General features: G+C 37.9%; 8 protein-coding genes and 1 long non-coding RNA gene across 19 annotated transcripts in view; 3 read left to right on the top strand and 6 right to left on the bottom strand.

The window, feature by feature from the left end:
• LOC111793830 (F-box protein CPR1-like) overlaps positions 1-578 on the bottom strand; it is a 3254-nt gene extending 2676 nt beyond the window's left edge. For all 5 annotated transcript variants that reach the window (XR_002814982.1, XR_002814981.1, XR_002814983.1 and 2 more), the window contains exon 1: positions 1-578. This exon is cut by the window's left edge and continues 748 nt beyond it. Coding sequence is in view for 2 of the 5 variants with exons in the window: in XM_023675885.1 (XP_023531653.1) it covers positions 1-427 (427 nt within the window). In the remaining 3 variants the exon portion in view is untranslated.
• Positions 579-2189: 1611 nt separating this feature from the next.
• On the bottom strand, positions 2190-4371 carry LOC111792178 (UDP-glycosyltransferase 74E2-like). The gene is made up of 2 exons (XM_023673517.1): positions 3650-4371; positions 2190-3108 (listed from the first exon to the last, which is right to left on the bottom strand). The coding sequence occupies exons 1-2, from the start codon at positions 4319-4321 to the stop codon at positions 2383-2385; spliced, it is 1398 nt and encodes a 465-aa protein (XP_023529285.1). The 5' UTR covers positions 4322-4371; the 3' UTR covers positions 2190-2382.
• Positions 4372-9552: 5181 nt separating this feature from the next.
• LOC111793537 (mitochondrial proton/calcium exchanger protein-like) lies at positions 9553-21491 on the bottom strand. The gene is made up of 15 exons (XM_023675462.1): positions 21366-21491; positions 19532-20174; positions 19120-19432; positions 18195-18341; positions 18028-18116; positions 17812-17904; positions 17201-17327; positions 16832-16896; positions 16561-16735; positions 16063-16257; positions 15899-15946; positions 13656-13802; positions 13458-13540; positions 11869-11984; positions 9553-10040 (listed from the first exon to the last, which is right to left on the bottom strand). Exons 2-15 carry the CDS (start codon positions 20104-20106, stop codon positions 9976-9978), a joined length of 2238 nt encoding a protein of 745 aa, XP_023531230.1. The 5' UTR covers positions 20107-20174; positions 21366-21491; the 3' UTR covers positions 9553-9975.
• A 1401-nt stretch (positions 21492-22892) lies between these two features.
• On the bottom strand, positions 22893-29231 carry LOC111792150 (integrin-linked protein kinase 1-like). 2 transcript variants are annotated; one of them, XM_023673485.1, is made up of 12 exons: positions 28596-29231; positions 28450-28524; positions 27255-27359; positions 27091-27176; positions 25455-25575; positions 25295-25374; positions 25092-25154; positions 24871-24989; positions 24711-24796; positions 24506-24630; positions 23163-23294; positions 22893-22977 (listed from the first exon to the last, which is right to left on the bottom strand). In XM_023673485.1, exons 1-12 carry the CDS (start codon positions 29145-29147, stop codon positions 22971-22973), a joined length of 1551 nt encoding a protein of 516 aa, XP_023529253.1. In that variant the 5' UTR covers positions 29148-29231; the 3' UTR covers positions 22893-22970. The 2 variants fall into 2 exon arrangements, with proteins under 2 accessions (XP_023529253.1, XP_023529252.1); XM_023673484.1 differs by having other exon boundaries at positions 22899-23294.
• Positions 29232-36058: 6827 nt separating this feature from the next.
• LOC111792149 (nuclear transcription factor Y subunit C-2-like) lies at positions 36059-38480 on the top strand. Of its 2 annotated transcripts, none has more exons than XM_023673483.1 (2): positions 36059-36238; positions 37364-38480. In XM_023673483.1, exon 2 carries the CDS (start codon positions 37396-37398, stop codon positions 38200-38202), a length of 807 nt encoding a protein of 268 aa, XP_023529251.1. In that variant the 5' UTR covers positions 36059-36238; positions 37364-37395; the 3' UTR covers positions 38203-38480. The 2 variants fall into 2 exon arrangements, with proteins under 2 accessions (XP_023529251.1, XP_023529250.1); XM_023673482.1 differs by having other exon boundaries at positions 36101-36238; positions 37367-38480.
• Positions 38481-39828: 1348 nt separating this feature from the next.
• LOC111792148 lies at positions 39829-42068 on the top strand. Its single transcript, XR_002814747.1, has 2 exons — positions 39829-40053; positions 40120-42068. It is a non-coding gene; the product is annotated as an uncharacterized LOC111792148 (long non-coding RNA).
• Positions 42069-42326: 258 nt separating this feature from the next.
• On the bottom strand, positions 42327-56425 carry LOC111792147 (dynamin-like protein ARC5). Of its 2 annotated transcripts, none has more exons than XM_023673480.1 (17): positions 56000-56425; positions 55756-55920; positions 55535-55657; positions 55063-55284; positions 53798-53931; positions 53568-53660; positions 50432-50495; positions 47940-47988; positions 47618-47700; positions 47205-47362; positions 47030-47090; positions 46242-46304; positions 46001-46104; positions 44414-44471; positions 43836-44183; positions 42837-43001; positions 42327-42749 (listed from the first exon to the last, which is right to left on the bottom strand). In XM_023673480.1, exons 1-17 carry the CDS (start codon positions 56327-56329, stop codon positions 42651-42653), a joined length of 2319 nt encoding a protein of 772 aa, XP_023529248.1. In that variant the 5' UTR covers positions 56330-56425; the 3' UTR covers positions 42327-42650. The 2 variants fall into 2 exon arrangements, with proteins under 2 accessions (XP_023529248.1, XP_023529249.1); XM_023673481.1 differs by having other exon boundaries at positions 46001-46101; positions 56000-56424.
• A 4579-nt stretch (positions 56426-61004) lies between these two features.
• Positions 61005-64218, top strand: LOC111792146 (actin-7-like). Of its 2 annotated transcripts, XR_002814745.1 has the most exons (5): positions 61005-61162; positions 61602-61669; positions 62401-63408; positions 63526-64003; positions 64096-64218. XR_002814745.1 is itself a non-coding variant. In XM_023673479.1 (4 exons), exons 2-4 carry the CDS (start codon positions 61610-61612, stop codon positions 63589-63591), a joined length of 1134 nt encoding a protein of 377 aa, XP_023529247.1. In that variant the 5' UTR covers positions 61005-61162; positions 61602-61609; the 3' UTR covers positions 63592-64218. The 2 variants fall into 2 exon arrangements, 1 of the variants encoding a protein (XP_023529247.1); XM_023673479.1 differs by having other exon boundaries at positions 63526-64218.
• Positions 64219-67906: 3688 nt separating this feature from the next.
• The window catches only part of LOC111792145 (2-(3-amino-3-carboxypropyl)histidine synthase subunit 1), a 3057-nt gene continuing 1232 nt past the window's right edge, over positions 67907-69731 (bottom strand). The window contains exons 1-2 of one of the 3 annotated variants that reach the window (XM_023673477.1): positions 69550-69731; positions 67907-68165 (exon numbers count right to left, since the gene is read on the bottom strand). The exon at positions 69550-69731 is cut by the window's right edge and continues 1232 nt beyond it. In XM_023673477.1, the coding sequence (XP_023529245.1) occupies positions 69593-69731 (139 nt within the window). In that variant the 3' untranslated portion in view covers positions 67907-68165; positions 69550-69592. Of the gene's footprint in view, positions 68166-69225; positions 69492-69534 lie in introns of those variants that run through there. The other 2 variants (XM_023673478.1, XR_002814743.1) reach the window with 2 other exon arrangements.

Below are 69731 nucleotides of genomic sequence, written 5' to 3'. Positions count from 1 at the left end.
CTGGGGCATCATAGATGGTGATAATATCGCTTGTTCTAAGAACAGCTACGACTCTTTGAATTGATGGATTCCACAAGAGAATGTCGAGACCAGAAAAGCAAACCAATCCATTGCAAATACCCACTAACTTAAAATCCCCATTCCAATTGATGAATGGAAATTTCAATTCCTGGTATAGATCCAATGTTTCTGTGTCGAAATGAAGCGAATACCGCTCTTTCTTCTTGCTTCCTGTGCCAAAATACCGTCTGAGAATCAGCCATTTCTTGTTGCAGATTGAAGACTTGTTGAAGTGGGCGTTGATGAAAATTGGATCAGAGATGGCAGCGCGCCATGATTTTGAAACGCATGAACAGAGGACAAGGGTTTTTGGAGGAAGTTTCAGAAAGATGTTAAATAAGACTTCCTGTGGAAGATAATCGGCCATTGCTAAGAACCATTGAAGAAATATTCAATCGAATAATTGAGAAAGAAAACCTGTAAATCTTCGAAGGGTTATTCGCAGCGATTTTTGGAGAAGAAATTGAATAGAGATGTTCTAATGGTGGTAGCGAAGAACAGAGCAAGGGAATTCTGTACTTCTATTGCGATGGCGGTTAAAATAAAATAAAATAAAATAAAATAAAATAATTAATTAGTTAATTAAATTAATAAAAATATACGTGAGTAGGGTTGGATGGATAACTAACTCAAATCCTAATTGCTTGCTCGACCCAACCCTCTATTTTCGAGTGTTTCAAATTATTGATTTTTTTTTTTTAATTTTAGCGGTAAATAATTACCATTTATATACTTTTAATTTAAGAATGAGCGACCTTATGTTGAGAGATACCTTATGTTGAGAGATATCATCATCTATAAATAATATATAATTAGTGAAATTTCATTTAATTGTCGTGACAAACGAGTGTTTTACATTCAATTTTTTTCTATTTAATATAATTTTAAAAATTTATCAATTTTTCGGTGATGATCTAACATATCTCACTACATTGGAAACAGTAGAGATGAAGTCAGTGCATTTTTTTAATTAAGTCTATCATTCACAATCAAGTTAATTATGTGGACACGACATGTCATGTTTAATACCTCATGTTAGACAAGTGAATTCCAACTTTTAAGCATTTTCATAGCTACGAAACCTAATTCGACAAATTGAGCCAATTCCAATTTTGATTTGACTGTTATTTGTTTCATGGCTTTAATTTGAGCTGCAGATCCTGGAGACGGAAATACCCACATTGTCTGATTCCAGCATTGAATAGATCCGCAGATAAGAATATTTGTCCATCGGTAATGGAAATTACATTAGTAGGAATATAAGCTGAAACATCTCCCGATTGGGTCTCAACTATTGGTAAAGCAGTCATACTTCCTTCACCTAAAGCAGAACTTGATTTAGCGGCTCTTTCCAAAAGGCGTGAATGCAAATAAAAAACATCTCCCGGATAAGCTTCGCGGCCGGGCGGTCTTCGTAAAAGAAGAGACATTTGTCGATAAGCTTGTGCTTGTTTGGAGGGATCATCATAAATGATTAAAGTGTGTTGTTTTCTGTACAATATTCAGCCAAAGCTGCTCCTATATGGGCAAGGTATTGTCAACTATGATAGAGAAAATTTGACATTTTTTTGCATGCTAACATTTATTTGAAAATTCAGGTCGGTTCGAGGACTCAAAATCTTCGTCTTACTGGTTCAAATCTGCTATTGAAAATAAGGATAATGTGTAGGAAATAGTCGGTATCACTCAGTTGGTAGAGTAGAGGACTCAAAATTTTTGTCTCACCGGTTTGCTATGAAAATAAATAAAGATAACGTGTCGGAAATGACCAGTATAGCTCAGTTGGTAGAGCAGAAGACTCAAAATCTTCGTGTTACCGATTCAAATCTTCTATGAAAATAAACAAAAATAATCGGTTGGAAATAGCCGGTACAACTCAGTTAGTAGAGCATATCACTAGTTGAAAATAAGATTACAATCCAACCATACTTTTAAAATTATTACGAAAATGAAGAAGATGACAACTCAATTCAACCCAACTCAAAAACATATAATTAGGCTGTGTCATGAACCCTATTCGGATTTGCTCGGGTCACCAACCCAACCAATCCAAAATTTTGGGTCAGTCCAAAACATTTCTCCAACCCAACCTAACCCGTATACACCAATACTTCAATTCATCCAACTACTTAACTCGAAGAGTATAAATCGAGATTCCTCCATTACTCGTTTAAGAATTTCAACACAACTTATTGCATTCATCATCAAAAAAACAAAACAAAAAACAAAAAAAAAAAACAAAAAAAAAGACAACAAAGGAATCATCAAATAATTAGATCATCATCATCATAATCATCATGACACTCATCCAACCAATCAAATCTATGTTCTTCCCAAAAGCTGGTTCACAAAATCCTTGAAGTTCATGTCAGAGCTTCCACCTTCATCCATGGCGGCTTTGGCCACCTCCCTCCACTTCCTCAAATTCCTCTTAATTTCTTCACCATCTTCTCCCTCCATAACTTCATTAATACAAACCTCAATCATCTCTCTTTTGCACACTCCATCTTCCTCCATTCTCACCCTCTTCCCCACCTTCCAAACATCCTCCACGTACTTCGCGTTCGTCGGTTGGTCCGACCATTGAGCCATCGCCACCAACCCCACCCCCAAGCTCAACGCTTCGAGCGTCGAGTTCCAACCGCAGTGCGTAACGAAGCATCCCACTGATTTGTGGCTCAAAACTTGTAGCTGAGGGCACCATTTTACTACAAGCCCTTTTTCAGCTGTTTCGTCGATGAATTTGTGTGGAAGTTTATGAAGTTCGGATTCTCTCACGACCCATAAGAAGGATTTCGTGCTTAGCTTCAACCCTTCCGCTAACTCCTCCATTTGAGGCTTACCCAATTCGGCTGCGCTACCGAATGATACGTATACGACCGAGTTTTCCGGTTTTGAATCAAGCCATTTCATGGAAGAACTTGTGTTTGATTCGAATAGGCTCACCCCGTAATCTTTGTCGTTTGGGATCCTTCCGTCTAAGTACATTGAAGGAAGCATTGGTCCGATATTCTTGAATGGAAAATGGCTTTCCATCCATTTCACTTCCTGATATGTCGAGCTAAATTAATAAAAATACCAATAAATTTTATATTTTGTCCAATTGTTTTGTTCTTACATTACTTTTAAATTTTTTTTAAAAGAACTTAAAATATTTTTGAAGTTTCTTTAAAAAAATTTAGGGTATTAATGAAACTCTCAAAAATCCGAACCGTACCCTTCGTCTTCTCAGATCTCTCTTTGCTTAGGTCTACTCCTCGTCTTCTCAAATCTAACATTTTTGTTTTCTGTTTCATACACAGACTCGAGATTTAATAATTCATTTGACGGAAAAGGGATAAGAGATCAGTGGAGAGGAACAGGGGAGAGTTGTTTTTTTATTTGTTTATTTCCGGACTCTGATTGTCTTTCAATTCATTCCAAAACTTCGACCATCCATCCCTTCCTTCCCGAACCAAACATGAATCTGTTCTAACGCTCAATTATTGCAATTATTTCTGGGAAATTCCGAAAACGAAAACTATTTTTAAAATTGATACGAAGAAAATGATGAGAAATTAAAGATGGGTTATAATTATGATGATCATACCTGTGGTTCCAAGGCATCAAAAGTGTTGGCAAAGATCCAATCAGCCTCATTCAAACGTTGAAATTGTTCATCAGCCAAGTGCTGAAGAAACCCCGGATACTTCCCTTGATCCGCCACGAACGACGGCAGATCCAACGCCTCAAACAATGGAAACCCATCAACACAAATCCACCCTTTGTCCAATGGAACACTCACCCAATGCTTATAAACACTATAATAAATGGAATTGACAGCACAAGATTGAGTGAAAAACGCTGCTCCCATCACTCCAAACCCCTTCACAATGTCAAGAACCCAAGAAATAACCGAGTCATACACCACACAACTTATGCGTTTGCTACCATCTTCATGGCACCTCATGAGCTCCTTTAGATACACACCCATTGAGGCCTTCCGTCGCTCCCACAAGGCCAGGACGGTCTCTGTCTCTGTCTCTGTCTCTGTCTCCGCTCCTTGGTATGGTAGGAGAGGGACGTGGTCGACGGTGAGGGAGCGGGGGAGGTGGCGGTAGTGGTGGTCGGAGGAGGAGGAAATGACGGGGAGGGTGACTTGGAGACCAACGTGGGCGAGGTGCTTGGCGAATTGGAGGAGTGGATTAATGTGGCCTTGAGCATGACATGAAACCACTACTACATGAACTTTTGGGGTCTCTTTTTCTTCAAGGCTTCCCATTTTGTGCACTTTTTTTGTTGTTGTTCTATGGATTGGTGTGTTTGTGTGGGATTTATAGGCCTTTTTGAAGTGGTGTTGTGAGCTAAGTGAATACGTCATGAAACTAAAACACTATGGTTTTTATAAGTCCTAATAATTGTTTGTGGGATCTACTATTTTTGTGTTCCCTATGTTTTCTTTTCTAGATTTAGACCCATAAATTAATGTTAGGTTTACGTCTGTTTTGTTTTATAAATTTTGGACGGTATTTCTTTAGTCATAAATTATTTGCCTGTGTCGATCTGGATTTGCTTTTGTTCGTAATTGATATTCTTTCTGTCTTGATTGGTTTGTGTCTATCTTGATTTGCTTCTGTTTGTAACTGATATTCTGTCTTGATTGGTTTGTGTTAATCTTGATTTGCTTCTGTTCGTAATTGATACTCTGTCTTGATTGGTTTGTGTTGATCTTGATTTGTTTTTGTTCGTAATTAATATTTTGTCTTGACTAGTTTGTGTCGATCTTGATTTGCTTCGGTTCATAATTGATATTCTATTTTGGTTGGTTTTTTGGGAGAGGCGTTATCTAGAAGAATGACATTATCTGCAGGTTCTATGCTCGTATTTTTAGAGTGACATAGTTGGATGATAGGAGAAGCTCCGATACCAAAGTGAATGGTCCTTATCGTGTCTTTATGCAAAAAATTGCTCCATAATCGTAAAGTCTTGTCTAGAAATTAAAGTTAGAAGAAACTTTTTGAGGATTAATAGACGAATTTTGGTATTTAAGTTTTCGATACAAGTCAGTTTATCAGTTAAGACCGTGAACTAATTTAAACTTTGAAGTTTTATGTATCCATTTATACCGTTCATTCGATTCAATTTATAAAATATTAAATTAATTGAGACCATTTATTTCAATTGCACCGTCAACTTTTTTGAATATGAAACTTAAATTGATTGAGTTTAATTGATAATTATAAGTGGGTCCTTCAACAAAGATAGAAGCCTACCTTTGTCCTCTCTTGCGATTCAATGTCTCTATCTTGCTTATGTCTCAACTTGTCTCCCACTCCGTGTGGTGTGTTAGATGATGCACTGTTCTCCTCAGTCACATCATGACGCTCGTCTAGGCCTTCGCATGGCTGGAAGGGCGCCACTTGAGGGTCGCCGCCCACTCCGTGTGGTGTGNGGTTTGTGTCTATCTTGATTTGCTTCTGTTTGTAACTGATATTCTGTCTTGATTGGTTTGTGTTAATCTTGATTTGCTTCTGTTCGTAATTGATACTCTGTCTTGATTGGTTTGTGTTGATCTTGATTTGTTTTTGTTCGTAATTAATATTTTGTCTTGACTAGTTTGTGTCGATCTTGATTTGCTTCGGTTCATAATTGATATTCTATTTTGGTTGGTTTTTTGGGAGAGGCGTTATCTAGAAGAATGACATTATCTGCAGGTTCTATGCTCGTATTTTTAGAGTGACATAGTTGGATGATAGGAGAAGCTCCGATACCAAAGTGAATGGTCCTTATCGTGTCTTTATGCAAAAAATTGCTCCATAATCGTAAAGTCTTGTCTAGAAATTAAAGTTAGAAGAAACTTTTTGAGGATTAATAGACGAATTTTGGTATTTAAGTTTTCGATACAAGTCAGTTTATCAGTTAAGACCGTGAACTAATTTAAACTTTGAAGTTTTATGTATCCATTTATACCGTTCATTCGATTCAATTTATAAAATATTAAATTAATTGAGACCATTTATTTCAATTGCACCGTCAACTTTTTTGAATATGAAACTTAAATTGATTGAGTTTAATTGATAATTATAAGTGGGTCCTTCAACAAAGATAGAAGCCTACCTTTGTCCTCTCTTGCGATTCAATGTCTCTATCTTGCTTATGTCTCAACTTGTCTCCCACTCCGTGTGGTGTGTTAGATGATGCACTGTTCTCCTCAGTCACATCATGACGCTCGTCTAGGCCTTCGCATGGCTGGAAGGGCGCCACTTGAGGGTCGCCGCCCACTCCGTGTGGTGTGTTAGATGATGCACCGTTCTCCTCAGTCGCATCATGACGTTCGTCTAGGCCCTCGCGTGGTCAGAAGGGCGCCACTTGAGGGTCGCCGCCCACTCCGTGTGGTGTGNTTGATACTCTGTCTTGATTGGTTTGTGTTGATCTTGATTTGTTTTTGTTCGTAATTAATATTTTGTCTTGACTAGTTTGTGTCGATCTTGATTTGCTTCGGTTCATAATTGATATTCTATTTTGGTTGGTTTTTTGGGAGAGGCGTTATCTAGAAGAATGACATTATCTGCAGGTTCTATGCTCGTATTTTTAGAGTGACATAGTTGGATGATAGGAGAAGCTCCGATACCAAAGTGAATGGTCCTTATCGTGTCTTTATGCAAAAAATTGCTCCATAATCGTAAAGTCTTGTCTAGAAATTAAAGTTAGAAGAAACTTTTTGAGGATTAATAGACGAATTTTGGTATTTAAGTTTTCGATACAAGTCAGTTTATCAGTTAAGACCGTGAACTAATTTAAACTTTGAAGTTTTATGTATCCATTTATACCGTTCATTCGATTCAATTTATAAAATATTAAATTAATTGAGACCATTTATTTCAATTGCACCGTCAACTTTTTTGAATATGAAACTTAAATTGATTGAGTTTAATTGATAATTATAAGTGGGTCCTTCAACAAAGATAGAAGCCTACCTTTGTCCTCTCTTGCGATTCAATGTCTCTATCTTGCTTATGTCTCAACTTGTCTCCCACTCCGTGTGGTGTGTTAGATGATGCACTGTTCTCCTCAGTCACATCATGACGCTCGTCTAGGCCTTCGCATGGCTGGAAGGGCGCCACTTGAGGGTCGCCGCCCACTCCGTGTGGTGTGTTAGATGATGCACCGTTCTCCTCAGTCGCATCATGACGTTCGTCTAGGCCCTCGCGTGGTCAGAAGGGCGCCACTTGAGGGTCGCCGCCCACTCCGTGTGGTGTGTTAGATGATGCATCGTTCTCCTCGGTCACATCATGGCGCTCGTCTAGGCCCTCGCGTGGCTGGAAGGGGGCCACTTGAGGGTCGCCGCCCACTCCGTGTGGTGTGTCGCATCATGGCGCTCGTCTAGGCCCTCGAGTGGCCAGAAGGGCGCCACTTGAGGGTCTCCGCTTCTCTTGTCGCAACGTGAGGGTCAAAATCTACTCTATTCATAGTTAGGTTGTGACGCTGAAAGGAATCTAATCAAGATATAATTTAATAAAGATATAATTTAGGAGTTCTTAAATGTTACAATAATTTTAGTCCCAATATTTTTGATTGGACGGTGTGACAGACAGTGGACCACAGTATGACGACAGATAAGAGAGTTGTCCAATTCTCTCTCAGTTGTCCAACTCTCTCTCTCTCCCTCTCCCTCTCCCTCTCCCTCTCCCTCTCCCTCTCCCTCTATGGCTTCGAATTTATTGCTGGTCAATTTTTTTAAATTATTGCAACACCCACCTTTAGGTATGGGTAAAATTTTAATTTTGCTCCCAATTATTGGACTATATTTTAATTAATTTTTACAAATTAAGTTTATACATTCCTTTGATATGATCAATTAAGTCGGGTCGAACTCCTCAAGCGATTAGTTAAAGAATGATAAGTTGGGATTTTAAAAAGAAAAAAAAAGATAAAATAAACGTTTGTAAAAAAAACTACTTTAAAATTTTGTGTCAAATGATTCCTGATCGTGAAAAATATTGTTATAAAGTATAACCGAAAGTTTTATACATATACACAATGAGAAACCGAGCATGGACCGCTGCATAATAATAATTGACACTGAATGGGGTTAAGATTTATAGTAGGTTACCAACTAAAGCTAAAGTTTAAAAAAAGCCAAAAAGCTTACTAGATTATCTACTAATTCAAAAACTTTTGAAAATAATATTTGCAACAAAAAAAATTACATCACATTTTGTATTATCTGTCCATCAAGTGTTTATTCAATTTTTTTTAAAAAAAAAATTAATTCAATTGCTTAGCACTTTATAAACAAGCACGAGTAGATTGATTGAGTACGAGTAGTAACCTTTGTCTATCTAGAAGAAACATTGGCTTAATTCGAATTCACACAAGGTACCAGTGGCAGAGTAGAGCTATAAGGAGCGAAGCTCACACGTTCACTAATGGAGGACGAAATCACATTTTAAACTTTCTCGTCTAAAGAGGTGGATTTTTTCACCTTACAATGACTAGAACGAAGGACCAAAAACGATGAATGAGGAGTAGGAGCTAGCCTTCCTTATTTTATATGAGAGTAGGGATGGAATCGAAGCGAAAAGGGCAAGAATCAAAAGAAACGGACTAAACCAAAGAGTTCATTAGCCATACATAGTAAAGGGGATAAAATTCAACATCTTTGATGACCAAAGGCTCAAGATTAACTCAATGACCCATCACACCACACGATAGATAGAGTAGATAAAAGGACACTTTGGAGAGAAAGGTTAACCCAACTGTCGAACTACTAGAAGAATTCATTCCATACAGAATTGGGAAAATACCAAACTTTGACAATAAGTCCAAAGAGAAGCATTTGAATCTAAAAAAACCACTTTTAGTCCCATAACATCATTTCAAAACTGTAATGGTTACTTTTTAAAAATTTTATGTTTTTTTTTTTTTTTTTCACAAATATTCTAAGCACAGTAAAATATACTTTTTTTAATAAATACAAAAAGATGTAGACAAGAGGGTGCTAATATGGTCCCGATGGTGTTCGAAAGTGGTGGGGGCACAGAAATCAACGAGAGAGACCATAATTGAGATTCCCTTTCCTAAACAAACAAGTCCATGCATAGAGCTTAAATGAAGGATACAATAACGGCCACTATTTATAAGGGTGTGGAAACTTTCCACTAGCCTATGCCACTATTTATAAGGGTGTAGAAACCTTCCACTAGCCTATGCCACTATTTATAAGGGTGTAGAAACCTTCCACTAGCCTATGCGTTTTAAAGCCTTGAGGGGAAGCCCGAAAGAAAAAGTCCAAAGAGGACAATATCTACTAGCGGTGGATCCATTTATAAGGGTGTGGAAACCTTCCCCTAGCCTATGCGTTTTAAAGCCTTGAGGGGAAGCCCGAAAAGAAAAGCCCAAAGATGACAATATCTCCTAACGGTGGATATGGGGCGTTACATTCAATCAAAATTTCAGAAAATTAAAAACTAAAAATCAAATGGTTATCAAACGTTACCTAAATTTAACATATTTTGTCCAAGACTCGAGCCTCTATTTATGTATTTTTGGAGACCATTTCTTTTCACTTACTCCAAACATGGAAAAAGCATTACTACAATATTACATATGTAGGTAGGTAAGTTTTCAGTTCCCAATACTTTTGCTATAACGAACACTCACACACAGCTTAAAGTCCTCTAATTTTGTTTACATGTATTTATACCCATTGAACCTTTGCTAACCTTTATTGAAACAGCAAAGCACTCCAAGGAAGCTATGAGCACAGGAACAATTTCTAAAAGTATTCCTATGTTCGGCTTGGAGATTTAACGACTTTTTTCTAACAGGTGATACGACTCGGATTTTGGTTTCGACTTACTTATACGAGAGTTCAGTAATCATCTATCAAAAAATGTGAATATCTTACCTTTGTAATTTGTTGATATTCAATATTCAAGAATTGGCGTCTTCGGCCTGACTGCCCAATCTCACAATGTCTTCTACAAGAATTTTGCCATCTGTTGCAAAGAAATAAATGGTAATACTAAGTTAAATTTACAGAATGTTGCAGCTCTATCATCCATGTAGAGAAAGAACTATCACACAACATTGTTTAGATTGGTAGGGTGATTTACATTGTTCGTAATATTCGAACCCCGGAGCTCCATTTTCTTGCGAATACAGATTATATGCTAACATAAATTTGACTTTGTTTCACTACCTCACAGCAATGAGAAAATTCGAAACGTTCAAAGTAGAATTAATATAGCTTTGAGAAAGTTGTAGATTGACAAAGAAAACTGATTTAGGAAAATCATTAGGAAAATCATCACCACTTGTAGATTCAGATCATTTGAAGAATCAAAAGCAGGATCCAAAGAAGGTGTGATGTCCCACGTTGGTTGGGGAGGAGAACAAACCACCCTTTATAAGGGTGTGGAAACCTTCCCCTAGCAGACGCGTTTTAAAGCCTTGAGGGGAAGCCCGAAAGGGAAAGCCCCAAATAGGACAATATCTGCTAGCGGTGAATCTAGGTCATTACAAATGGTATCAGAGCCAGACACCGGACGATGTGTCAGCCTTCTCGCTGTTCCCCGAAGGGGGGTAGACACGATGCAATGTGCCAGTAAGGATGCTGGGCCCTAAAGGGGGGTGGATTTGGGGGCGGTCCCACATCGATTGGAGAGAGGAAAGAGTGCCAGCGAGGACGCTGGGCCCCGAAGGGGGGTGGATTGTGATGTCCCACATTGGTTGGGGAGGAGAACAAACCACCCTTTATAAAGGTGTGGAAACCTTCTCCTAGCAGACGCGTTTTAAAGCCTTGAGGGGGAAGCCCGAAAGGGAAAGCCCAAAGAGGACAATATCGGCTAGCGGTGGATCTGGTTCGTTACAGAAGGTGATGAAGAGAATATATTTTCCTTTGTCGACAGGCAGGAACTCCCCAATATTCAACGATGAACCGAAACCACACTCAATTTCCAATGAAGAGAATATATTTTCCTTTGTCGACAGGCAGGAACTCCCCAATATTCAACGATGAACCGAAACCACACTCAATTTCCAATGAGTTGGGATCATGAGAATGCAATTCATGAGATAAGTTACAGCCTACCCGGTATCATTATCATTAAAGATTTGGGCCACAGCTCCCTCCAAATTGTGGACTTGCTAAATCCTAATTTCTCAACCAAAAATTGATCTGAAAGGTGATATTACTCAGAAGTTTTCTCGTAAAGGGTTGGGGGGTGAAATGTTCTTATGATCACCATTACTTTGCCATGTCAAGGTTGGCATGATACCTTCCAACGTAATCAGCATATCAGGATAGAAAGAAATTGGTTTGAGAAAAAGAGAGATTTCTTGGGCACAACGAGAAAACTTTTGGCACAGTTTCTCAGAAAAGCCTTGACCCATCTTACTAAGGAGCATTCTGAGGACAGAGGAAATAAGATCTGTAAGTTACCATGCTCACTGACAAAGAATTTACTGCCACCAAAAATTTGTACCTCTAGTCCTACACCATACCTCATAGGACAGACCAACTGGCCATATTTTTCATTACAAGATTAAGAACAGATCCCCCATCATAATGAGAGGGAACAGATGAAGGGGAGGAGAGAAAACGAGATGGAGGGAACAAGAGCTATGATCACACACGGTACCAAGTGGTAGACTCTTTAACACCGTATACCATGGCACTGCCTTTTTAAATAAACAAATAAATAAAAAGGAAAAGAAACAACAAAGATGAGGAACAGAGTGAAAATTTTAGTCTGTTCTGAACGAAAATGCAAAAAAGGCTAACAATAAATCAGAGAACTTCTAATAATAAAGCAACCAATATACCTTTATCTTTGGAAAGACTACTGACAAGCTCTTGGATGCCTTCCTTCCCTAATGTATCTTTTAAGTACATAGCAGCAGCTGCAACCTCTTCGGGAGTAACTTTACCATCAAAATCCCTACGAGAAAAAAGCATTACCCAAGTTAAAATGTGAACATGTAACAGAGGACCTCAGACTAATGCACTTACAAGCTTAGTTTGCTTCACTACTAAAACGAACAAAGCAATGAAAATTGAAAATTTGTAAAAACATATTCACGCTATTTAAGCAAATGTTTTGAGGAATATTCACATGACAAGCTTTGGTAGAGGTCACAGGGGAAAACGTTATAATTAGAGGTTTTTTAGTCAAAATTCCGCCCATCAGCTATTATCTGAGGAAAATAACAAATTCCACCGACCAAGCATGACAGTAGAGAGGGAAATTCTAAATGCTACGAGAGAAAAGATCCAATTAACAGACAAATAAGATCAGGGTTGCTAAAAAGGGAACAAAGGGTTGTCTGAAAGTGAAAGTGTGATGGCCAGCATTCAAAGTCGACCAGGACCTCCACCATCATTCCACGAACCTCCAAAAAGGAGCACCGACTAGGTAGGAGATAAATAGTGAGATATTTGTAAGCTTTCCCACATGTAATAGACCAAGAAAACCCCTGACCATTTTAGATAATTTGCTTTCCATGTTGCTTTGATTAATTTACTTGAAACGTATTGACCAAAATTTGTAGGATTGGCAAAAAATGATTCCAAGAAAAGAAACTAAAGTGGGCAACCAAGATCTTGACCAGTGTATTAGGTAAAGAGAAGTCTTTCACTTTTTCCATCAGAAACAGTCAATTCTTCAATCTGCCTAGACCAAAGACTTAGAAGAAGGAATTCAACAGTACCAAACCAATAAGTTTCTAGAACCTTCTTAATCTGAATAAAAAATTTCAAACAAAGGGGTATCCATAGATCCAATCCAACTAAAAGCTAACCTAAACCTTAAACCCATCCTACACTTTAAATTTAGTATTTGAAAAGGACAAGTTATTTAGCTCTGCTACGGAAAACAAGTGACTACAGAGAAGGCCCTAAATGAGGGTTTGTATCATGATCTTTGAGCCTTCAAATAAATCCCCCAAAATTTTATTCATTAGACTAGAAAAACTTCTTTTCGAGATCTTGAAACCCTAGAAATAATTGGCATGTAGGTTGCAAACCGCTAGTTAAACAAAGATAAGCCTTCATCCTTTTAAAAATGAGGAAATTTGTTCACTTTTGGAGCTTATTATTTATCATTTCAGCACTGGGTTTCAAAATTCATTTCTATCAAGATTACGAGACCAAGATACATAAAAGACCATCCACTAACAACCACAGTTAATACAACCTCTATCTCCAGGGATAGTATAAACGAAGACCCACCTCAGATCTCAGCTAGTTTGAAACTTGAAAAGCATTCTACAATCAAGCTAGTATGAAGGGGTCTTTAATGGGGAAAATAATCAAGGGACCATCAGAGAGGGTCTCTGACCACGTAAAGAATTAGTTGCATGTCTAAGGGATCAAAAGAACTTGCATGATAGCAAATAAAATGAAACAAACATACGTGTCTAGTAATTTCCAACGGTCACCAATTTTGGCATCCACATCATCAATTTCCTTTTCTAGTTTTTGAAGCATAGTATCAACCTGAAAGATGACCAAGAATGAGAATACATCAAGTCAAAAGAGCATTATGCAGACCAGAGATACAAAAAGAAGTTTAAAACTATATGAAGTATAAAAAATCTGTGAGAAGTCTCACTCTTTCAACAAGTGCTGATGAAATGTCATCTCCTTCTGACTCTTCAGTAGACTGATCACTTTCTTCTCGAGCAGCTCTATATGCCTCCCTGACCTCTTTTTCACCATCGGTGCCTTCTCTTCCTACCATGCTATTATAGAGTTCTATCTAGATATATCATGATATAATATGATAGTCACTACCAGCAGAATTTCCAATCGATGAATACATAAAGTAAAATAAAAGAAATTAAGGTGCTTTTCTTTGAACAATACAAAAATGATCAAATAAGTCTGACAAATGTAGTAAAAAAATACAACAAAATCCAGAAGCTTTTTTTTTTTCGATCCAGCCCTCATAACAAGGGATAACCTCTGTTCTTCTATGGTTTTCAGCACATCATCTCCCAAACTTTTAAAGTCCCCACCACCTTCACCCAATCAACATTCTTACACAGTCCCCCACCTCCTATATTAAGTCCTCTACGCAAGATCTTACCAGTGTAAAAAGATTATGCATCCAATCTCCATCATCATCAATCTCCTTGCTTAATCCAGATTTGACACTTGTGTGTCCTGGCATTCTCCGGCATCCTTTGCGACATGGTTATGTTACTTCTCGCTTCTAAGAGTGAAGATTATCTCAACATACCAACACGGGTCCTTTTAGCATGTTTTGTTCTCACTCACATGCATCCTAAGAAAATTCCTAGGAGGTCACCCAATATAGAATTGCTCCAAGCAAAGCATGTTTAATTATGAAATTTCTATGATTGAACCATCGAGGAGGAATGTGCTCCTTGTTGGTATAGGTAGTAAATTTCATTTTTTTTAAGTTTTTCTTAGTCATCCTATCCTCAGAATCTCTCTCATTCCGATCGGGTTTCAATTCAATCATGTACCCCTCCTTTACTCAAGAGTCACATGCCCACCAGCTTCTACCTTGGTTCGTCCCCAAACCAAATCTTATTGGGAGAAGTATTGCTCTAATACCATTAGTAACGACCAATCCCTAGGATTCGAATTTGACACTAAATGGCCCCGACATTCCCCCGCATCCCCTACGACATAGTCATGTTACTTACTCTCGCTTTTAAAAGTGAAGACTATCCCCACAGACCAACACAAGTTCTTTCAGCATGCTTTGTCCTCACTCACATGCATCATAAGCAAATTCTACCTTAGTTCGTCCCCAAACCACATCAAGAGAGGTTCTACTCTGAAACAGCTAGATTCCCAATCCACCCTTGTTTACCTTATTTGTAATGGCCCAAGCACACAGCTAGCAGATATCGTCCTCTTTGGGCTTTCCCTTTCGAGCTTCCCCCTCAAGGCTTTAAAACGCGTCTGCTAGGGGAAGGTTTCCACACCCTTATAAATGGTGTTTTGTTCTCCTCCCCAACCAATGTGGGACATCACAATCCACCCCCCTTCGGGACCCAGCGTCCTCGCTGGCACTCATTTCTTTCTCCAATCGATGTGGGACTGCTACCAAATCCACCCCCTTTGAGGCGCAGCGTCCTTACTGGCACACCGCCTCGTGTCTACCCCCCTTCGGAGAACGGCGAGAAGGCTGGCACATCGTCCGATGTCTAGCTCTGATACCATTTGTAATGGTCCAAGCACACCGCTAGCAGATATTGTCCTCTTTGGGCTTTCCCTTTCGGGCTTCCCCTCAAGGCTTTAAAACACTTCTGCTAGGGGAAGGTTTCCACACCCTTAGAAATGGTGTTTTGTTCTCCTCCCCAACCAATGCGGGACATCACACTATTGGAACAACATCACTTCATACCATCATTGTGAGGGTGGTAATTTCAATGAACCAACCATTGTGATTTGGTAATTTCTGCCCCATTGGTGCTTGATCCAACCAAAAGAATTGCTCCTATTACATTCTAATATATCAAAAATAAAATTTTAGTTTTTTCTCGAACTAAATGAAGAAACATCTAGATTCACTAATTTAAGCTCACTACATCTCCCAAAATTCATGGAATCTCCCATGCTCAAACAACATTTTCATTTTACAAGAGAGAGAGCATCGTGATGTCTGTTCTAATTAAAATACAGTTGATACATATCAATCACTAACAAATAAAAGAATTTAAGAGAACCAGAGAGAAAGAACAGACAGGGTAGGGGCTCTGTATCCTAGCATTCAAATCAATGTCAATTGCTCTACCAATAGAGTGCTAATTACCATATTCGCTGATCTATATAACCAGAAAGCTATAGGCATGAATATGTTATGCAACTGAAGTATACCTCCTTATTCACAAGCTGCAGGAATTCTTCACGCTCTCTACTGACAGACTGCATGTACATAAGCAACATGAATGAGATCAAAGACAAGCTTATCCTTGAAAATTGTTTGGCGAAAACAAAGTGAGTTTACTATTAAACCAAGAGCTTAGTTTTCATTTTCTTACAGAGGCAGATGCTAAAACAGCCAATGCACGACTGACTTCACAGAGGTGCTCTTGTTTTTCTGAAGCTTTTTCCCTAGCTTGTTCTATAGCTTCTCTTGTCATGGGGTTGACCATCTCCTTCAGAGCTATATCTTCTTGGCTGGATTTGGATTCCTTCATTTTAGCTTGTTCCTCTTCTTCTTTCTCCTCCTCCTCCTACATGCATAAACAATTTGCTGAGACTTCAACCGAGAAACTGAATCGACACTTTATATTGGTTCAAATATAAGTTTAAAATGCATAGCAGCTAGAAGCATTGCCTAAGCTCACAGAGTGTATGCTTAAGCGCTCAAGACTCACAATGCAAAGTGGAAATAACAAAGAACGGCCGCCATGAATGAAGACAATATAAGTGTCTTACGCAAGATATTATAACAAGGGCAGCTAAGGAGGATTCTGATAGTTCGGAACATAAAAGTGGAAAACTTTTCACTTCTAAAAAACCAATAAAAGTACAACCTTGATCATTTCCTCCTGCATCTCAAGGAACTCTAACTTTCTCCTCCTTTCTGATATGGAATCTTCAGATGGCAAAGCAGTAACGCCCACGGTATCTACAACCTCATCTGGCAGAGAAGACAGTGTAGCCAGGACAGCTTCCTCTGGTTTCACCTTTCCAGATACTGTGAATGCTCTGAGAAAGGTACAAAACAAGAAATTCATAATGATGTGAGCAACAGCTGGGCTGAACATTTGAAGCAGAGAAACAACTGATGCAACTTCAAATCACCTTGAAAGGATCAAAAGTGACGAGGGAACAGAATGGTTAAGCGACAGATCCAACCAATCACGAAGCTGCAAGTGAGTTGGCAACAAAATAAGAACACCAGACTCTAGTCTAGTCTAAAACTTAGCATCTAATCAGGAATTTAGATTTATGGTTTATATCAAATCACTGTGTTTACAACCTATCAAACAATTTTCCCTTTTCTAGTTTCAACTGCTTCCAGAAAAAGAAAAGAAAATGGTGTAAAAGAAAAGTACCAATCGCAAACACTTCAAGGTTACAAATACAAATATAATCAATCAAATCCCATCGATCATTGTACAACAAATTATCAAAAGCAACTTATATGCAAAATGGTCAGGACCAAGGAACCTGTTGCCGCATTTCTTCTACTGAGAGCAACCCAAGCATGCCCCTCTCCCGACAATCTTCACGAAGCTCAGATTCAGAAAGGGACTCCACCCCCTCTGCTTGTATTAATTTATCATCTTCCTTTATCCTGCAGAAAAACAAATTAGACACAAATTAACACAATTTTTCCAGTAGATACATTTTTCCTCTAATAATTCTAACACTGTCGTTAAGATTTTAATTCAGTTCCAGTATGTAACCCTCTTGCAGATTTTTTTTTTTTTTTTTTTTCTAATGTTTTCCTTTACCTTAACTTTTTTTTATTTAATTTTGATAGCACAAAGTCTATAAGATTATAATTTTTTTAAAAAAATTACAATGTTAAGACCTAAGAAAAAGAAATAATCACCCGTGATGACCACATCGGTCAGATTAGTTCCAAAGATGAGGCTGCTGTACCGTCCACCAGGAGCATCTCTTCCCCTCCCATAAGATGGGAGAACTTCTACAAGTGGCCATTCTAATTCATTCTGCATAGTTAATTATAACGATCCAATCTAATTAATTTAACTTCGANTGTGTGCAAATGTGTTTCGAAGCTGCAGATTAATATTGAGAAAAACAAAAATTACCGTTGCAATCTTTTGCGGAGCATATAACGTAAATATGCATCGGTCCCAAAAGGGCTGATGCCCATGTACTTGCACATATTTACTAATCGAGACCTGATGACAGAAGGGAAAAAAAACAAAGGGGATAGATTAGACATCAAAGAGAGAAGTTATCCGTACTAAACATATGAAACTAAATGAACTAATTAACATACAAGAGAATATATAAATAGCAACCTGCTGATATTATCTAATGTGAGTTCATCATTGAACAGCTTTGCAAATCCTAAAATTTCCTCATTAGACACACGTGCACCAGTCCTCAACTGCAGGCACATATAATAGGGGTAACAAAAAATACTCAGTCAAGGAAAACTAGGAAAAGCAGCCTGTTAATTAATTACCCTGGTCAAAAACTCATCAAGATCTTCAGCTGTCTTCTTAATTTCTCCACTTCTCGAGTTTTGAACTTCTTTAGCCATTTCCTTGGCCGTGTCTTGAAGGAACTTAGCATACTCTATTCTTGCATTAAGCCTCCTTTTCAATGCTTCCTGCATGTTGAGCAAATTAAGAAGAAAAAATGTGTTGAAGGGACTGAGAAGAAGAACCACATGCCATACTCATTGTAAGCAAGTAAAAATACATTAGACAGGCCACAGACTTAATATATCAACAGAGAGAGTAAAGACCTCTTTATCTCTCCAGTTGGCATCATAAGAAAATAATTGTCTGGAGGTTTCAGGCACATACAAGGACAAGAAAAAAGAAATTACTTTATTCTCAAGCTCTCTCTCTCTCTCCCCCTCTCCCTCAAATTGAAATTATAAGAACGAAAGCTAGATTGCAATCACCCTCCTCAACTCATTTACCTCTACATTTCAGGCTCTGACTTACATATTTTCTCCTCATACTGCGTCTTGGAGAAGAAGCGTCTTCCCACTAAATGAGTCACTCGTCCCTCCACTCTTACTCAACCCATGACTGAATTTTCTCATAAATTTTAAAGCTTCCCATCCCTCCCCTCCATGTTCAAAACCTCCACCAACCTAGAGTCCTTAAACAATGAATGATTAAGCCACATATTCTTAAACCTCTTCCCCGTATAAAAAACCAGAACAATGAAAATTGGCCAATAATCCACGCAAAAAAAAACAAACAAACAAACAAACAAATATTTGTGATGGTTTAGCAAGGATATCCAAACATACAGGTAAAATAAATAAAAGCTCGTTAGTGACCAATATATGTGTATATTGCTAACAGTTTATTAAATTTAGGCAAAATAGATACGATGCAACAAACCACAAACAGCATGCATTTAAGGGTTACCTGTTCCTTCATCTTGTCTTGAAAAGTTGATGGTAACATGTTGGGAAATAATTTAAGAAAAACTGGCAGCAGAAATTCCATGAATGGAACTATGATAAAAACAGCAAAAGGAACCAATCTAAAGATATCGGCTGTGGTCCGAGTTAGCTGTTGTCTCTCCCGCCTTGAGAGATTCTTCCCACCAGCAAGTTTTTGAAGCAATCTTGAACTAATCCTCACATCAGCCCACAAAAGCTTGAAACCCAACCAGTAATGTTGTAAGGTTGATACAAATTCTTCTTTCCAGTGAACAAGTTTCTTTGCCCAGTCCTCCCTGAATGAATAAAAAAACCAGACCGTGTGCATTAGATCATATTTAAATCTACCATGAACATACCACTTTTACATTCAATCACAAAAAAACAAAGTTAACCTGCTCATTGAAGCAACAGCCCTTAAAGCAGGACCTATCCCTATGACGATTGCCCATGCTCTTTGCAAAGAGGTGGCAACTATGCTTTGAGACTCTTGTAATCGTCTAGCCTTTGCTTTAGCTTTGGCAGTGCTCAGACCTTCCACAGCTTGATCACATTCCTCTGGAGATGCTTCCTTCCTCTTTTTAGCAACCAATTCATTGTTCTCCTCATCGTCACTGCCTAAATCAGGTTGTTTAGCCGCAGAAGTGGAAGCATTCCGAATGGACTGTGACATCAATCCAATTCCACCAGGAGTATAAACATTGAAATTCCCATGATCTGATATTGGAATGCTATAGCATATTTGCCTAAACTTCTGAACTCCCGTAAAATTAAGCAATTCAGGTCTGATTCTATTTCCTATGCTATGGTTAGAAACAGCAGAGGGATCATCATTATTGGAAATAGAACCAAGTGAACCATCATTCTGACCAACATTCCCTGTCCACTGTAAACATCGAGTTGTGCGTATATAGGAGTTCTCATAATGAGAAAAAAACCTCCTCCGTCTTAAAATTGCATTGGAAGCCATTATCACCAAACTGTACTATCTTTATGAGCATGTATGCACGAACCTTTCTTGAGCAAGCTAACAGTCAGCTAAAAAAGAAACATCCAAAACTTCAAATTAGTGCACCATAACTAGAAATATTAAATACATAAAATTTCTCACATAAGAGTTTCCGTCAGAGTAGTTACTCCACGGCAAGCAACAAAAGCGGTATTCTTATTCCTTTAGCAAACTAAAATAAACAATTGAATATCGCAGCTCAAAGGTGATCTCTTCCACAAAGTATCAACTTCTCGATCACAAACGATGAAGGAGCTAATTTAACAATTTCCACTCTCTAAATAAAAGAAATACCATACATCTGCCCCATCTATATACCATCTAGATCAAGTTTTGAAGTTTATATTTCGTAACTTTGCTCCTTAATTTTGCTTATTTATGCACTGGACCTCATTCCCAAAATAATACTTCAAAACAACAGGGCCTGCATTTTGAACCTAGATTCACCTTTTTAGCGCTTCAATATCCAGTTTAATAATTAATTTTTTTTCTTAACATATCTTCAACTTCCATATAAGAAGACATCAGATTTAACAAGTATACACTGAAGTTACAATCGAGGACACGTTTTAGAGAACATGAGCTACAACTTATAACATCATCTTTACTTATAAAAAAATTAATAGAATTTGAGAAATAATAGTAATAACGAGACAAAGAAAGGGAGAGGGAGGGAGGACATTTTGGAGAAGTCGGCTGGAGCGAAAGGTTCTTCCGAGAAATCAAATACCTGGACAATGAATATTTTAAAAAATCCAATAGGAAAAAAGAAACATAGAACATTTTGGACCCAATAAATAATCTAAAAAATCCAAAACCACTCGTGCTTCATTTCTTCACTTGCAACTCGATAAAAAAATACACAGACAGGGACCAAAATACCAGCTTAAGAAATGAATAGACAACAACGAAAAAGAACATCCATTCCAATAAACTCTAGAAGAAATGAAAATTCATAATCAGCGCCAACAGTAATCGATAAGCCACAACAAATAATCAAATAAAACTCACTACAAGATTTCATCATGCATCATATACAACAATCACAAACCTTCAGGCAGTGAAATTGCGCGTGGAAACACAACGAAACAGGAAAATCGGTTTGCACATGCACTAAAGGCTCATTAACATGAATCAGAGCTCAAATTTCAAAGAGTAAACGGCTAAGTAGAAACGAAAGGGGAGAAAGACAGTGCAAGAGAAAGGAAATGAAGGATTACCGGTGGTGGTAGCAGTAGAGAGCGCCAACAATGGAGAGAGTAAAGCGTAGGGAGGGAGAGTGATCGCGGGAAGAGGAGGCTGGAAGGAGAAATGGGGTTTTAAAGAGGTTGAGGTTTTGTTTTTGGAGCGCTCGTTCGGAATAAATATTGTATGAAAATAATATCTCTTTTTAATTAGATAATTGCTAAATTAATAAAATAAAATAAAATAATTGCATTTGTAAATTTTTAAATATTTGAATAATGTCCTTAAGTATTAAAAAAAATAAAATAAAAATATTGTTCGTTAATATTTATTTAAAAAATATATTTTCAAAATTAAAATCAGAAAGGTTGGAGATAATTTATGAAGTGTAGATAGACAGTTTTCATATATATATTGACTATACATACACAACCAACTCATAAACACCACTATCCACACCACGTAACTGGGTAACAAGCTAATTGTTAGTGCGTCAAAACCATATTCGTTCTAGTGCAAGTAAGAGTTCCCTCACTAGCAGCACCCAAACAATTAGGTTGAATCTAAATAATGTCCCGACCCATCCACATCTCCACGTAAGTGGGCAACGAGCTAATTGTCAGTGCGTCAAACTCATATTCGTTCCATTGCAAGTAAGAGTTCCCTCACTTAGCAGCACCCGAACAATTAAGTTGAATTTAAACAATGTTCCGTCCCAACCCAACTCATAAACACCTCTATCCACATCTCCACGTAAATGGGCAACGAGCTAATTGTCAGTGCATCAAAACCATATTCGTTCCATTGCAAGTAAGAGTTCCCTCACTTAGCAGCACCCGAACAATTAAGTTGAATTTAAACAATGTTCCGTCCCAACCCAACTCATAAACACCTCTATCCACATCTCCACGTAAATGGGCAACGAGCTAATTGTCAGTGCATCAAAACCATATTCGTTCCATTGCAAGTAAGAGTTCCCTCACTTAGCAGCACCCGAACAATTAAGTTGAATTTAAACAATGTTCCGTCCCAACCCAACTCATAAACACCTCTATCTACATCTCCACGCAAGTAGGCAACGAGCTAATGGTCAGTGCGTCAAAACCATCTTCGTTCCATTGCAAGTAAGAGTTCCCTCACTAGCAGCACCCGAACAATTAGGTTGAATCTAAACAATGTCCCGACCCAACCCAACTCATAAACACCTCTATCCACATCTCCACGTAAGTGGGCAACGAGCTAATAGTCAGTGCATCGAAACCACAGTTGTTCCATTGCAAGTAAGAGTTCGAACACGCAATATTAATTCGGAGCAAATGGCATTTTCCTTTTGTATTGAAAAAGAGATCAAAAAAGAACAAAAAAAAAAAAAAAAAGAAGAANAAAAGAAAAAAAAAAAAAAAAAAAAGAAGAACAAAATTACAGCTTTTCCACACATTTTACACTGGAACCCCTCAAGTCCATGAGACACTACAATGAATGAGAGACAACAATTTCATGGAGAGACAAAAAAAAAAAAAAAAAAAAAAAAAAAAAAAAAAAAAAAAAAAAAAAAAAAAAANATGGCGTTCTAAGAATTGTCCTTCATTCATCATCACTTTGCCCCCTTCTGAAGACAATGGGTTGAGTTCCCTACCTTCTTATTTCCTGCACATACCCCAAATCTTTATAAACTTGAGCTCGAGTCCCGTCCCGTTTCTCGTCTTTTGTTTATGAACAACACTCCGTTCGTGTTTTTTATGAACGTTTTTGAATCCGGTAGATTCATGAACCAAAAGAGAGAAACGAAAACGTTATCAAACGAGAATAGTTTTAGAGTGAAAAGAACGTACCAGGGAAGTTTAAACGTGTCTTTCCACCATCCATGTTTCGAGCAGTTGGTGACTATTTTATCTAACCTTACAATAATTTCAGAGAAAGTAGGCCTCACAACAGGTTCTGGAGCCCAGCATTCCTCTATCAATCTGCATCCATATCGATCGAGAATCATGTTTACGGTGCGCTTTAACGATCATCGACCAGCTCTAAGTTATTATACAATTATGATGCATTATTTGAAATAAAACTATGCAAGTTTGAGTTTTTGTCAAGGATGTCGAGCAAGTCGATTTAAGGTGACCTTAGTATCACACTATAGATGTGATGTCTCACATTGGTTGGGGAGGAGAACAAAACATCCTTTTATGAGTGTGGAAACCTTCCCCTAGTAGACGCATTTTAAATCCTGGAGGGAAAACCCGAAAGGGAAAGCACAAAGAGGACAATATCTGCTAGCGGTGGGTCTGGTCATTACAAATGGTATCAAAGCTAGACACCAGAGGCTGTTCCCCGAAGGAGGGTAGACACGAGATGGTGTGCCAGTAAGGACGCTGGACCCCAAGGGGGAGGGGGGGATTTGACGGGGGTCCCACATCGATTGGAGAAAGGAACGAGTGCCAGCGAGGATGCTGGACCCCAGGGGTGGATTGTGAAGTTCGAGGAGAACAAAACACCCTTTATGAGGGTGTGAAAACCTTCCCCACGCATTTTAAAGCCTTGAGGGGAGCTCAAAAAGGAGAGCCCAAAGAGGACAATATCTGCCAGCAGTGGGCCTGAGTTGTTACAAAGGGTATCAGAGCTAGACACCGGACTATGTGCCAGCGAGGAGGCTATTTCCCAAAGGGGGGTAGACACGAGATGGTGTGACAGTAAGGACGTTGGACCCCAAAGGGGGTGGATTTGGTGGGGTTCCCACATCGATGGGAGAAAGGAACGAGTGCTAGCGAAGACTTTGGGTCCCGAAGGGGGGTGGATTGTGATGTCCCACATTAGTTGGGGAGGAGAACAAAACACCCTGTGTGTAAACCTTCCCCTAGTAGACGCGTTTTAAAGCCTCGAAAGGGAAGGCCCAAAGAGGACAATATCTACTAGCGGTGGGCTTAGGGGAAGCCCGAAAGGGAAAGCCCAAAAAAGACAATATCTGCAAGTGGTGGGCCTGGGTCCTTACAATATAGTAGCGTTTTGAACTTAGAGTGCTTTCGAGACTTTCGAAAAGTACTTCTAATAGGCTAAAAACACTTCCATCGTTCCAAAAATCTTCGATTTTGTTTCCTTTGAGCGTTCGTGCCACGTTTTATTCGGGATTTTCACAAGAACTTGATATGAACAACACGAAACACTTGATGGTGACACTTACTCTTTTAGATCAGGTGGATAACTTTTCGATTTGATCTTAAACGGAGGTCTCTTTCGTTCGACACACATAGCTTTCGACGCCTCTTCCAGAGGCCTAGGATGGAATGGCTGCATACCTTCAACCATCTGGCCATGAAAACCAAACAAAAAAGCCATTATTATCGAGCAATCAAGACAACGTAAAACAACGATCTAATTTTCGATACCTCGTACAAAATGAGACCAAACGAAAACGCATCGACACTTCTGTCAAATACTTCGTCGTTGTAAATCTCGGGAGCTAAGTACAAGTCTAGACATGGCACAATATATTAGATAACGAAACACAATAAATAACGTTGCTTATCGTTGAACGTATCGGCTTACTCAAAGAATCGGTAACCATTTGATGAGCTAGTTTTGCTTTATCAGGAGACATTTTTGACAATCTTATCATGCCAAATCCAGCAACTTTGAGTTGTCCTCCATTATCCAGCAAAATATTTCTGGCACCTTACAAAAACTTCCAATATTAAAGAAGAATACGAACTATCTCGAATCGAAACGACTATCATCCCGAGTTTAACTTTTGAATATGGTTGCCTTACTTTGGCTTTAAATCGCAGTGGATAATAGGCTCCGGTTTGCATTCGTGAAGATAGTTCATTCCCCTGATAATAAAAAAAAGGTTACGTAACGTTACGATATAGAAGATTAAGACTCGCTATGAACGTATAGAATATCGATATGCTTGTTCATAAGAACGCTATTTGAAGCTCATTCAGGTCAATATGAGAAAAACCGAACGTGCCTAGCGATATCGAGGGCGAATCGTAAGGCTTTAGACGGAGATAAACGACCTTTCTTTTGAAGATAGAAACCTAAATCACCCTGGAAGATTGAATGTAAAATGAAAAGGGAATTAGTTGACATAAAAGATGAAAACAAAGAGTGTGAAAGTTCATCCATACCATTGGATGGTATTCCGAAACGATCATCATCGGCAAATTCTGCGTAACGGCCCCGACAAACTGAACTACGTTCGGATGTCGAACCCTTTCGAGTAACGTCAACTCGTGTTTGAATGCATTTCTGTATGAAACACAAGGAAATAAGAAAAGTTCCAGCAAAATAAAACATGAGCTGATAGTTTGAAACTTCCAAACATGATGCTGAAAAGAACATAAGGAACAGATCCAGTTCAGGTAAGGTTGTTACGAAAAGCCAACACAGGCATAACTCAACGGTTAAGACACCTTGTAACGGTCTAAGCCCACTGCTAGCAGATATTGTCCTCTTTGAGCTTTACCTTTTGGGCTTCCCCTCAAGGTTTTTAAAACGCGTCTGCTGGGGAGAGGTTTCCACACTCTTATAAAGAATGTTTCGTTCTCCTCCCCAACCGATGTGGGATCTCACAATTCACCCTCCTTCAGGGTCTAGTATCCTCACTGACACTCATTTCCTTCTCCAATCGATGCGGGACCCCCCAATCCACCCCTCTTCGGGGCCCAGCATCTTTGTTGGCACACCGTCTCGGGTTCACCCCCCTTTGATGCTCAGTCTCCTTATTGACATATCGCTCGAAACTTGACTCATATATCATTTGTAACGGTCCAAGCCCACCACTAGCAAATAGTGTCCTCTTTGGACTTTCCCTTTTGGGCTTCCTTCAAAGTTTTTAAAACGCGTCTGCTAGGAAAAGGTTTCCACATCCTTACGAAGAATGCTTCATTCTCCTCCCCAACCGATGTGGGATCTCACAATCCACCCTTCTTCGTGGCCTAATGTGAATACTTCGTTCTCCTCTCCAACCGATGTGGGATCTCACAATCCACCCTTCTTCGTGGCCTAATGTGAATACTTCGTTCTCCTCCCCAACCGATGTGGGATCTCACAATCCACCCTTCTTCGTGGCCTAATGTGAATACTTCGTTCTCCTCCCCAACCGATGTGGGATCTCACAATCCACCCTTCTTCGTGGCCTAATGTGAATACTTCGTTCTCCTCCCCAACCGATGTGGGATCTCACAATCCACCCTTCTTCGTGGCCTAATGTGAATACTTCGTTCTCCTCCCCAACCGATGTGGGATCTCACAATCCACCCTTCTTCGTGGCCTAGCGTCCTCGCAGGCACTCTTTCCCTTCACCAATCGATGTGGGACCCCCAATCCACCCCTTCGGGGCCCAGTGTCTTTGCTGGCACACTGCCTCGTGTTCACCCTCCTTTGGGGCTCAGCCTCCTCATTGGCACATCGCTCAGAACCTGGCTCTGATACCATTTGTAACGATCCAAGCCCACCACTACCCGATATTGTCCTCCTTGAGATTTCCCTTTCAGGCTTCCCCTCAAGGTTTTTAAAACACGTCTGCTAGGGAGAGTTTCGACACCCTTATAAAACCCTTATAAAGAATACTTCGTTCTCCTTTCCTTTCTAAAGGTAAAAGTTCAAATCCCGAGTTAAAACGAGTACCAAAAAACAATAAAAATGCAGGTCCAAAGTAAGCTTGCTAAATTTAGGTACTAGAAGTAGAAATAAACACAAAAACACAAAACATCATCATTCAAAATGAATCAAACATAACAAAATTCAAGTGAAAATACATACATAGAATCCGGATTAAAATAACAATCCTTATCAAGAATTTTCACAGCCACTTTTGTACCATTCCATTTGGCAACTTGATATGACCCCTGCAAATAAAAGAACCAAGTTATTGCGACAAGAATCTTTGTCTTGTAATACTAAAATCATTTGGTGAAGTGACATGCCTTTGATATACCGTCACCCCTTCGAATCTGAAGCTCCGATGGATTAAGCTCATACTCAGGAACTTCCCTGGGATTTGCAACAGTCATTGGTGTCTTCCTAATACTCTAAAACCAAAGAAAATGAAGTATAATGAGAAATCGAATGTTCGTATCTGAACTTTGTTAGGAATCACGGATCTCCACAATCGTATGATCATTCCCTAAATTAACCAATGTCGGACTCCCTCCCAACAATCCTCCCCTCGAACAAAGTACACCATAGATCCTCCCCTGAGGTCTATGTAGCCCTCGAACAACCTCCCCTTAATCAAGGCTCGACTCCTTTCTCTAGAGCTCTCAAACAAAGTACACCCTTTGTTCAACACATGAGTCACTTTTGACCACATTTTCGAGGCTAGTAGTTTCTTTGTTCGACTCTTGAGGATACTCCCTCCCAACAATCCTCCCCTCGAACAAAGTACACCATAGAGCCTCCCCTGAGGTCTGTGTAGCCCTCGAACAACCTCCCTTTAATCGAGATTCGACTCCTTTCTCTGGAGCCCTCAAACAAAGTACACCATTTGTTCAACACATGAGTCACTTTTGACTACACCTTCGAGGCTAGTAATTTCTTTGTTTGACTCTTGTCCCTTCCAACAATCCTCCCCTTGAACAAAGTACACAATAGAGTCTCCCCTGAGGTCTATGTAGCCCTCGAACAATCTCCCTTTAATCGAGGCTCAACTCCTTTCTCTAGAGCCCTCAAACAAAGTCCACCCTTTGTTCGACACATGAGTCACTTTTGACTACACTTTCGAGGCTAGTAGTTTCTTTGTTCGACTCTTGAGGATACTCCCTCCCAACAATCCTCCCCTCAAACAAAGTACACCATAGAGCCTCCCCCGAGGTCTATGTAGCCCTCGAACAACCTTCCTTTAATCGAGGTTTGACTCCTTTCTCTAGAGCCCTCAAACAAAGTACACCCTTTGTTCGACACATGAGTCACTTTTGACTCCACATTCGAGGCTCACAACCTCTTTGTTCAACTTTTGAGGATTCTATTAACATGTTAGGAATCACAGATCTCCACGATCATATGATATTGTCCACTTTGAGCTTCACCTCATGGTTTGTATTCTTTACTTATAAACACATCATCGTTCCCTACATTGGCTAATGATTTTTCGATTCGAGAGATCAAATCGAACGTTTATACCTGAACTTTTGCTCCACGAGCCTTTAAAATGGTGTAAACCTCGATATTCCCATAATATTTAGCATCAGCAGCTGCCTGCAAAGAATGATAGCAACATAAAACCAAAACCCATATGTTAAAACAGAGTAAGAGCAGCAAAATCATACCGTACTCCCCCAACGATCACGAGCATCAATATTAGCCTTACGGGTAAGCAAGAACTTAACAACCTCAGCATGGCCCTCACAAGCAGCAATATGCAAGGCAGTGCGGCCATCCAAATCAATGCTATTAACATCGGTGCCATCATTAAGCAAATCCTGCACGCCACGGACATCGCCACGACAAGCCATGAAGAGCAGCTGCATAGTGGAGTCCAAATTTTCAGGAACAGAGAGGTCATTGTCTTCACCAGGAGAACGGCGAATAGGGTCGAGAGAGGATTGGCGGCCGAAGCTGAATCTTAGATTATTCCGACGAGGGTCTAAAGAGGATTGTCGGGAGAATTGGCGGCTGAGACTACGGCGGAGAGAGCCAGTGGAGAATTGGCGGGAGATTCCGCGCTTTAATTGCGCCGTGATGTTATCCATTTGAAATGGGAATTGGGGAAATGTGGGGGGTCGGATCGAGAGCTTGGAGGAGGAGGAAATGGGCTCTCGATGCCCAGAAAGGAAAAGAAAAAACGAACTTGGTTGCTGAATAGGAGCTTGGGGGATCATGAAAGGGAAGAACAGAGAAGAAATGGAAGATCCGAAGGAAGCGTTGAGAAAAACAGGGTATGGCTGTTGTTTGAAGGCAAAAAAAAAAAAACCAAACCATAGACAGACAACAATAGCTGAGGATTGCGCCATTTTGCGCTGTTTTTATTTTAGACTTTGTCTGTGGACCCCACCCACTCTCTTAAAAATAAACTCAAAAATTTATTAAATTCCCCTAGTAATCACCCATCTTCACAATAGTACTATATTATCCACTTTGACCATAAGCTCTCGTGGCTTTGCTTTAAGCTTCTCCAAAAGACCTCGTTCCAATAGAATCCCCAAAACTAATTGTTGGCTTTTTGGTCACTGATCTTATTTTATTGATGTTTTGATGATAACAAACCTACTCTTAATTATTAACAATTTTCAGTATTTTGAACTGTCCACCGTATAAAGTTGCGAATAACGATTTCAACGACTTTTCAATTACTCAAATCAGAGTTAAAACGAAGAAATTACCGTCGAGACAACATATTCGACGTGTCCACAGTATAAGCGGAGTAGGTCGAGTTTGACTGAACCACTGTAAAACTACGGTGTCATATTTTTCTAACTCTTTTTTATTTAATTTCAAAATTATTATTGTGATTTATTCTAGTTCATTATTGTTTTGACTTAATTATTTTATTAGAGTAATTATTATCTTCTACTTATCTGTAAAAAGTTTCATAATTAGAAAAATTAATCACGTTTAAATACTTTTATCGTTAAAATCCTATTCACCCCTAGATTGCCATACTGATCCAACACTAATATGGTATTAGAGTTATGCTCTAAATTAGTCATGTCAATGAAAATACTCAAATGTCGAACAAATGACTCCAAAAGAAAAAAAATGAGTCGAGGCTCCTCGAAGGCATAGTAAAAAATGACTAAGACTCCAAAAGAAAAAGAGCTGATCCTCGATTAAGGGGAGACGTACTTTGTTCGAGGAGAGGTGTTGGATGAAAGTCCCACAACGACTGATTTAGGAAATGATTATGGGTTTATAATTAAAGAATATTCTCTTTATTTGTACGAGGTCTTTTGGAGACACCCAAAACAAAGCTACGAGAGCTTATGCTGAAAGTGGACAATATCATACCATTGTCGAGAGGGTATTTATGGTAAAATAATTTTACTCGTATTAATAGTTTCATCCATAAATTAATAATAAGAGTATTTTTAATTATTTTTTTTAAGTTTATCTTTTAAATGTATTTAATTTTTTAAAAAAATATTATTAAAACATTTAAAAGATAAATTTCGAAAATATTTTTATTAATTTAGTTTTTTTAATAATTTTTTATGAATTGTTTTTGGGTGGCGCGGGACCCACTTTCTATTTCGGGGTCCTCAAAAAAGATTTGCCTTAGTTTTCTTTCGCCATTCACTCTCCTCTATTTGGCGCGTGCGCGCGTGCAATTTTCTATAGTATGACATCTTTTTTCATTTTTTTTTAATTGAAAATAAATTAAATGTTAATTGAGTAGGATTTAATACTCTGGAACTATGTGTATTATAATAAAATAAGAGCGAGTGAATAAAAAAATAATATATATATATATATTTATTGTGTTCTTCTATAATTAAATCTTTTCCAATTGGGTTTGAAATTCAAATTGATGCTCAAGATTCAGACCCGGGTTTAGAATTTAGATTTGATATTAGATGGTCTCGATATTCGTTTACATCTCCTTGCAACATGAACACGTTAACTATTTGTCCTGAAGCGTTTCCAAGAGTGAAGATCATCAACACAAGCCAACACGAGTTCTTTTAGAATGTTTTGTTCTCCGTCATGTACTTTGAAGTCAAACACACTTAATTTTGAAGTTTCATTTATTAGAGGTAGTGGCTATCAATTTGTGACAACCCAGTAAATGAACTGATACCACATTTGAATAAGAGCGGTCCTAAGGTTAAGATAACTAAGAAAGACTTAAAAAGTTAAAAGTCACTACTTATACCAACAAGATGCACTTTCTTTTTCGATGGCTTAATTACCAACGACCTTCAGCCGCACCTCGCAGAATCCATCTGCAAAGAAAAATAACATGATACAGAAGGGGAACGAGGGAGAAAAAGAAAAGACTTTTGAGTTACTTCATGACGAACACGCGCCGACAACCACCCTATTGAGACTCATTGCACCGTATAGTGCAGATAACGTTATGGAGGAGAGGACTAACAGGTCAGAAAACACCATGATGGACACGAGTGATTACTATCGAATGATGTCATAGCTTTGCTGGTCAAAAGGATGAACTGATTGTCAATGCAACTCTCTATGCGCAGGTTCTCGAACCATACTAGGTATAAAGGTAGATGTATTGCCATAGATTAGTCCTAACAAAACGCCAAGTGCCACCATCGACTCACATCACCTACTCGAGTTAATCCCTAGGGTCAACCAACGTATGTTCATCGCTACGGTTCTTAACATAACTATAATTCTTGAATCTCTCGGTTTCTAGTATACATGATCACTTAGTAAACACATATCCACCTAATTATCGTTGTATACCTGACTCGATCATCAAATGAATACTCAAATAATATTCTCGCTTCTTAAGTCATGTTGGAGCGAGAGACCTGGATGACAAAGAGATCGAATATAATTAAATAAATAATATGAAAAATATAATGATCGAGTTAAAATTAAATTTAATTTGTTTAAGAAAATACCAATTATTGGAGAAAATAATAATAAAAAAAAAAGAATTGAAGAGCAAGTGGTCATGTCGGCAAATGCTCTTTAAGAAAGCGCCACGTCAACGCGTGTGCTTCCCACTTGAGGAATTTTTAAATTTTTTAATTAATTAATTAATTAATTAAACGCAAAAAAAAAAAAAAAAAAAAAAAAAAAAAAAAAAANGTGTTGAATACGAATCTATTATAGCCGTCAGAGCTTAATAATTGGACACAAAATTATTGGATTATTTTCCCTTAAAAATAAATATTAATTTTTTAAAATTAAAATTAATGTCATTTATTTAAAATTTTAAAGACAATTTTGACCAATGAATTTTTAATTTTTTTATTTATTTATATAAACTAATGAAATATTTTAATTATTTTAATGGTTTATTTGTCCCAATTGCACTTTGATGGTAGCAGACTAGCGATTGTGCGACATTCACTTCTCAGCAGCAAGTGAGTTAAGCCTTCTTGTGTCGCCTACGACCAAGCAACGTATGCTCGAGCCTCTGGCTCCGATTCAAGAAGAAAGTTTTAGACAACATGGGCAGAGAGATTTCGCAACAGAATTTTGAAAGCAAGAGTTTAGAAATTGAAATTGGTGTTATATGAAAATGTAAGCGAAAGGCTTACTGCATATAACTATTAGGTAGGGTCGTGCATTGCTCTCTTGCCTTTATCTAGAAAGATGTTTAATGAAAAGATAAATATTTAAAAATACTCAGTAAGTGACTCCGGATCGACAAATGCACTCATAAACAACATTGTTCAGAGATTCAAACGGTATCTAAACAGTGAACATGAAAATTCAACAATTAAAATAAAATTTTATGAAAAATTGAAAAAACTCATCGAATAATTAATCATAATTATTACTATAATGACATACGATATTATAACGACTACAATCGATAGCGACATCGATATATTACTAAGTTGACCTAGTCAACTCCGACATTGACCAATAAAATACTCCAACACTCAAGAATTTAAGCCCGAAACCACGTGGGACTCTAAGAAATAATATTATTGAATAAAAACTTTGAAATTCATAGTCCTCATTATCCTAATATAAATATAAAAATACATGTATAATGTTTCACATGTGACATTCCACCCTAATTTCATATATTGTAATGTTTTTTAAAAAATTATTCGATTTTTTCCCTTTAAATTTGGACGGTGAATAAAATACACTTTAGATCGGTTTCTTTCAGTATTTCATAGGGATGTTCATGGATTAGGTTGGGTCGAGTCGGACTGAGACGGTTTTTTTAGATCTAACCCAATTATCTGAGTTATAAAATTTTCAATCCGAGTAACCCATATTAAATAATAAACACAACCTAATTCAACCTGTCTCTGTTGAGTTTGTTCGAGTGGTTTTAGTCATTTATTTAAATTTTTTATTTATAATAAAAAAAATTAATAATAAAACGTATACATTATTTATTTTCAATATTGAATTAAGATTTACCATTGAATTTTTCGAGTCACTGAAATATTAAACAGTTCTATTATTTCACTTTCATTTTATTTGATTGTTGACATCATTAATTGCAACGTCGCTCTTGTATCAAATCTATCGTGGTTAGTTTCATCGATGTATCACGTTCGTATTTAACTCAGGGCGTTAACTACGGTAGAAACTTATTTATAACGACATCTATTCATTTATTATGCTCCACATAAAGCCCATCGTTCGGGTGTTCGGGTATAAGCGACCTCGTGCTACCTATATGTGAAGCATGTATGACTCTTTAATTAAAGCACCTACTCGTATTGAAATCATATCTACAAGGAAATTATTTCAAATTATTATTTTTTATTTTTTACAACAAAATTATATTTAAATATTTCGAATTACTCTCTCGAGTTTTATAATTTTCTATAATTAACGCCATATCGTTAAAATTTACGAGGGAGGACATATAAAAACTTAACAACATATCAATTAAACACGAATATAAATATTAATTAAATTCATCGAACAAAAATAGCTTATCAAAACTTTCTAATATAACAATTAAATCTTCGAAGAAAATGATAACATTATATTCGTCAAATAAACGACGCATGTAATATTAGGTCTAAGATTCATTAGATGTGATTCGTTAATTATTTTTCTTCAGTCATTTATTTCGTCTCATGTGTAATTGAGATCATGGTTTAGAAAAAGTCGAGTTTTGGTGGCTGATTGTGTTATCGATGTTGTTCTTGCATCAGCTACTTCGTCATAGAAAAAAGGTTGGTGTCCATTCGAGTGTTGGCTCGAGTGCTCGTGCTTGGCTTAATGAAGTAGCTCCATCGTGTCGACCTTTCATGGTCTCAACTCATCTCTTTTGTGTGATTGATCATCGTGCTATCGTTTGAGCTTCACTGTTTTTTTTCATCGTTTTCCTCGTCGTTGGATCATTGCACCTTAATCCTCAATAGTAGTACTAAGATTTAGTCGTTAGTAAGACCAATTCGTTCTCAGTTTGAACAAATTCGAGAAAGTTTGATTTCACAGAAAGAGGAAGAAGGATATCTGCTAAAAGGAACACCATGGTCGTGTTTTGAACGTGAGGGTTTGTTGCAGTCAACTGGTTTGACCCTGCAAACATCGGTGCAGTCAGACAAGTTGGACCGGTATGGTTCAACCAAATTTTTCGTATGACTACCGTTTTTATTTTAAAATGTTACATATGTATAGAATGTTTGCATACTAAAAAAATGTTATTTTTAAACATTATGGGACTGTGTTCCTATCTGGAAACTTAAGACAATTATCTGTATGCATGAAATATAAAACTCTTTTTTTTTTTTTTTTTTTAAATGGCCGATAGTAAATGACTCTAATGTCGGGTTAGAAGATATATGCAGATGCTATCATGATTTAGACTAATACGACTATGGTGAGACCTAAAACTTAACATTTTGGTTTCAAGTTGTTCTGATTTCTTCATGATCTACATCACTTTCGTGCACGTGGTTCATTCATGCATTCATTTTCCACATAACATGAAAAGAGTCTAATCCTTGCTGGTTCGTGTTTGAAAATGTTCCAACTTACCGATTCGACCTTGAGGGACATGATCTGTGATGTCCCACATTGGTTGGGGAGAATAAAACACCCCTTATAAGGGTGTGGAAACCTTCCCTAGTAGACGCGTTTTAAAGTCTTGAGGGAAGTTGGAAAGGGAAACTCCAAAGAGAACAATATCTACTCATTGTGGATCTGGGCCGTTACAAATAGTATCAGAGCTGAACACCAGACAACGTGTCAGCCTTCTCGCTGTTCCCTGAAGGGGGGTAGACATGAGGCGGTGTGCCAGTAAGGACGCTGGCCCCAAATGGGGTGGATTTGGAGGGGGTCTCACATCGATTGGAGAAAGAAACGAGTGCCAGCGAGGACGCTCGGCCCCGAAGGGGATGGATTGTGATGTCCCACATTGGTTGGAGGAGAACAAAACACCTTTTGTAAGGGTGTGGAAACCTTCCCTTAGTAGACGCGTTTTAAAACCTTGAGAGAAGTCCGAAAGGGAAAGCTCAAAGAGGACAATATCTGCTAGCAGTGGATCTGGGCCGTTACATGATCTTTTATTACTGTGACCGCATCGCGTTATAAAAAAAGTAAAAGGTCCATCTCATTCTCCCACAAAAACATAGGACGAACGTGGTAATAACACCAAGGGTAAAACGGTAAAAGTCGTCAACTGAGTTTGAACATGAATCTCGATTTAGTCATATTTCATTAATATTTTTTGGACATTCTTAGAACTCGGGCGTGTATATAGTCATTTCTTCCTCCAATATCATAAAAGAAAAACTTGCTAAACTCGAGAGTAACAGAAGTACAGTGAATTGAACCAATCAATTTCAAGTAAAATGAACCTTCGGTTTCATATTTGAACAAACCGAGCACAACGGTTCGAGCTAGATTCGGTGTAAAATTCAAAATGAAAACTAACCGACCAAGCCTTCCACTAGTAGACGATCGTCTCCGTCCCGGGAGAGAGAAAGAGAGAGGGGTTTGACGTATGAGGCACGCAAAGGCCCATTTCTTCCATTTGGACCAAACAAATTTAAAAGTTAAAAAGGCCCATTCAGAGCACAACATTGGAACTGCAAATTGGAGAACTGCGAGCGTCCCCTTCCACCATTCTCCTTCTCTCCGCCACTCTCTCTCCGCCACTTGTCCTCCGCCATCGCTCTCACTCCTCGACACGTTTCGCCTTTATACTCTCTCTCTCTCTCTCTCCTTCAAGACCTCCGTTGAAGCCTTCTCTCTCTCTCTCTCTCTCTCCATTGTTTTCTCTGTTTTTTCTCTTAGGGTTTCTGCTCTGCTACTGATGAGCTTTGCCGGAGTACTTGTTTGAAAGTCAGAGGTCATCTTCTTCTTTTGTTCTTTAATTCGTGTTTTCGATGATGGCTATGGATTGTTTTCAACTGTTTTGGTTTTGATTTTCTGCGGTTTTCTTTCTTTCTCTCTGCTGCATGAGATGACAGTAATTGAAAATTGCATGAGGCTTTTCATTACATGTTTATTGTTCATATGTAACTCTTTAGCTTGGTTCTTATTTGAGAAGATGGTGTGGATTGTAAGATATTAACGTTTCTGGAAGCTATTTGGATTGTCTTGATTTTCTGCTTTTTACCACCATCTGACTGATTTGAAACTGATATCCAAATCCATGATTTGTTTGATCGAAACTCTGTAAATGAATTCCTGTATTCGATTGGGAGTTCTGTTGGAGATCCAGGAAGATCAAGAGTTCATAGGAATTGATTGAGTTTGAAGTTAGAACAGATTGGAGAACTTATGATTTCTATTATCTTGTTCTGTGATTAGATGCCACTTTTTTAAGGCTCCTTTTTCTCATAATAATTACTATCCATTTCACTCCTAATTATTATCCTTTTTTTTTTGTTGGCTTGAGCCAGTTCTTTAATGAGTGGATATGTGAGAGTCTAGGCTGTACTTGCTCTTTAATTGCTTTACTGAACTCTGTTTGAAGATTGGGTTCTTCTTCTTTTTCTTATTACTTAATAGATTGATGCTGCTTTTAGTGTAATCCAAGGCTTTGGGTGTAGAATCCCCCTTGTTCTCCAACTTGATCAAAGCTATGAAGGTTCTTAAAGGATGGGAAAAATGTTGAACTGGTTACTTTTGATTGGGCTTTTTACCAATATTCTCTTTTCTTCTTTTTTGTTTCTCTTTTTCTTCCCTCTTTTTTCTTGGGAAAGAAGAACTCAAATGGGTTTTGACTTGCTTTTCATTGAGTGGAAACAAAAATGTTCTGTGTTTTTTGTTTCTTGTTGTCTAAGATTTTTAGTTTAAAATAAATTTATTTGATAAACGGGAAAATAGGAAGAAAGAAAACGAACTCTTTTGTTAAGAACATGAATAATTTCCCCCTTGAGATGCTGATTGTTGATTTAGAACGCCTGGGCTTGTTCTTTGCAATTGGGTTAGTGTTCTTATTGTTGAAAGTATTTTCTGTTCTGATCAGCAGTGTGCAAAATATACTACTTATTGTGAGCCATGGATCAATCAGAGCGTTCTCAGCATCAGCAACAATCCCAGCAGGCTGCAGGCGGTGTTGGTGCAGGACAATTACCATATTCTAATCCTTACCAAACAGCTCCAATGGGGGCGTCCGGAACGCCTGCTATTACGATTCCCCCGACTCAGCAACCATCCAGTTTCTCCAACTCTCCACACCAGCTTGCCTTTCAGCAGGCTCAGCACTTCCACCAGCAGCAGCAGCAACAACAGCAACAACAGCTCCAAGTGTTTTGGGCAAACCAAATGCAAGAGATTGAACAAACAACTGACTTCAAGAACCACAGTCTCCCCCTTGCTCGAATCAAGAAAATAATGAAAGCGGATGAAGACGTTCGAATGATTTCAGCTGAAGCACCAGTTATATTTGCAAAGGCGTGTGAAATGTTCATCTTGGAGTTGACTCTGCGATCCTGGATTCATACAGAAGAGAACAAAAGGAGAACTTTACAGAAGAACGATATTGCAGCTGCAATATCGAGGACCGATGTCTTCGATTTCTTGGTTGATATTATTCCTAGAGATGAACTGAAAGAGGAAGGTCTCGGAATCACGAAAGCTTCTATTCCTGTAGTTGGTTCCCCGGCCGATCTTCCTTATTACTATGTTCCATCACAACATCCAGTGAGTGCTACAGGGATGATCATGGGGAAGCAATTAGATCAAGCGAACATGTACAGTGCCACAGCTCAACAGCCCCGACCACCGATACCTTTCATGCCGTGGCCGCATACTCAAGCTCAGCAGCAGCAGCAACAACAAACTCAGCAGCAAAGTGACGCATAGGTAAAAGTAGTAGAGATGCTTTCTGGACAGTCATGATATGATTGGTAGAGGCGATGATACCACCAAGTGAGGTTTTTATGTGTTTAAATGTCTGATTTAGTTCATAAAAAATAGGTGTAGTAGAGATCTTATCTTGTCAATGATGACAAGTTTCAGTTGAGTTTGTATGATGAGAGGGTGTTCATCACTTATTACTCTGATTATCTATTTACTATAATGTACAACAATGCATGTGGAAGAGGATTCAACTTTGCCAAAAAGAACTATAGTTTCAATTTTGTCGAGGCTGTGCATAAAGATGTCTATCGAACCGGACGGGGACTATGAACAATATTGTTGAGGCAGTAGAGATGTCCACCTGGTGGCAGGGACTAAGAAGTCTTTTCCGTCCCTATTCTTGCTTCTTATTTCAATCTTCATTCATATAAAATATAAATTTGTTTTTCGAGATAAATTGCGGGATGAGTTCTCCACATTTGAAAATAATTTTCATTTTTCAATATATTTTCTCACAAAAAAAATAAATAAATAAAATAAAATATAATTTTAGAACTTCAAGTGGGTTTCTCCGCCATTGTTCGATTCTAGGTGGGTTTCTACGGGGCTGGGCTCCGACTCCCATTTAGATAAGGAGGAAAAATCTTTTCCACTCTCTTGTCTATTTTTCATTTAAATAAAAATTCTTTATTCTTAACCTAAATGATCATATCTAGATGTGTTTTTTATTTTCATTTAATTTTAGGTAACAGAACAGAAATATAGCAAAAACTCACATCTCTATTTTTTTTTAAAAATTGAATTTTGGTTAAAAATGTAAATCATCTTTAAAAAAAAAAAAAAAAAAAAAACCCTAAAAGGTTATTAATTAGAGTTTTTTTTTTTTTTAAATAATAATAAATTTAATTTAATTTATAATTCTTAAAATTTGGCAAGTTAATAAATAATATAATACAAAATATAGTTTTGATAATTTAGTTGCCTAATTAGAAGTTTGGTATTTTATTGGGTGTGGTGTCCATTTATTTAAGAGTTTTGGGTATTTTTATTGTTTAATGTTTGGAAAGTAGTTTTAATTGGTTTTGATTATTGCTCCACCCACCAAAAAAAAACTTAATGTACACATTCCCGTTACCTATTTCATTCTCCATTTATTTTTGCGTGGATTGAGACAGAGATTCGTTATAAAGAATTGGTGGAGATCAGGTTCTCGCCGATTTTTTTTTCCATTTATTATTCTTTTAAAAAAGTCGTTTTAAAGAAACTTCTTAATGTACACATTGTATTTTTTAATAATTTATTAATGGGTGTTGATTCACTCATATATTAGAAATTGGAGTTTGAACAATTTGGATATAAACTATTATTTGTTGATCAAATCATTGGTAGTAAACAAAATATCAAATTAATCATACATTTGATAACATAATTTCTAAATCTAAGAAAAATATGACCAAAAAAAAAAAAAATTAGTGATCACTTTTTTTTTTTTTTTTTTTTTTTTTTTTTTTTTTTTTTTTTTTTTTTTTTTTTTNCCTAAATGACATAAACAAGTTAGTCCAATTAGCACCTTTGTTATTACACAAGTCAAAGTCAAACAAAAGTTGTTTTCATTATTATTATACGAATCAATTCTTCTTATTCAGAGTTATGTGTTATCTAAGTAGTTGTGTTGCAATTTTCGCTTAGAGCCTATAACAATGTTTTCAACATTTCTTTCAATCTTGCTTTTAAACGCTCTTTTGAAAATCTCTCTACACTCGAGAGGGTGTGATTGTGATAGTTGGTATTAGAGGCTAATTGGCTCCAAACAACATTTCTTCATGTCCATGACCAAGAAATTAAGCAAGTCATGTTGACCGACTGGTCGATATTGAAGAGCAAATGCAATACTTGCAAGAAGTCCCTGACAATATATAGTACTTGGACGAACATGTCAAGGAACTAGCCGTCAAGATTGACACGATCAATGCAATTTCTAGTCGTGTGCATGGGGTGCCCATTCAACAACTGATACATAAGGTGGAAAACCTTGAAGAAAAAACCACGAAGATTAGCGCCGAAATGACTCCCAGAAAGGATTCATCCATGTGGTCGGAACTTTCTGAAGACGTCAAGAAAACACTTGTCTCATGGGTAGCGCCGAAATGACCGATTTGGGTACTAGATTGAACCTAACTACGAGAGCGGTGGGGAACCATGCCCCTACATGAGGGTCAATGCAGTTTTATAAGGGAAAGATGTCGGAACCCAAACCCTTCTGTGGGGGTTCAAGATGCCAAAACCCTAAAGAATTTTATCTTCTACCTCAAACAATACTTTCAAGCAACAAACATGGTGCCAGAGGAAGCCAAAGTCACGCTAGCCATAACACCTAGCTGAGGATGCAAAATTGTGGTGGAGGTCGAAATACGAGAACATCATACATGGTCGGTGCACCGTAGACATGTGGGAAATGTTGAAACAAGAACTATGTTACCAATTCTTTTTGGAGAATGTAAGATCCTCACCAGGAAAAAACTAAGAGAACTAAAACAAATAAGGAAACATTCAAGAATATGTCAAACAATTTTCAGTGTTGATGTTGGGTATTTGCGACATGTCCAAAAAAGATAAAATCTTCTATTTTGTCGAGGGATTGAAGCCCTGGGCAAAATCCAAGCTATACGAGCAACTAGTTCAAGAACTTTTCATAGCCTATATTGCGGCAGAACAACTGTTAAACCCAAGCACTGAATCAGCCTATATTGCGGCAGAACAACTGTTAAACCCAAGCACTGAACAGTCTCATGATGTAAAACCTAAGCACTGAACAGTCTCATGATGTAAGGCTAAATCAATCCTCTTTGAGCGGGGAAGCAAGAACTACCAATCCAACTCTCCTAAGAGTGGAGGAGGCGAGAGAACAGGAACGAGAAGTGGAGACCATAGACCCTCCCAACAAAGATAAGAGAACTCATGGAGAGGGCCCTATCAAAACTAGTATAACCGACCTCCCCCAACCTGTTTCATATGTAAGGGGGCCCTTAGAGCGTACGATTGCCCTAGTAAAGCAGCCCTTCAGGCATTCAAGGCAACCTTGGAGACAAAATCTGAACCTTATTCTGGTACCCTTGAGATAGGGACTACCCCATCTGAGAGTAATGACAGCCCTCATATGCATGTCATCAAGTTCGATAGAGGGCTTATGTATGTCGAGGCGTGGGTTAACCACAAAGCCAGTTTTTCAACTGTCAATTCGGCAACCTTACCCATCCTAGGTGTAGCTAAGAGGGCCGTCATTAAATAGGGGACATGGAGTCGTTAGATCGACTTTATGATCGTCAAGATCTATGATTTTGACATGGTACCTAGAATGGAATTCTTAGTCGAACATAAGATCATACCTATGCCCTTGGCCAAATGCTTAGTCATCACGGGACCAATCCCTCAGTTGTCCAAACAAAAATCAAGCAACTTGAAGGGGTAAAGATGATATCTAACGCTCCAACTCAAACGGTGCCTAACTCACAACAAGCCCAGCTTCATACCCATCCCCGTAATCTAGGGGGAGAATTCGTCGAAACCAATACCCAGGGAGATACACGAGGTATTAGAAAGGTATCACGGCATCATGCCGGAGAGCTTACCGACGACACTACCTCTGCGTAGAGGTATAAATCATGAGATCGAGTTGCTACCAAGGGTCAAGCCGCTAGCCAAGAATGATGGTAGCCTTGCGAAATTGCAAAAAAAAGCTCGACTAACTACTCAGCGCAGGATTCATAAGACTGCAAAAGCATCCTACAGAATTCCAACACATACCACTACCCATCATCACCCAATTCCAAGACCAAAAATGTATTTTACCCGAACCCAATAATAAATTACAAAAAAAACTCTACTAACAAAATTCTTATAATCATGCCACAAAAACGTCCGAAAGCAATCACGAATACACATTGAACCTTGCCACAAAATCAAGTAGGTAAAACAAATGAACAAACTTACCAATAAAATGCTCAAATCCCAACTAAAACGTATATCTATTTTCAAACATGACTAAAAGAAACCAATACCAACAAAAAGCCACAAGAAAGCTCATAATAACCACAATTTTTAATAAAAATAAATATGGAAAGTGTTAACTTTACCTCCCATTGGAGTTTGAAGCCTTCTCCTAGCTTGTTTTCCATATAATCTTATGACAAAAACTTCACAATTAGGCTAATAATCCATACACATTAACAGGAAAGATTTCACAATATTCAGAGAGTGCCTGCAGAATACTTGTTGATCTATATCATAATAAAATATGCTTAGCTACAACAAAAGTGACCCACATGCTACTCCCAAATCTTCTCAACAATTGCTAAAAGATGACAGAAATGATCATACTAGAAGCGGCGACAATTGCTAAAAATTGACAGAAATTATCATACCGAATGGCGCCATTTTTCGATGATTTAACTTTATTTTGTATCAGATTCTCCAGTTTTTATGTCAGGCTTGGATTGTTGCAATATGAGCTGCTGATGAACCACTCTAAACTTCTCCTTAAGTTTCTTAATCTGGGAGAAGACAAAATTCATGTCGGATACAGTTTAAACTATTAGTAGAGAGAGAGAAAAACAGAGAAATAGAGAGAGAAGAAGTACCCTTCTTAGTTCAACTTCGGCATCACGCTTTCGTTGGCTCAAGGAGTGTACCAAGTTTGTAATGTCAAAAACAGTATCCAATTCGCTTTCAAAAGCCGACTCCAAGTCCTCGCGAAGGAGCACTGGCAACTTGTCCACTACTGGCATTAGAAGAAAACAGTTGAACTGAAAAAGAAAAGAGCAAAGTGAAGAGCTTGGAAACGGTTATGCTCTTTGCTTTTCAGCACAAAGCCACCAAATCAACTACGATACTAGGTAACAATGAATCTAAATTAGGAAGGTCAACTACTTATTACACAAATATTTCTTAAATCAAGATCATTCCTTCAACACTCCCCTCAAGCTGAGGAATAAATATACTAACAATTTCAAGCTATTGAACAAGGGTTATGTGAACTCTTATGGTTGAAGATAATCCTCGATGACTTACAGATTAAGGGAGAAGGTTCTCTAAAGTTGTACTACGACAACAAATCAACTATCAATATTGCATACAATCTTATCAACGTGATAAGACAAAGCATACTGAAATTGATCAACATTTTATCAAGGAGAAATTAGAGATGGGGATAGTGTGCATTAGTTTTGTGCCCTCACAACTTCAACTAGTAGATATGCTAACAAAAAAAACTTCACAGTCCAATATTCGAAAGAACTTCAACTATTGGAAGATCGGTAGCTATGAAGGCTACGCAGATTAATCAGACCTCCTAAAATAGACTTGGAAAATAAACTACATACCAGTAGTTCCTAAGACTTGGAAAATAGTGATGAACATTCATGAATAAGAAAAAAGATCAAACAGCATACAGATTAGGGGACTCGTTTGATCCTGAATTACTATGAATAGAAGAAAATTTATAAGCAGCTATTTAAGACATTATTCTCATAATAGACTAACCTGAACTAATGAATCTAATGTCTGAAGAAAAATGCAGAAGAAGTTGCATTTAGATCTATTGAATGCAGCAAGAAAGGAGGATGAGGAGAAGATCAAACCTTTAGTTCTGCAGAAGCCAAGAAATATTCTCTAATGCCATGAAAAATTTGCTGTACCAGAGCATGAACAATTCTTTCAGATGAAGGAGCAAGCCTTCTGTTCCAAAGCGTACAATCTAAAAGATCAACCAGCCTTGCTTCTGTTCCCTGAATACAAGAGCTGGAGTCAACCCCTGAAGCCAATTGACTGAGCTTTACATCTGGCCTAGGCTTATTGTCTTGCCGCTCATTGCTAAGAGATCGAAAAGTCGAATCTTGGGAAAGGCCACCAGATCCCAAATTTCCTCCCATAATCGGCTGATCACTTCCGCAAAATGAGTCTAGGAAGTGACGTAGTCCAGATCGATTCTATAGAATTGAACAGAAAGAGAGATGAGACTAATAATGCAACTTAAATGACAAGAAACAGCAAATGCAACACAGATAACTGAGCTCAATTAGGAAAAAGCCTGAGCTTGAAAACATGCCATACAAAATAATCATTATCTTCAAAAGAATATGTAGAGACACAGTAAAGTGTGATGCAAAGTTAATGAATCCGGGAGTATTAAAACCATTTCAATTTTTTCATTATTGACCTTATTATGAAGCGACCATGAGACATAGCGGGTAGTGCTCACTAAATCTTCCATGCATCTGCAACAAGAACAAGAACAACTTCAGTATGTACAAACAACATGGCATAATAGAAATCATGTAGAATATGGTAAATCGTTCATTAACACATTTATGTAGCCTAGTTATTCAAAGGCTCGCAAATCTAGACTTTCCTCACCTCATTCAACGCTATAGTGACAAAGTAGAAAACTTATGTCAGAAACCTCAAGAACTCTCCTCTTATACTAAATAAGTTTGATATTGTAAGGCTTGAATCTTTATGCCTCGTGAAATAACTAGAGGAATAAATTTGTTTATAATATTCTTTAGAAACATAAACGTTCACTTATGTATTTAGTGTATATACACTGCAACAAAAATTGGTAATTTAGGTCATTACTACTTTTTCCACTGATATGATGACAAAAAATTAAAGAATAAGTTGATTATATTTGTGCTTAAAATTGGTGATGATGTTGAGAATGATTTCTAGAAAATTATTTAAGTAACTATTGATAGACCACAAGGTACCTCACTTCATGCACAAGCTAAATCCTTGGACTGACCCGCACAAGCACTATAAAAGAATTAGTTAAGGATTGACTAATTGCACACCAAGACAAAATATTTTTATGATTCCAATTTAAAACATTGTCTATAATTAGTCAGTACAAAGTACCAAGTATCAAGAATCTTAAGTATGAAAACAGCTTCAGCCCCTTAAATTAAATGGGGTGACTTATTGAGTATTTTTACACTCGTTCATGTTATCTTTCTTTTCTTTTCAGATGGTATCGGAAATTACGAGGTGCGTGGCAAGGGCGTTTAGATTGGCGAGGATATGGAGCCAGATCAAAGCTCCCTAGAACTCTAGGAATTTTTCAATTTGTGTTTCACACTTATACATTTTCATGTATAAATAATAATTGTTGAAGTCTAGTTTTTCTTATTTTTCTGATTTATTTTCAGAGAATTACATGCCCCTTTTATAGAGACAAACTGACTCGATAATCTAAATTCACTAGATAATAGGTAATCTAAATAAATCCTAGATAATAGGTAACAAATTAAGATAAATCTAAATAGATTTCTTGTTACTAGGTAACAAAATCTAAATAATAATCTCTGCATACTAAGTAACTAAATCCAAATAAATTTAAAAGAATCCAATCAGATAAATTAGGGAGGTCAACTATTTCCCTTATTTAATAGGATTATACAAATATCCTTCGACAGTGCCCCTCAAACTAAGTAATATATATCATTCATTCTCAACTTGGATACTAACTCATGAATTACACAAATATCTCCTAACTTAATGCTAATCCTTGGTCTTTACCTTTGATACTTGAGTCTTGGAGGACTGTTTCCCTCTCGAGCACCTCATGTTTTAAAAAAGAATGGGCAGAATTGATAGAGAAACAGGTTTTAATTTGAAAACCTTTAAAACCTAAAAAACGTGTTTAGTTGCAATATTTAATTTTTAGTACATGCAATAAAAAATAACAGAACAGATGAACAAACACGATGTGAGAATGAAAATAATTTTAAACAACCAAGTTGCTTACTTTTCACGGCATGCCTTCTCAGTAGATTCAGCAAAGTTGTTGAAGGCAGACGAGACACGGTTCAGAAACACCTGATGACCACTTAAATACTCTCCATCTTTCTGCTAAAATTGCAAGTTATGGTGATCATGACTTCTCAAACGTGAAAAATTATTTGTTGTTTCATACTTTAAAGGGTTCTAAGAATATTAAAACAACAAAAGACAGTGCCATCTAAAAATTCCCTGGAACAAGCTCAAACCTGAAGAAGGTATACAGATATGGGAAGCAATCTCTTCAGAATGTGCAATAATCTACTGCCCAACTACATCGAATACAAAATATGTTAGATTTCCATAATCTGTAGCAGAAAACAAATTAATCAATAAATTGGTAAAATTTATCAAGAAAGAATCACCCAAGAATCGAGCACAATGTTAAATCACAACATGGTTCGTCGAGGTTCATTTGGTAAAATTTCATGGAACCTCTATTGATCTTGGTTCGACACATTGCCTCAAAGTGTATGGTGCAAGTTAAGGCAACAAGAATCTACTTATCAAAGATGAAAGGCAGACAAAATATGGCGCCAAATGAACTTAGCACACTTTTCCTTTTCCAAAAAAAGAAAAAGAAATCATGATAGCATAAAATGAAATATATGATTGGGCATTTGGGTAGCCATTATTGGTTGGTCTGACCTTTTCTTTTAGTAACCTCTATTTGTCCTTCATTCCTCTTAATGAGAGTTCTTTTCTAATTCAAAAGATACGTATGATTCGGCGTAATATATTTACTTTGGCAACACTACGGCAATAGAAAAAATGATATTTTAGACATGCACTTAAAAGTATGCGATTCAACATAATGTGACAAAAAGGTAACCTCTTAGCTCTTTTTCTACTTCAAGAATTAAAGTAATGAGAGAAGGATACTGCAGTAAGATAAAAAGAAAAAGAAAATTACTATCTTTCATCACAATGACACAAAAGATAACAAAAGACAACCAAATGTAAGAACTAAAGCAATTGAGATACACAGAAATATCACCTGATGAAGATATGGTTCAAAGGTATCTCGAGCTTTGGCCACAGCTATAACACAAGCCGTTCTGATCATTCATTCAAATTGCAAAGGAAAAAGCCATTCAATATTATAATAAACAAGGAATAATTCACATGAGAGAGATATTAGGGAGATCATAACCAGGCAAGACCAATAGTACCTAGAGTAGTTTGCTCCATCATGTATATCTTCAACTCCACATGCATTTACAATTTCTTCCCTTGTAATTGGAGGACACTTTACTCCCCCGACCACAAAACGAAACTCAGCCATGGCACGATGATATTGTGCACCACCATACAAACGCATGCCTGCATTCTTTTTCACAAAGACAATAGATTTCTTCTTATAAAGTTCAACAATAATATATTTTTTTTATATTGAAATCTTAGATCTAAACATTTTTGTAATACTCTCTTAGTTATTTCTTTTATCTAATATATCAGTCTAGCCTCTAATATTCTATTCACAAGTCCTTTCTTTTATCTACAGAAACAAAAATTTATAAGTCCAAATATGACAACCAATTTGATGAGGAAGTATGAAAATTTGGTTGAAAAGAAGGATATTTACCGGGATTAGTTTCTGGGGAAATTGATGGCCATTGGTACCAACAAAAGCCCCTCCATTGATTCTTTCATCTTGTAGTGTTTCACCTGCATGACATTTGTTCTTTTTTTATAAGCAGAGAAAATTGAATTTGAGACAAAAAAAAAGCAACAACCTAGAAGAGACCATAGGGACAAGACGACCCTATGCCTAAAAGGAGGAATCATATTAGGAGAGAAAGAGACGATGTATTCTGCAGTAAAATTCATTTCTTTACACAAAAGTTAAAGTTAAAGCCAGGATTACATGTTCAAAATTTTTAATTTCAAGCATCATTAAAATTTACCAAATTTATCTGGAGGTGCGACAACTGTTCCTTTTAATAGCAAAGACAACTGCATGATGATGAAAAGCCCAGGTCATAAAGCAATCTTAATCCACTAAATAGAAGTATCTCTATGAACTTTTTTAAATTGAAAATAGTTTCATTTTTTTTTAGAGAAGAACTAATTCCAATCCAAATTTATAAAAGAAAAGAAGAAAAAACTAAATGAAAATAATTTCATTGATATATATGAGAAGAAAATTGTAAAAATACACTTTAGTCTTTGAGGTTTGGTTAAGTTACATTGGGGTACCTGAGTTTTCAAAACTCGACAAATATCCTTTAGTTTCGTATTTTGTTTCACCCTTGGTCTTGCCATTTTACGTTAATTACTAACACAAAGCTGACATGATATTTATTTATTAAAAAATATATTTTTTATTCTTATATTTTTTTATTAAAAACATTTTTTTTGAAACAACTCAAGCCTACCGCTAACAAATATTGTCCGCTTTAGTCCGTTAAGTATCGCTATTAGTCTCACGGTTTTAAAACGTGTCTGTCAGAGAGAGGTTTCCACACCCTTATAATGAATGCTCCTTTACCCACTGGAGGCCTAGCGTTGGAGAGGGGAACGTGTTAGGTGATGGAGTCTGCTGATTATTTATAGCTTAGTCGATAGTTATACATAGTAAAGCTATATATGGTAAATGATATAAAGTAAATTGTCATAATAGTAAATAGCTAGTAAAAGCTATATTAGTAGATATTTATATATAGTAGATGATTATATCTAGTAAAGCTATATATAGTAAGCTGAACTATATATATATATATCTACTGTAGAGCTTTGAAAATGTACTTTCTCTATTCTCTATATTCTCTCTTACTTACATACTTGGAATCATCAATACAAATCCCTTAGCCAATATTCTCCTTGCATTTTCTCTATCCTGTTCTTTGTGTTCATCTAGATGACTGTGTGCGTTGTTATGTGATCCTAACAGAACGAAGCATTCTTTATAAGGGTGTGGAAACCTCTCCGCAAACGCGTTTTAAAAACCTTGAGGCAAAGCCCGAAGGGGAAAACCCGAAGAGGACAATATCTGCTAGCGGTGAGCTTGGGCCGTTACACTTAGGATTGCACAACAACACACACTCGATTTAGATGAACACAAAGAATAGGAGAAAGAAAATACAAGGAGGAATATCGGTTTGAGGTTTATATTGATGACTTCAAATATGTACAATAAGAGAGAATACAAATAATGCAGAAAGTACATCTTCAAAGCACTGCTTAAGGGGATAGGGTATATATATGGTTCAGTTTACTATATATATAGCTTTACCAGATTTAACCATCTACTATATATATAACTAAGATAGACATAACCATCTACTATATATATAACTAAGATAGACATAACCATCTACTATATATATAACTAAGATAGACATAACCATCTACTATATATATAACTAAGATAGACATAACCATCTACTATATATATAACTAAGATAGACATAACCATCTACTATATATATAACTAAGATAGACATAACCATCTACTATATATATAACTAAGATAGACATAACCATCTACTATATATATAACTAAGATAGACATAACCATCTACTATATATATAACTAAGATAGACATAACCATCTACTATATATATAACTAAGATAGACATAACCATCTACTATATATATAACTAAGATAGACATAACCATCTACTATATATATAACTAAGATAGACATAACCATCTACTATATATATAACTATCTACCATATATAACTTTACCCGATATAGTCTTTTACTATAGTTGTTAACTATATGACCATTTACTTTATATGTCATTTATCATATATAGCTTTACATAAATAAGCATCATCCTCCCTGACCTAACAATTCTCCCATTTGAAACTAATCCAGTCAACCAACAAACCAATTAAGGCTTTGCACAATCTCAATCCACCAACAAACCAATTAAGGCTTTGCACCAATTAAGGCTTTGCACAATCTCAATCAACCAACAAACCAATTAAGGCTTTGCACAATCTCAATTTTCCAACATCAACAATGGAAACTTACAAGTAATAGTACCAGACCTCTCCAGAGTTCAAACACCTCATTCTCTATTAGAGCCGAGATGAACCACCTGAATTTTATCTCTAGGTTTGTTCCAGTTCTCAATTATTCTTTCAAACAGGTTCCTCCTAATCCCCATATCCAAATAATATTTAATTCGTTTCAACAGTTGCTTACAATTTCTCCTTCTTTCTTTTTTCTTTTTTGTGAGGAAAGATGCCATTTTTGGTAGAATTGATTTAGGTGTCCTAGCAACAAACGTGAAAAAAGTAATAACTCCTCCTCAATTTCCTTATCAATGACTAAAGAAGAGACAAACTAAAAACAATGTTAATGAATAGAATCAAGTCAAGGTGGCAACCCTGAATAGTATAGAAAATCAATGTAGCCAAAACATAAATCCAGATAAAGAGAGACCTTGGTCAAAAACAAATCGTGAAATGCTCTTCCTTTCTCCTTCAATGTTACTTCATCCAAATTACTACATACAAAAAAAAAAAAAAGATAATAACATTAGAGAAATTTAATGAGCAAGTTCTTGTACCTAACGAAAAAAGTTGTAAGCAAAAGGGAATTGTTTTTAACATTGATTTGAGAAAACTTACGATCATTTGATAGGGATTTTTTTAATAAAATTTTACATAAGAAAGATTTGGATATAAAAGAAGATTGTGGATTTGGAACTGAATTAGGGTAGTAAGATACTCGGATACACATTAATAGCAAGCCCAGGGGTAGCTTTTATGCCTATGGAGGCTTGAGACAAGACGATCTTTCTCCTTCCTAGTTTCTGCACCATCTTCTGTGGAGCTGTTTATTCTGGTGTCCTCTCTATTGGTGGGTTGGTTTCGGGCATAAAGTGCTCGGTTTGCAGTTGTTTGAAGGCAACCTTGTTTGGGAGTATAAGGTTTACTTGTGATATAACTATCTTTTTCTATTCCACCATAAATTTGTCTGTTTTATGAGCTAATGGCTGAAAAGAAAGCAGTAGTGATGTCTGAAATGATTCCGATGTTTTGAACAATTACCAAACATAAGCTCAATGGATCTAACTTTTATGCATGGCAAACTAACATTCGTCATTTTAGTCTAATACCAAACAAGTGATTTTGCCATCTTAGTCTAATAGTGCTTTGGTTGGACAGACAAGTGAGTATATCAAACACGTCCACAGGAAATTCCAGTACACTGAAAGCAAATTCAGGAATATTGTTCATCACTATTGTCATAAGTCAAGACATAAAAAGTGATTGCAAGAAATTATTGAGGAAGGGTAAAAGGTTTCAGCCTGCACATGTTGTCTTTACTCTTGATAACCTTGAAAAGTCTACCTCTTTTGTTACAGGGTCAGGCACTGTCACTCTTACCAACTCAATTTTCATTGACCTCTAGTTTAAATTTACCAAAGTTCACTTTTAACTTTATATCTATTAGTAAACTCGCTTGCGATCTTAATTATTGTATCTTATTCTTTCCTGTTTCTTGTTTATTTCAGGATCTTATGACGAAGAGGACTATTGGTAGAGGACATAGTCTAGAGGTCTCTACATTTTCTAACCACTAATAACTACAGTTGTTACATGCTCCAAAGTGTTCTATCCTTTTGAAGCACATTGTTATTTGACTCATCCATTTATTTCCGTGTTGAAGAGTCTTCATCCTCAATTAATCATTTGTCTTATTTAGATTGTGAGTCATGCCAGTTTGCTAAGTTTCATCGTTTGAGTTTGTATCCCAAAGTCAATAAACAAGCTAGTCTTCCATTGAGTTAGTTCATTCTGATTGTGTTCGATTGAGTCCAGGAGAGGGTTTTAGTAGTTTGTTACCTTTGAAGAGGATTAATTCATGTGAACTTGTTATATTTAACCAAAAAAAAAAAAAAAAAAAATTCCACATTGTTTTCTCATTTTTGTAACTTTCATGCTGAAATTCAAACTCAATTTTTGGAGAAGAGCATGAAGGACTAATTGTGGGAGGAAGTTGGTGAAGGAAAGGGTCTCACCTAGTGAATTGGAGAGTGGTGGCTAAGACCGTGGAGCTTTTGGGAGCTAGGCATAGGTAATCTTAAGATGCAAATCAAAACCTTTTTATTTAAATATTTTTGGCATTTCCCGTGAAAATCTTGCTCTCTTTGGCACAAGGTTAGTGCGAGTAACTACAGCCCTCACCCCTTTGAGTGGAGCGATGAAAGGCACAACCAAACATTTCTAGAAAGCTATTTCTAAGGAACTTCCTTTCTTTTTGCTCTCTGTCCAGAGCGTGGTAGGAATGGGGTGGACTCTTACTATTGAGAGGATATGTGGTTGAGGGATAGACCCCTTTGCTCTATATTCTCGTTTATATCATTTGTCCTCTATGAAACTCTATTTGGTAGCTTTTGTTTTTCCTCTTTAAGGGGCTCCTCTCCTTCTTTGAACCATGGATCCTATCGTCCATTATCCGATGGGGAAACATCAGGTACTTTGGCCCTTTTATCTTTACTGGAGGATTTCACAGCTATTATGAGGAGGGATTTACGTACTTGGAATCCTAGTCCTTATGAGATGTTCACGTACGGCTCCTTTTTCTCTTGCTTGGATAACCCCTCATTCTCCAATCTTTTCATCTTCTCTTTGTTGTGAGAAGTTAGAAATTCCAAAAGGGTAAAAAAGAAATTGTTTGGCAAGTTTTTCACCACAAAGTTAACACCCTAATGTGGATTCTAAGAAGGTCACCTTGTCTGATTAGACCACAATGTTGTATCCTTTTTAAGAGAGTAGCGAAGGACCTCCATCATCTTTTGTGGACTTAGTGATTATGTTTGGACAATCTAGACTTGTTTATTTCAGACCCTTCAGCCTCAGCACGTGGCCTGCCTTGAGGTTTGTAGCTTCATGCTTAAGGAGTCTTTGCTTCATTCGCCCTATAGAAAAAGGGTTAGCTTTTTGGATAGTCAGCATTTATGCTTTGTTATGGACACTTAGTGATTATGTTTGGACAATCTAGACTTGTTTATTTCAGACCCTTCAGCCTCAGCACGTGGCCTGCCTTGAGGTTTGTAGCTTCATGCTTAAGGAGTCTTTGCTTCATTCGCCCTATAGAAAAAGGGTTAGCTTTTTGGATAGTCAGCATTTATGCTTTGTTATGGACACTTAGTGATTATGTTTGGACAATCTAGACTTGTTTATTTCAGACCCTTCAGCCTCAGCACGTGGCCCGCCTTGAAGTTTGTAGCTTCATGCTTAAGGAGTCTTTGCTTCATTCGCCCTATAGAAAAAGGGTTAGCTTTTTGGATAGTCAGCATTTATGCTTTGTTATGGAGACTTTGGAGTGAGTGGAACAATATATTTTTTTAGAGGAGTCCAGAGATCTGAAGTGGAAGTTTGGTCCCTTGCTAGATTCCACATCTCCCTTTGGGCTTAAGTGTGTACGGACTTTCGTAATTACCCGTTAGGTATTATCATCCTTGATTGGAGCCCTTTTAAAAAAATTTCACTTAAAAAACATTAACTATACATGTATACTACTAGCAGCTTCTCATGAAATTGCACTATTCAAGAGGAAAAGTAAAGACCTGAGTTCTTGATCAATCTCATTCAGTTTTCGAGTTGTGCTCCTGTACTCCTTATCAAGAAGTGAAATGATCAAGGGCACGCTGTCCATATACCTAATAAGATATTTAGATCATCTGATAAATTTTTAAGAAAAATAATTTTAAAACTTAGTTCAATAAATTAGTAAATAAAAAAAGGAATACTCATTCTGCTAACATAGTTGAAGGAAGGATTAAAAAACACAAACTACCTTTTCTGTAGCAGTTCTTCTAAGAACGTTCTTAATTTGCTTACACCAATTCTCACTTTTTCTTTCTCAGCCAGTGGCCGGCACAACTTTTCCTCTAAAAGGGTAACGTCTTCCTTCTCTCTCAAAGCTATAGCCTGCATCAGAAATGTAATTAACTACTAAAACTTCCCAAAGTAAATAATACAAATGTTAGGCATCACGACTCTCCACAATGGTATGATATTGTCCACTTTGAGCATAAGCTCTCATGGCTTTGCTTTGGGCTTCCCCAAAAAGCCTCATACCAATGAAGATGTATTCCTTACTTATGAACCCATCATCATTCCCTAAATTAGTCAAGGTGGGTCTCCCTCCCAACAATCCTCAACAATCCTCCCCTCAAACAAAGTACACTATAGAGCCTCCCCCGAGGCCTATGGAGCCCTCAAACAACCTCCCCTTAATCAAGGCTCGGCTCCTTCACTCGAGTCCTCGAACAAAGTACACCCTTTGTTCGACACTTGAGTCACTTTTGACTACACCTTCGAGGCTCACAACTTCTTTGTTCAACATTTGAGGATTCTATTGACATGGCTAAGTCAAGGGCATGGCTCTGATACCATGTTAGGAATCACGACTCTCCACAGTGGTATGATATTGTCCACTTTGAGCATAAGCTCTCATGGCTTTGCTTTGGGTTTCCCCAAAAGGCCTCATATCATTGGAAATATATTCCTTACTTATGAACCCATGATCATTGCCTAAATTAGTCAATATAGGACTCACTCCCGACAATCCTCAACAACAAATGCCTAAATCCCAACACTAAATAAATGTACAGCCTATTGAATTCCAAAAATTTATCAAATTTCTCATCACAGTCTAATGAATGAAAGCACAAAATATTCTCATGCACGCCTCATGAATGTCAAATCTTATCTTCTTCTTTTTTTTCAAGATAAGAAACCAAAGGTACATTTGGTTTTAGATCTGAAAAACAAAAATAGAGTTGTATTTCATGTTTTCAATGTTTGGTAACAAATTTAGAAACTAAATTTTAATTTATGCAATTGTTCAAATTGTGTTTAGTAACATGTTCATAAGAAATGTAACTAGGGGTACTTACCAACTAAATATTTAGTTAATTATCAAACATTATTAATAAAGTTAACCAGATGGCATCAACAAATTGCCGCTCTACCACAAAAATGGAATATGTAAACAAGCCAACATAAACATGTATTAGTAAAAAAAAAGTAAAGATAATATAATATGCATCGAGATACCTCTTTGAATTCATCATTTGTTTTATAAACTGAATCGTGTCCAGAACCAACTCTGCCTGAAGGAACAGATGTGAAAAATGGAGAGTCGCCCAATATGATACCATCAAGTGCACAAGAGGGTGGCAAAAGAAAGACTTCCACATCTGAAGAACGAGCAAATTGGGGTATCTTGGTATCAAGTTTGGTCGATACAATCACAGTCCTCGAGAGCTCAGGATCAATCTACAATGAAATTTTGGGTTATTTCATATCATCCCCACTATTTAGCAAAGCATTCAACTAACAAAAACAGGTTGGTTTCCATGAAAATCAAAATAAAGAACTGATGACAAATAACCAAACTTAGTTTTGACGATAATATCTCAACAATCCTCAACAAAACAAGTCCTTCTCCATTAATCTAATAGCAAAGCTATGGATACATTGTTCACAAAAACAATACAAAATGGTACATAAGTTTATATATGCGTACTTGCATTACGACCCTTCGTGTCGTCGCATTACTCCAGTCACTACAATCTTCAAGACACAGTATGATGAACTCTTTGTGCTGCATTTTAGCTCGTACTAATGACTCAACAGCACGAGCTTGGCCCTTGAACAGAAGCCCCTCATTAACTCATTAGCATCAAATTCAAGGCAATGAAATATTACACAAAACAAAGGAAATGCATCTGAAGCTACAGAATTCACCTGCAACACCCGATTCTTTCCACCTGGGGCAGGAGCAATGAGGCCAGGAGTGTCAATAATGGTAAGATTAGGGCAATACTTGTATTCCACTCTAATAGTTATTTCCTTAGCCGAGAATTGACTCGATTCACTCTCCAACCTCAAGTTTTCGGCTTCAATGAACGCCTGAAAAACAACGCAAATAAAGGCCACTACAAACGGCGGGAGGAAGGGGGAACTAAGCTTCATAAGCAACCAACTATACCTGAATTTCGTGGAGAGATTTCTGGTGAGCGACGGTGGGATCGTCATCGGAGACAAGATGACAGATAGGAGCTTCACAGTCAGGGTCGTACTTCATGTGAAGAGTAATAGGTCGGCGAGTCTTGGTACCACCGCCGACGTGGTTGAATTGGAAGCCCATGAGAGCTTCGACCAAGGCACTCTTGCCGTCGGTCTGATGGCCGACGACCAGCACCGCCGGAGCGTCGAAAGGAGTGTCGAACTCCTGAGCAAGGCCGTGAAGCTCATTGTAAGCTTCGTAGAGGCGCCATTTGTCGTGGTCGACCGCCGGTGGCTCTCCTCCACACTCCATTTCCGTTATCCTTTAACCGAGTGGGGAATTATCCAACAATGGAGCAAGAGGATGACAGTCCCTCCGCCAGCCGCTGTCCGTTTTGTTTGAACGTGACAGAAATTTTGCCCCTTGTTTTCCCACTAAAATTTCATTCTTCCATTTAGGGGTAATTCTGTAATTTCACAACCTTTCCATTTTGACGAAAAAAAATTTAAAATTCCTTATGTCGACCCTAAACTCATTGAGTCATTCAACTTTAGGGCTCTGATACCATGTTAGATGAACAGACTCTCCACAATGACTCATTGAGTCATTCGACTTTAGGGCTCTGATACCATGTTAGATGAACACGACTCTCCACAATGACATGTCCACTTTGAGCATAAGTTCTCATAGCTTTGCTTCGGATTTCCCAAAAGATCTCGTACTAATGGAGAGAGTATTACTTCATTATAAACTCATAATCATTCTCTAAATTAGGGGACGTGGACTTTCATCCAACAGATATGTCCATAGGGTGGGGTGAGGACGGATTTTTCGTCCTTATCCCAGACACCTATTTTATTCTTCATCTCCCAAAATTTCCCTAACAAGGATCACTAAATTCCCACCAGGTAATATTTGTCCATTTATTATTTTCTAAAAAAATATATTTATTTTAAAATTTGCATTTCTCACTATAAACTTCATTGAAAGATGGTAAAAATCCTAATAAATCAATATATTTGAAAAGTAAATACACGAACTAATAATAATAATTATATATATATATATCGATGTATTTGTTAGGTTGAATGGCACGATTACCTAGGGTCACAACCTCATGTATTTATAGTATATATATATATTATTATTAGTCGATGTATTTGTTAGGTTGAATGGCACGATGACCTAGGGTCACGACCTCATGTATTTATAGATTGTATAATGAAGATTACATTCTAAATCATAGATTTAGTAACAAATCTACATGAAATCATAGATTTGGTAACAAATCTCCAGTAACAAACTAGTAAATCATAGATTTGGTAACAGACTAGTAAATCATAGATTTGGTAAAGTAAATCATAGATTTGGTAACAAACTAGTAAATCATAGATTTGGTAACAAACAATAAATCATAGATTTGGTAACAAACAGTAAATCATAGATTTGGTAACAATAAATCACTGGATTATCTTAAATCATAGATTTAGTAACAAACTATGAAATCTATTCTACATTTAACCGTATTTACCTCTCAAATAATATCAAAACTACACATATATATATATATTCAAGCAAGAAACAGCTTCCACAAACCACACTAAGCTAACCTTCTAAGCTTGATAAGTGTGTGCAAGTAATTGCGATGGCACCCGCACTTGAGTTGCAGCAAAAAGAGAGCCTATGCAGCATCCCCCATACACACAAGACCCGCTCAACTGGGGTTTGGCTGCCGACTCCCTCAAGGGCAGCCACCTCGATGAGGTCAAGCGCATGCTGGAAGACATCGGCAGGCCTCTCGTTAAGCTTGGAGGACAGACCCTCACCATTTCCCAAGTGCCTGCCATCGCCACTCGTGACAACCATGTCCTCGTCAAGCTGCCCGATTCCGCCATGTTCGATGATGAAACTCCCACATCGACTAATTTAGGGAATTATCATAGTTTTATAAACAAAGAATACTTTCTCCATTCGTATGAGACCTTTTGGAGAAGCCCAAATTAAAGCCATGAGAGCTCGTGCTCAAAGTGGACAATATCATACCATTGTGGAGAGTCGTGTTCATCTAACTTGGTATTAGAGTCATGCTCTAAACTTGGTCGTGTCAATAGATTGATAAATCCTCAAATGTCGAACAAAAGACTCCAAAAAGAAAAAAGGAGTCGATCCTCGATTAAGCCCAAAGTAAAGCCATGAGAGCTTATACTCAAAGGATAGAACAACCCAAACTTCAGTTATTTTAAATTGGTCAAGACTCTCCAGTTTATGGCCGCTTCTCTATGGTACCAGTTGTTGCTTCATTGAATTCGCTTCATTAATAGGTTCACGATTCGACTTTGATCGTTATGGACTGGTACCAAGATCTAGTCCTAGACAGGCAGACTAGGCAGGCTTAATTTCATAAGATTATATGAGCTAATGACTGAACCAAAATATGTTAGTGTTATGGGAGCATGGACAATATCATACAATTGTGGAGAGTTGCGTTCATCTAACATGGTATCAGAGTCCCGCCTTAAATCATCTAACAAAGAGCACGCTTCAAAATAGCGTAAGTGCTGACCTAATCCTCCGACCACGTTTTAAATCTTAATTAATGGTATAAAAAACAAATAAACAAATATTTGTAAGAACCAACCTTTTATTTTTCTAAAAAAAATTAAATAAATAACCTGAACCAACGGAACCCAAAATGTTTGAGTTCATGAGGGTTTTTTGGTTTGAAATTTTTACAACCCGAACAATCGGATGGAATCTAATAAATGTCTCGACCCAACTCACGAACACCCCTGACTCAAACGACCCTCCACATTAGTAATGATATTGACCAAACTTTTATGATTTTACTTTTAATTTCCCTAAAATACCCTTTACCAATGGATATAATATCTCTCACTTATACACTCTGATCTTTATTGATCCTCTAACAATTTTCAACACGAACCTTCAACCATAGATTTTAAAAAAATTTAAGACTTTTTTAATGGTTTAATTTTGTTGTGTATATGTATTTTATTGGCTTGATTTGGGTGGTTTCTTAACAACGTGACATTATTTATCTATTAAGACGGACCAGTAATGAGACATTATACAATAAATAAATAAATAAATAAAATAAGGTATTTTAACATATTATATAGTTTTTTATGTTATAAAATTAAAATTTCAATTTGTCATTATTAATTCACAAATCAAGTCTACATTGATGGCTTGGGTTTTGTTTGAACAAGTTGTCATTTGAAAAATACAATTAATAAAAGAATTAGATTATGATTGGATATATATATATATATATATATATATATATATATATATANCCTTTTTTTATAGATATAAAAGAAAAAGTATTTCGTTTAATTATTCTAATTTTTAAATTGGACGGGTCAAGAAGAAGTTCGAGATGAAACTATAGTGGATCTGTGACAAAGCGGCGACTCTCGAAATATGGCAGCTTGTGCTCTACCATCATTTCAGATTCTCGACCTATTTCAACATTAGTGAAATGGGGTGAATCACCCAGATATTAAATCAACTGGTATCCTCGAGATGCGTTGGGAGCTGGGCCAGCTCGTGCACTCTACTTTTAGTGTATAACTGGACTGGTACTGCATGCATATCAAAGTGACTCATCGAGGTCTATTGCCTTTACCTATAAACAATCTTAGAAAAAGAATGAGTATTTAAAAATACTCAGTGACTCGACTGTCGGGTTGAAAAAAGCAAGCACATATAACATACGTCATAACTATTGTGACTTCAATTCATAATTTTCCTTCGGCTCTATGAACATTGCACATGGACTCACTACGCAGACTCATTAATATACCATCGAGGCCTAAATATGGACTATCGCATACTCACGACCAGAATCAATAGAAAGGAAAAGAATGTGAATACTATCGTAAGTGTACGTGTCCGTACAAAACATAACTGACATGACTAAATGAAAATACAATATGCATGAGATCCCATAACTTAAATCATCATTACATATAAAAAAAAAATTATACACGACTTTAAAAGTAGAAAATGATGTTAATGTTAACATCATTAACATCATTTTCTCGTTTTTAATTATATGATTCAATTTAAACGCTAAAATTTGAAAGTTACAATGATTTTGAGAACGAATTTGATTGTCAATAAACTATTTAGATTGACTTATTGATTAACTCATCTCCTCTCTCGAAACTCTCGCATATGATACTAATTTAATTTATGACCGGTAAAGTTCGATACTTTATCCAATAGTATACTTTAAATAAAAATGTGAGAGTCCCACGTTGGTTGGAGAGGAGAACGAAACACAAGGGTGTGGAAACCTTCCCCTAGCAGACGCGTTTTAAAATCTTGAGGGGAAGCACGAAAGGGAAAGTCGAGGACAATATCTGCTAGTGTTGGATCTGAGTCATTACAAATGGTATCAGAGCTAGACACCGGACCATGTACCAGTGAGGATCCCCGAAGGGGTAGACACGAGGCGATGTGCCAGTAAAGACGCAGGGCCCTAAAGGGGTGGATTGTGAGAGTCTCACATTAGTTGGGGAGGGAAGGAGAACTAAACACCTATAAGTGTCAATTACCCTTTTTGATAGGTTGACTTATTCGTTCAATCTTCTCTTATTCATACCAATTTTTACCGAAACTAATTACATATCCAAAAACGTTCTACGCAAAAGTCAAAGAACGCGATGATTATGTCATCACTTTTGACCATTTTTTTATAAGTTCTAAGTTGAAATGTTTGTGAGTTTGTGGTTTTGAGAAAAATTAATGATTTTGATTAGAAAAAGCTGGGAATGGCCAACTCAGAAATGAGTAGGGACAGGTGGGTCGGTAGCTGGCATGCCAAAACAAGCACCGGCCTTGCTTTGATAGCCGCCCATGCCATGCTGATGTCTATTCCCTTTGCCACTCCAGTCTTTGAAGCCAAGCCATGGTCGGCTGTGTCAACTCACTCCAATTTGGAATTTGGAATTTGTTGAATTTGGGTCTCATTTGCATTTGCATTTGCTGTTTGTTTCCTCTTTATAAACCCCTTCGTCTTCTTACCCCCAAATTTTGCTCTTCTATTTTCCCAAAACCCCTTTCTCTCACGCTGCTTCTTCTTTCATTTTCGCTCTGTTTCTGTGCCTATCAATCAAGGTGCGTGTCTATGGTGGTTGATCTTGCGGTTTTTTCATCTGGGTTTCTGTTCTTATTCTGATTAGTTCATTCTATTGATCGTTCCCTTTTACTTTTGCTTGTGGAATTTTGTTTCTCTTTGGTTTATGCTGTGTTGATCATCGGATTTCATATCGGTTTTGCTTGAATTCGTTCATGATCATCTTCCTTTTTGTTGGCTGCTTCTTCTGCAATCGAATATGATCGTCTTTCTAGTGGTGTCTTGATCAGAATCGATTGTTGGTTCTGTTTGATTTTGCGATCGCTCTATTGGACATGATGTTTAGAATCTGGTGTTATTTTAAGGGAATATATGATTGTTTGAATAGCTGATTTGATTGTTCTTGTTATGTGTCTTTGTTCTAAAGTTTGGGATCGTGTGGTTTGTGTTCATGGTGATATTGGTTGTGTGTTGTATTAGGTTGAAAGATGGCTGATGGTGAAGATATCCAACCTCTTGTCTGTGATAATGGAACTGGAATGGTCAAGGTTAGTGGAATACTCATATTTTTTGTTCTTGAGAATTTGTTTTCATTGTTGTCGTCGAAGTTTTGTGATGAATTCGATATTGAATTTGGTCTTTGAGCTAGGTATTAAATTCGATATGCGTTGTTTAAAACACAAGCTCACATAGGGACACTTGATGTAATGATTTGAGATCCCACATCGGTTGGTGAGTAGAACGAAAGCTCTCCCTAACAGACACGTTTTAAAACCGAGGCTGACAGTGATACGACAATATCTGTTAGCGGTGGGCTTGGGTTGTTACAAATGGTATCAAAGCCAGTCACTGAGCGGTGTGCTAGCGAGGACATTGGGTCCCCAAGGGGGGTGGATTGTGAGATCCTACGTTGGTTGGAGAGGAGAACGAAGCATTCCTTATAAGGGTGTGGAAATCTCTCCCTAATAGACGCGTTTTGAAACCGTAAGGCTGATAGCAATACATAACGAGTCAAAGCAGACAACATCCGTTAGCGGTGGACTTGGCCTGTTACAAATGACAAAGATCAAATTCAAAATTTCATTTCAAGTTCATGGATTGATATATAATATTTGGATCTTTTTTCGAATTTCATTTTAAGTTCATGAATGAAAATTGAAATAAAAAAGGAGTTCTTTTCAAATAAAAGAATTCGAGCTTTCTGATTCGAGAATTGCTTTTAGTGTTAATAATATATGTATGTAGAGATGTTGTGATAACGTCTCGTTGAACATTGCAGGCTGGTTTTGCCGGTGACGATGCTCCAAGGGCTGTGTTTCCTAGTATTGTCGGTCGACCACGTCATACCGGTGTGATGGTTGGAATGGGCCAAAAGGATGCATATGTTGGGGATGAAGCTCAGTCAAAAAGGGGTATTCTTACATTGAAATACCCAATTGAGCATGGCATTGTAAGCAACTGGGATGACATGGAAAAGATTTGGCATCACACGTTCTACAACGAGCTTCGTGTTGCTCCTGAAGAACATCCGGTCCTTCTTACTGAAGCACCGCTCAACCCGAAGGCAAACAGGGAGAAGATGACTCAGATCATGTTTGAAACGTTCGACGTCCCTGCTATGTATGTTGCAATCCAGGCCGTTTTATCTCTCTATGCCAGTGGTCGGACAACAGGTATTGTGTTGGATTCTGGTGATGGAGTGAGCCACACAGTGCCAATATATGAGGGGTTTTCGCTCCCTCATGCAATCCTACGTCTCGACCTTGCTGGTCGTGATCTGACTGATGCTTTAATGAAAATTCTCACCGAAAGAGGTTACATGTTCACGACAACCGCCGAGCGGGAAATTGTCCGTGATGTGAAGGAGAAGCTTGCATATGTGGCCCTTGATTATGAGCAAGAACTGGAGACAGCCAAGACTAGTTCGGCCATTGAGAAAAGCTACGAACTACCAGACGGGCAGGTAATTACAATCGGAGCTGAGAGATTCCGTTGCCCTGAAGTACTTTTCCAGCCATCTCTGATCGGCATGGAATCTCCTGGAATCCATGAAACCACGTATAACTCCATCATGAAGTGTGATGTCGATATCAGGAAAGACTTGTATGGTAACATCGTCCTCAGTGGTGGGTCAACGATGTTCCCCGGCATTGCTGATCGTATGAGCAAAGAAATTACCGCTCTTGCTCCGAGCAGCATGAAGATTAAGGTCGTTGCTCCTCCAGAAAGGAAGTACAGTGTTTGGATTGGAGGATCCATCCTAGCATCCCTCAGTACCTTCCAACAGGTATGTTCTATAATCACTACCTTCATGATATACAAACTCCATTGCATTTACAAATATCGAACAGGCTTGGTAGAATAATACATAGCATTCGTTTATGATTATGACTTAATGATGCAGATGTGGATAACAAAGGCCGAATACGACGAGTCGGGTCCCGCTATCGTTCACAGGAAATGCTTCTGAACAAGAGTTCGGATGCTAAGTCAATGATCTCTTACTTCAACACTGTGTCATATGTTAAGTAAAGTTTGGTTAGTTTTTGCTTTTGGAGATTTGTTTATATTGTCTAAAGAGAGATTGATGAGCTAAGTTCTTGAAGTTGTAAGTTTGGAATGGCTTTTCCTTGAAAACAAAGAACAAAATAATGTATTTATGGGGTTTTTTTTAGGTAGTTTTTTAAGCCAAACTAGTACTTGGAATAGTTGGGCTGGTATTGTTCATACTTCTTGTCTGTCGGTGAAAAGGAGAGGACGGGGGAATCCAAATCGGACCTAGAACGCGTTCAAAAGGGAGGAAAGCTTCATAAGGAGTCTTTACACGGTGTGGCGGTTAGGCATCCTTAGACGAAAGAGTGGTTCTTTTGTTTGGCTTTGAGGTCATGAGTTGTATGCTTCATAAGGAGTCTTTACACGGTGCGGCGGTTAGGCATCCTTAGACGAAAGAGTGGTTCTTTTGTTTGGCTTTGAGGTCATGAGTTGTATGCATTTGCAGTGTTTTAGGACTTGTGGTAGAGTTTGTGAGCTGAATCATTTTTTCTTGGAAGAACATTATGAATCTTTGAATTGAATTGTTATTTTAGTTTGCAGAGTATTATTTTGTAGTTCATGGGTTTTTTTTTTTATTACTGCGATGTCCCACGTTGGCTGGGGAGGAGAACAAACCACCATTTATAAGGGTGTGGAAACATTTCCCTAGCAGACGCGTTTTAAAGCCTCGAAGAGAGACAATATCTACTAGCGGTGGATCTGGGTCGTTACAAATGGTATCAGAGCCAGACACCGGACGATGTGTCAGCCTTTTCGATTTTCCCTGAAGGGGGATAGACACGAGACGATGTGCCAGTAAGGACACTGGGCCCCAAAGGGGGGTGGTCCCACATCGATTGGAGGAAGGAATGAGAGCCAGCGAGTACGCTGGGTGTCACGGTCCTGCTCCTTGATCGTGCGGCGTCGTGATCTATACACGCTCACGACCAGCCTTGAGGGGAATTAAGCCCCATATATATTTTTCGCCCCTGCTTTGTGGCTTCGTCGGACCTTAGGCGAGGTTTGTCTTCGCCAATCGAACATCGCTTGTGCGGAATCCAAGCTTGTTCAACCACACACGCCGCCTGTGCGTGTATGTTCAATCGTCTGCAACACATCCGACTTGCCTCTACGCTAGGCCAACTTGTTCGGCTTGACCTTGCCTCTACTCGGGCCAAGGTCTCTCAATACAACGTCACATCTCATCTTGCCATCTCGATCCCCATCGACGGGGTCCATATGTCTTGACGCCATCCCGAGTCTCGGGATGTCGTCGGCCATCATAACTCGTTCAGTCGTGCCATCGAGAATGGGCCCGCGTGTCGTTCATCTCATCGGGACTTCCCGAACATCCATCCATCCGGGTTCTATCGAGGCATAGGCCCTCCCGTGCCCATGCCGAGTCATTTACGGATACCGTACCGGATAGCGGGTGTATGTAGCAACCTCCAACACGCGGGCTAGGGCGCAATACCGGCGCACCTGTGCCGTCCGGTACTGTTCTTCAAAAGCCCATTTCAAAGGAAGTCGCCCGAGACACTCGTCTCGGCACGCTCGCCCACACTGTGACACACGTATGTGCCACAGGGTAGCTCACTTAGGCCACAGGGCCCAGGGGTGGTGGAGAGCTAACACCATGGTACCCCCTATAGTACATTTTGAGCCATTTTCATTCTACCAGGAGTAGACATGATTTTCGTGAGGTGTCATACGGTGTCGTGCATTGTCCGTCCAATGTCCGATCGACACCAAACTTGGCGAGCATTCATATTTCATATGGACGGACTTAACTCCCGAACCGCATGACCAAATTCCTTCCGGAACCTCGACTTTTGAGGTTAAGGCCCGGGGCCCTACCCGGCCCTTCAACAAGCCTATCTTGTCCTTCATGTCTATGCTGATGTCTCTGTTATGCTTGTGTCTCAACATGTCTTCAATACCCACTTTGCGTGGTGGTGTGTTGGATGATGCATCGTCCTCCTCGATCGCATCATGGCATTCTTCTACGTTGGCCCGCATATGGCTGGATGGGCGTCTCTTGAGGGACGCCCCTTTGCTTGTCATGGCGTGAGGGTCACAACCTACTCTCTTCATAGTAAGGTTGTGACACTGGGCCCCGAAGGGGGGTGGATTGTGATGTCCCACATTGGTTGGGGAGGAAAACAAACCACCATTTATAAGGGCGTGGAAACTTGGGCCCCAAAGAGGGGGTGGATTTGGGGGTGGTCCCACATCGATTGGAGGAAGGAAGGAGAGCCAGCGAGTACGTTGTGCCCCGAAGGGGGGTGGATTGTGATGTCCCACATTGGTTGGAGAGGAAAACAAACCACCATTTATAAGGGTGTGGAAACCTGGGTCCCAAATGGAGGAAAACAAACCATTTATAGGGGTGTGGAAACCTGGGCCCCAAAGGGGGGTGGATTTGGAGGTGGTCCGACATCGATTGGAGGAAGGAAGGAGAACCAGCGAGGATTTGGGGGTGGTCCCACATCGATTGGAGGAAGGAAGGAGAGCCAGCGAGTACCCTAATGCGTTTTAAAGCCTTGAGGGGAAGCCCGAAAGGGAAAACTCAAAGAGGACAATATCTGCTAGCGGTGGATCTGGGTCGTTACATTTATGTTCTAATAAAGCTTTAATTCACGAAGGAATAGGATATGATTTGAAATTGTTTTTCATGTTAAACTCGGTAAATAGGTGTTTTGTTCTTTCTCCTCCACCCGATTGAACGAGGTAAAACATATTCTCATCTTCCCTCTCCCTTTTTGAACTCTAAAGCAATTATAATCCTAAACCTTCAAACACTCGTAAAGCTGCGAAAAACAAATAGAATTTGCAGTCGAGCCAATTCAATCCTCTTATGAACCTTTAAAACTCGATAAAGCTATTTTTCTCCCGCCGATTAACAAACCTGATATAAAGAATTTTTATTGATGATCTCAGGAATGTTATCTCTTGGTTTGTTGGATTATCGTGTTGCATCGACTTTTGAATTGTTGATTCTGGAAGAATTCTTTATACTTCAGCTTGTTCTTAACGAGAGTATCAAATGACACATTATTTGAATTTTGTCAATTTTTGTCTTAAAATTTAATTTGTGACGTGTGTCAATTTATAATTGATTTCAAATTTAATGACAAGTAAATTTGTCATTAATTTATAAAAATAACATCCACTAGTTGAATTCAAAAAATAATAAGAGAACTTAGTGCGAGTATATCATAAGTTTTCATACCCGAAACACATATACAATAATGTTTCGTGAAATAACTGCAACCATAAATATTCAATTGACTATAAAGAAAAACGAAAAATAAAAAAACTACAAGAAAAAAGTGTAGACTTAAAAGGTATCCCTACAACCCGAACTTTTGGGTTGGGTCAAAAAAATCCCCCAACCCGACCCAACGCGGACCATGTACACCCCTACCTACAAGCATTACAGTTAATGTAGGCGGAAGACTAGCTACACCAATGACAATGAAATCACTATCCAAAAACTATTGCAGTCCTATCGAGGTATCATACTCGCTTCTATTTATTGTTTCGCACGTTAGCATTCTAAAAAAAAAAAAAGACTATTGTGAGATTCCACATCGGTTGGAGTATAGAAACTTCTTCCTAGCATACACGTTTTAAAACTGTGAAGCTGACGACGATACGTAACGGGCCAAAGCAGACAATACCTACTAGTAGTAAGCTTAGATCGTTACAAATGGTATTAGAGCCAGACACCAAGCGGTGTGCCAGCAAGAACACTAGGTCTCAAAGGGGTATTAGAGCCAAAAACCAGGCGATATTAGAGCCAGACACTAAACGGTGTGCTGGCGAGAACACTAGGTCCCAAAGGGGTATAGAGTCAGACATCAGGCGGTATTAGAGCTAGACACTAGACATTGTGCCAACGAGAACACTAGGTCCCAAAGGGGTATTAGAGCAGACACTAGACGTTGTGCCAGCGAGAACACTGGGTCCCAAAGTGGGTGATAGTGAGATTTCACACTGGTTGAAGATGAGAACGAAGTATTCCTTATAAGGGTGTGGAAAACTCTCCCTAACAGACACGTTTTAAAATCGTGAGACTGACAGTGATACGTAACGGACCGAAACGGACAATGAACTTATCTCCAAACTCACGGACCGAAACGGACAATGAACTTATCTCCAAACTCAATTGTCCCAGAGCATGAGTCAACAAAAAAAAAAAAAAAAAAAGGNGTATGGATAAAGAAGAATCACAAAAAAATTTATCAGCATGATAGTCAATGCAGACAACATTTCACCAACGTGTGTAACAAAAATGTTATAATGACTAAGATAGATAATAAAAGCTTCTGGAACAAGCATCAAATAGAGGGAAAAAAAATGTTATTTTAGAATCAAGAAAAGACCAAAGACTGGGTACTTGCCTGATCTTTGTATCCTTCAACCAAACCTTTGCAGTTGATAGATGACCACTTAACATCAAAGATCTTGTTTTGATATTGCTTGCTACTTTGATATTGAGCTGGTGTTCTTGTACAACAAGAGAAAACAGTATGTTAATGAAGAGGAAATAGTTCAACAAGGACCTATGCTCTCATCTGCACACAAGTCCCAACAGGAAAAATATCATGCATTCAGCAGCCTGAGTAATCAGATAAAGAATTCATTCCACCGAATAAGAATTTTGTACAAGAATAGGCCCTGTAAATAGTTAGATTTAGCAATTACCCTTCGGAATTGAAACCTTTGTGGACCATTTTTCTGTCGTAAACTTCTTAAACTTTCTTTTGCTGATTTGATGTTTAAAATGAATTTGGATTCCAGGAGATCAACATATGTTTGTTCCTAATCTATGAACTCATCAAAGTAAGAACTCACCAGAACATTGTATTGCTCCATCACTGAAACGTAATTAGCATCCACGAATCCAAGTGTAGTTTAGTTCTCCAACAAGAACTTGTGAAACCAAACATTTATTATAAGGGTGTGGAAACATCTCCCTGAGAGACGTGTTTTAAAAACCTTGAGGGGAAGCCTGAAAGGGAAAGCCCAAAGAGGACAATATCTACTAGCGGTGGGCTTCGACTATTACAAATGATATCAGAGCCAGACACTGAGCGGTGTGCTAGCGAGGACACTAAGCCCCGAAGGAAGGTGGATTGTGAGATCTCATATCAATTGGAGAGAGGAATGAGTGCCAGCGAGGACGCTGGGTCTCAAAGGGGGTGGAGGAGATCCCACACATCGGTTGGAGAGGGGAACAAAACATTTTTCATAAGAGTGTGGAAACCTTTTCCTAGCAGACGCGTTTTAAAAACCTTGAGGAGAAGTCGAAAAGGAAAAGCTTAAAGAAGACAATATCTGTTAGCAGTGAGCTTGAGCAGTTATGAGCGGTTACATGCAGGAACTCACCTAATCTAATGAAGAATTTTATGTTGTATTTGACAAACCATTTGGATTTAAGAGTCCAAATGCTTCTTACACCATAAAGGAGCACTGGCATGCAACTCCAAGAAGTTTCAGAGACAAAAGGCAGCACAAGCATTAATAAAGTACTGGACCAAAAACGCTCTAGTGCAAGCAATTCATGTACAGCACTCAAAATTGAATCACAGAACATACCAATAAATAGGCAATTTACAGTGAAGGAAACTCACCTAACCATTCAATTAACTTGAAATAACTAATAACCCAACTGATAAACTACATTCCAAAAGAAACCCAAAGAAGATGATTTTGTACAACTCAACCATCCCATAGAAAACATAGCAAACCCATATGCATCAGTAAGATTTCAGAAAGCTTCAATTGCAGTTTCAGACCAATTTTTAAATAAAGCTGTAGACAATAAAGTTAGATGCCTATAAAAAGAACAAAAAATCTCAGAGAAAGAAAAACTTCTAACTTATAGAACCTTAAGCAATCTTGAATGCGTTTAGTTCATAGGATATTCCTCTTCAATCTCTTCTCCCAACAGGGCGAGACACTTTCTTCTTTACATAGGAAGAGTTCCATTCACCACCATCCTGAGCATAATAATCCATAGGATATTCCCCTTCAACCTGATCACTGTTGCATCCACATTTCTCACAATCA

Source organism: Cucurbita pepo, chromosome LG04 (assembly GCF_002806865.2).
Source record: "Cucurbita pepo subsp. pepo cultivar mu-cu-16 chromosome LG04, ASM280686v2, whole genome shotgun sequence".
NCBI lineage: Eukaryota > Viridiplantae > Streptophyta > Magnoliopsida > Cucurbitales > Cucurbitaceae > Cucurbita > Cucurbita pepo.
This window is presented reverse-complemented; position numbering and strand designations above follow the sequence as displayed.

What these genes read in the sequence shown, in the direction of transcription:
- LOC111792149 (XM_023673483.1), top strand. Translation starts at nt 37,396, where the DNA reads ATGGATCAATCAGAGCGTTCTCAGCATCAGCAACAATCCCAGCAGGCT.
- LOC111792150 (XM_023673484.1), bottom strand. Translation starts at nt 29,147, where the DNA reads ATGATCCCCCAAGCTCCTATTCAGCAACCAAGTTCGTTTTTTCTTTTC. An exon ending in GGGGTGACGGTATATCAAAG is followed by an intron (nt 27,177 to 27,254) that starts GCATGTCACTTC and finishes TTTTATTTGCAG; the next exon opens with GGGTCATATCAAGTTGCCAA. An exon ending in AATGGTTACCGATTCTTTGA is followed by an intron (nt 24,797 to 24,870) that starts GTAAGCCGATAC and finishes TGCCATGTCTAG; the next exon opens with ACTTGTACTTAGCTCCCGAG.
- LOC111792147 (XM_023673480.1), bottom strand. Translation starts at nt 56,329, where the DNA reads ATGGAGTGTGGAGGAGAGCCACCGGCGGTCGACCACGACAAATGGCGC. An exon ending in CAAATGATGAATTCAAAGAG is followed by an intron (nt 53,932 to 55,062) that starts GTATCTCGATGC and finishes TTTCTGATGCAG; the next exon opens with GCTATAGCTTTGAGAGAGAA. An exon ending in GAGATTGATCAAGAACTCAG is followed by an intron (nt 50,496 to 53,567) that starts GTCTTTACTTTT and finishes TTTTGTATGTAG; the next exon opens with TAATTTGGATGAAGTAACAT.
- LOC111793537 (XM_023675462.1), bottom strand. Translation starts at nt 20,106, where the DNA reads ATGGCTTCCAATGCAATTTTAAGACGGAGGAGGTTTTTTTCTCATTAT. An exon ending in CTCCGCAAAAGATTGCAACG is followed by an intron (nt 17,328 to 17,811) that starts GTAATTTTTGTT and finishes GTTTTTCTGCAG; the next exon opens with GATAAAGGAAGATGATAAAT. An exon ending in TGCAGCTTGTGAATAAGGAG is followed by an intron (nt 13,803 to 15,898) that starts GTATACTTCAGT and finishes TGATATATCTAG; the next exon opens with ATAGAACTCTATAATAGCAT.
- LOC111792178 (XM_023673517.1), bottom strand. Translation starts at nt 4,321, where the DNA reads ATGGGAAGCCTTGAAGAAAAAGAGACCCCAAAAGTTCATGTAGTAGTG. An exon ending in TTGATGCCTTGGAACCACAG is followed by an intron (nt 3,109 to 3,649) that starts GTATGATCATCA and finishes TCGACATATCAG; the next exon opens with GAAGTGAAATGGATGGAAAG.
- LOC111792146 (XM_023673479.1), top strand. Translation starts at nt 61,610, where the DNA reads ATGGCTGATGGTGAAGATATCCAACCTCTTGTCTGTGATAATGGAACT. An exon ending in ATGGAACTGGAATGGTCAAG is followed by an intron (nt 61,670 to 62,400) that starts GTTAGTGGAATA and finishes TGAACATTGCAG; the next exon opens with GCTGGTTTTGCCGGTGACGA. An exon ending in CCCTCAGTACCTTCCAACAG is followed by an intron (nt 63,409 to 63,525) that starts GTATGTTCTATA and finishes TTAATGATGCAG; the next exon opens with ATGTGGATAACAAAGGCCGA.